At 36.3% G+C, this 72,089-nt stretch overlaps 1 long non-coding RNA gene and 1 pseudogene across 2 annotated transcripts in view; both read right to left on the reverse strand.

The window, feature by feature from the left end:
- Positions 1-44,064: 44,064 nt before the first annotated feature.
- On the reverse strand, positions 44,065-59,558 carry LOC309660878 (ethanolaminephosphotransferase 1 pseudogene; annotated as a pseudogene). The gene is made up of 3 exons: positions 59,475-59,558; positions 55,381-55,426; positions 44,065-49,837 (listed from the first exon to the last, which is right to left on the reverse strand). The product of its transcript is annotated as an ethanolaminephosphotransferase 1 pseudogene (transcript).
- Positions 59,559-61,314: 1,756 nt separating this feature from the next.
- LOC309661227 overlaps positions 61,315-72,089 on the reverse strand; it is a 993,791-nt gene continuing 983,016 nt past the window's right edge. The window contains exon 2 of the long non-coding RNA XR_014263909.1: positions 61,315-62,266. This is a non-coding gene — a long non-coding RNA (uncharacterized lncRNA). The remainder of the gene's footprint in view (positions 62,267-72,089) is intronic.

A 72,089-nucleotide genomic window follows, 5' to 3' on the forward strand; every position in this document is an offset into this window, starting at 1 on the left:
AATATAAAGAGAAAATGCCAAAAATATCCACTTATTCTGTAGGAGGACTCAAAATGTTAGGTTTTGATTTTACGCTATTTATTTATTTATTTTTAACAAATGGCTTTTTTTTTTCTTGTCAGGACTTCATCAATAGTTTGGGGCCTTCAGAAGCCCCTTGAAAGACTCCAACCATCTTTTGCTGTCTTGCCCTTCTTACACTCTCCTATGCATCTGGATTCCAATTTTGTATATTTCTCTGAACGTAGTTTAACCTTAATTATTTTGCATATTTTCTTCCATTTACTTATGGTGTCCTTGCATATAAAATAAACATTTAATTTAATAAATATGTATTGACCACCTACTATATGGCAGCTATCGTACAAGATACTGTGAGTTACACAGCTTTGGATCAGTCAGGCATGTACCTTTCTTGATGGAATCGTGTCCTCTTTCTGAGGAAGTTCTATGCACTCCTCAATAGTGATGTGAGGGGTGAGGGTGTAGGCAGTGGGAAAGGTCTGCTCCAAAGGGAAGAGTAGTTCATTACTGGCATTGTTTAGAATTGCTGGCTCAGGGCAACAGTGAAAAGGAGACTAACTTTCAGTAAATTTTATTATATTGTTAAATTGTCTACAGACAGTGCATCACCTTTTTACCTGCATCCAGAGTAGATGGCTCTTTGGTAGCTCCTGAAATAGTAGAAGAGGGATTTTGGTGAAGGACCTTAAAGCATGAGGGGACATAGTCATCTCTGAGCATGATAAAGGGCAGAAGACAGGCTGGAAGTGAATTAGTATTCATCATGAAAAACATCTGATAGCGTAATAGACTTTGCCTCCTGGAAGCCAGGCTACTATGAGACTTTGAGAGCACCCACATTTTTTCCACTATCAGGGTCCAAAACTCCAACCTTTACCTCCTAGAGAAAATTATGAACATTGGGCAGGTTGTGGAGGGTGAAGAAATGAGATTGAGTGTGAGAGGGGACCCATGGGGGATGAGGTGAAGGTGTCTCCAAACCTTGAACAAAGCTACTCCAAAGTAGGATGAAGCACAAGTGAAAGGATTTAGGGATGCACATTGAAGAGTTGGCAAAATCCTCTCCTGAAACTCTACCAACCTGTGGGCTTTAAATACTTAGGACCATGTTTTTTGGACTTGAAATAAAGTTCTGATTGTGTACGCAGTTTGTAAGGGTCTCACCAGTCACCACTAGGACTATGCAATCTGGAATCTGCCACAATAGAATTTAATGGTGGAATTATGTATATACACCCACCACAGTGAACTCACAAAAATGACTTTCAATCTTTTCTCCTCCTCTCTGCTGTAACAGAATTGAGCCTCTCAGCTCTTCTGCATCGTTTTGGAACAAAAGAAGAGAGTCATGTCTCCTGCAGAGTTCATGTTGATTGCTTCCAGAAACACTGGAAATGTTTGTTGACATATCTATATCCCACTTCTAAGGAGCAATGGAATGGCCAGGTTGATACACCAAAGAAATTGTCATCTCAGGGAACATTTGGGAAAAAGTATCTCATTGCACAAGTGAGCTATTTGTTTCTTTTACAATTTGCCACCCACTTTGCTAGTAAGGATGGAGCTGCTGGGTTGAAAATGATGGATTGCCCTAAGTGGGTAGCTACTGAAATCCTTAAACTTCAATGGGTCACACGGAGCAGAAGATAACGAGCTTTTCTGGCAACAAAATAAATTGTCCTCATGTGGCATTAGTGTTTCCAAATGGCCCTGCACTCCTGTCAGATGAAAAAGCGCAACACATTTCTCTTTCTTTGATTTTCTTTCTTATCTTTTCCCAAGATTTATTCCTTTGATGTCCTTTAAATTCTGATCTTATCTGTTATTTTTCACCTGGACATTCAATAGCCTTACTCACTTTTTAGTAATCAAACTTGCTGGGATTTATCATGCTTCATTTTATATCTGCATATATGATATCAAAGTCTCTTGTTACCTGTCCTGTTAAGAAACTATGCTTTTTGTTTCATCTGCACCTTCCCTATAGTCCCCATCTCCATTCATGTATTCAACATGCAAAACCTGGATTCTGTGATAGTAATACTCATGAAATATAACTCCCGACCTCCAGCAGGGTCAATGAACCTATGAACAACTAATAGTTTTATACTTTGACAAGTGCAATAAAAATTAGCTCATAAAGGTGAGAGAACCAATGCTGAGTGTTAGAAGAAGTATACACAAAGAAGGAGGGTATTTTGAACTGATTCCTACAGAAAGATCCAGTAGGGATTTGTCAGGAAATTATCCCTTGACAAAAAAAGTATGAGCTCAAACTTTTTTTTTTTAGTAGCAACTTTATTGGAATAAAATTTATTTAACCTTATAAATTTATCCTATATAGTTCAGAGGTAAATTAGTATATCCACAGAATTATGCAAGAATCTTCACCATCTAACTTTAGAATATTTTCATCACTCCAAAAGAGACACTGTATTCTTTAGTAGTTAATCCTCATTTTTCTTTCCCACAGTCCCTGATAATTACTAATCTAATGAATCTCACTTTACGTTTACCTATTCTGGACAGTTCATATAAATGATGTCATACAGTAAGTGGCCTTTCTGTCTGGCTTCTTTCATTTAGCGTAATATTTCAAGGTTTATACCTGTTTTAGTATCTATCAGTGTTTCATTCTTTTTTATGGTCAATTAATATTCCATTGTATAAATATGCCACATTTCACTTATCTATTAGTCAGTTGATGGACTTATGAGTTGCTTCCATTTTTAGCTAATATGAGCAATGCTGATATGAACATTCATGTACAAGTTTTTGTGTGGACATATGTTTTCAATTTTATTGAGTATATATCTAAAAATGGAATATCTGAGTCATATGGAAACTATTTTTATCATTTTAGAGGAAATGCCAAACTGTTTATCTAACAGCTGCACTACTATACATCCTCACCAGGAATGTATGAGTCTTCCAATAGATTTCCTACTGAGTGGGAAGTGATATCTCTTTGTGGTTTTGTTTTGCATTTTCTTAATGACTAATAATTTTGAGCATCATTTTATGTGTTTATTGTTATTCTGCATCTTCTTTGGAAAAATATGTATTCAAATCTTTTGTCCATTTTTTAATTGGGTTATTTGTGCATCTATAATAATTTTTTTGTATAATAAGGATACTGGATACTTATCAGATATGTAATTTGTAAATATTTTCTACAATTCTGTGGTTGTCTTTTAATTTTCTTGATAATGTTCTGTGAATTTGAAAATTATTAATTTTGATAAAGTCTGATTTATTTTTTTCTTTTGTTGCTTGTGCTTTTGGTGTCATATCTGAGAAAGAACTACCAAATCCAACGCCAAAAGACTTATTCCTGTGTTTTAAGTGTTTTATAGTTTTAGCTGTTACATTTAGATCTATGATCATTTCTTAGGATTTCCTATATACTAGATGTGTCATCTGTGAATAAAGATAATTTTACTTCTTTTCAAATCTGAATGTCTTTTATTTCATTTTTGTCTAATTGCCTTACCTATAACCTCCCATATATTTTTGAAGTGATCACAGCAGACATCTTTGGCTTGTTCCTGACATTAGGGGACAGCATTTAGACTTTCCCCATTAAGTGTAATTTTAGATGTGGTGTTTTCAGAGATGCTCTTTATCAGATTGTGGAAATTTTCTTCTATTCATAATCTGTTGAGTGTTTTTATTATAAAAGGTTTTGGGTATTGTGAAATTATTTCTTGCATCTATTTAGATGATCATCTTGTTTTTGACCTTGATTCTGTTAATATACCATATTACACTGCCCCACTTTTTTAATGTAAATTCTTGGTATAAACCCTATCTTATTATATAATATATTATCACTGTTATATGTTGCTATATTTGGTGTATTAAGGATATTTATATTATATTCATAACAGAAATGGTTTGTAGTTTTCCTGTGATATCTTTGCCTGTTTTTGGTATCAAACTTATACTGGCTTGATAAAATGAGTTGTGGAGTATTTCTGCCTCTTCTGTGTTTTGGAATAGTTTTTATGTGCTCTGACCACAATGGAATAAGATTAGAAATAAATAACACAAAGAAATTTCAGAAATTCACACGTATATGGAAATTAAACATTACACTCCTAAATAATCAATATTCAAAGAAGAAATTACAATATACTAAATGTATGGAGTCCAGCTAAAACAGAACTTGGAGGGAAACTTTTAACTGTAAATGTCCACATCTAAAAGGAAGAAATAGCTCAGATCAATAGCCTAAACTTCAGACTCAAGAAACTAGAAACTAAGAGCAAATTGAAGTCAAAGCAATCAGAAGGAAGAAAATTTTAAAAAGATGAGACAGAAAGGAGTGAAATATAGAATAGAAAAATAGTAGACAAAAATCTACAAACAAAACTCGGTTATTTGAAAAGAACAAAATTGACAAAACTTCAGTTAGACTGATAGGGAAAAAAACACTTTTGCAAAAAACAAGTAACAATTGTTATATAAGGAATTTTTTTAACAGTTATGGAAGTTGACAGAGTTGATTCTATTCTAAAACCATTTTATAGTAGTAGGTACTCATTTAGTGTAACCGTATTTTGCCTTAACCTCCCTGACAGGTGAATATTATAATTTATCAAAATGTTGGTTAAAATATCTAACCCATCAAATTAAATAGAATTTCAAAAAAATTCTTTTTTTAAGGAAAACAATCTGATACATGACTAGGAGTATAAACCTTTGATTCCTCCCTCACTGGCAGTTCTCTGTACATGTCCCTTCTTATTGCATTTTCACAACATTTCTAATGTGGTTGGTTCTTTGTCTAAATGGTCAAATGAAGCAATCTACTCAGAGTGTTCCCAGAGATACTCAGAAAATTCAGTAAGTGATATTTAACTTTGTTATACATAATGACAGCTTTTTAGAGCCAGGAAGATCTCCATCCTCCAACCATCATCAATTCTGAGAACATAAGCTAGTTACTTGATCTTAATGTTTCTGAGTACCTTCATCTGTAAAACTGAGGTGAAAACAAAACATACACCAAATAATTGGTGTGAACATTAAGTGACCTAATATAATTTAACCATCCCATGCAGATCTGATACAGAGTAAGAGTTCATCCATATTTAGTTCCTAGCTCTTGATCTTCCCTTCCGTTTCCTTCTCTGGTGTGTGTTTTTAATATATGCTTAGATGCCACAGAAAGCAAAATTCCATCAAATGAACACAACATCCACTGAAGCTGAATAGTGAGCCTTTCTGACATTCTGGTTACAGCCATAGTAATTTCCTCTGAAAATTGTGCCACGTGGCTAGAATAAAGCAGATGTTTAGTTGGCCTTACCTTCACTCATGAGAAAATGATTGCTTATTTGTTCATCCATTTTCTTCCAAAAGAAGTGAGCCTGGAAGTAAATTGCTAGCTTCAAGGTTTTAAAAGAATCATTGGTTTTCCCCATCTATATATCAGTCCCCATTTTGAGCCATGTCATGGGTTTGATTTGAAGGTTAGAAGACACACCATCATAATAAGGGTTAGTGGCTTGAATCACAAACTCCCCATACTCCAAAATAACTAGGATCTTTGACAAAAGAGAACATATGGAAAAGCAGTTGCTTTAATCAAACACATCTTTTGTGTTGCCTTTTACCAGTGAGTTACTTCTCATTAGCTCATTTTATGTGCTGCAGTAGCCATGGCAATGATCTGCCTATTTCATAGATGCCATAAAACTATGGTATCAAGGCAGTTGTGGTAACATAGTAGTTGTCAGATAATTTCTGTGTCTAGCAAAACTGATCAGGTGGTTACAAGGCAAAATTTAATTTCTGTTCTGTCCCAGAATTGTTTAACATTGGAATAGTATGAAGCAAAGCTTTAGAATAGCATCATTCAATAGAACTTTCCACGATGATGAAAATCTTTCTTATTTGCATGGTCCAAAAGAGTAGTGATTAGCCACATGTGGCTCTGGAGATTTTCAAATGTGGTTAATGAGACTGGGGAAGTGAATTTTAAATTGTATTTAATTTTAATCAATTAAAGTTAAAATTTAGATAGCCACGTGTTGCCATTGACTACCATACTGAATAATGAATCTCTTGACTGATTGGAAAAGTGACAATTTTTATACTGAAATTTGAAAAATTCTTAAAAAGCACTGTGCAAAAAAAATTTTAAGAAAAAAGCTGCCCAACCAATTCTTATAGGGCTTGAAATTCTAGCAAGATTGTGAAATTTTAAATGCTTTAAGGAATGTAAGGGGACTAGTCATCTATTCTCATGCTCATAACCCAGATGTTGTTATTACCAATAATTTTGACCTCTCCACACTTAACTTTTAATGATTTCATTCTTCAACTATCACCTCCTATATTTCCATTTCTCTTCCTCTGGCTTGTTTGTCACCACCGATTTCTATACCCACTTGAAATCACCAATCTACTTTCTCATTGTCCCTTATCTCCTTTACTTCTCCCTTCATAATTCATCAATAAAAGCAGTACTTTACATAGAACTTCAACTCCATTTCCCCTCTTTTCTTCATCTGATGAGCCCCTAACCCTCATTAAATTCCAACTCCTCTCCCCAGTCAGTACCTGCATAGGAGCAGCTGAATGTGATTGGAGAAAAACGCATATGTGTACTATATATCTCATTTTACATCCATGACTATTCAAAGGAGGTAGCTGTTTAGCACTGGTTAATTTTCCTGTCCTTCAGTCTCCTATGTATCAAGAAGGTGTGAAATCTCCAATCCTCCAACACATGCTCTCTCCTTCTCAATTTTTGACTGCTTTGTTATTCATAAAACAGAGAGAAAATCTGAAGAGGACTTGCACAGAATACTATGATCAAGCTACCAGCCTGGCCCATTGCTCTGACTCCCCTCCTATTCTGATGGATGAACTCACTGTACTCCTAAAGGCAATTCAACCACCTGTGTGAAGCACCCCTACTCAAAGAATCACTCTTGAAAGTGCCCCTCCCTTTCCTGCATCATAACATATCCCTGTCTACTGGATCACTCATATCTCTATATAACAAAGACACAAGCAAACAAAAAACAATTCTCCCTGACTCCCAATCGCCTTAGATCAACTTCTCTCTCTCTACATATATATATATATATATATATATATATATATATATATATATATATATATATATATATACACACACACACACACACACACACATATATGTGTGTGTGTGTGTATATATATATATATATCCCTCCTCTCCTGCCCAGGGCATACCCAGCCAGAAACCACCTTAGGATGGCCCATGCCCAGGTGGACTATGCTCCTTGGACCCAGATAAGAGGGATGGAAACATGGACTCCAGGAGACCAGGAATCAACCTCAGCACCTGTCTCTCTCCCTGCCACCACCCAACTCACTTTTCTAATGGCCTCTGCCTATGCCCCCTTGGAGAAGCATATCAGTGCTCTATTGACAACAATAAGCCTGCTGTGACTGCCAAAAGACAAGCAAACAAACAAAAAAATATGTGGTTTCTATTTCCTGCCTTCATATCCTCTCCTCCCATTCTTTCTTAAGACAAGGGAGATTTTACCCCTACTACATCCATCATAATTTATTTTGTCAGTTATCAGTGACATCAATTTGCTAAATTTAATAGTAATTTCTCTGTTCCTATTTCACTTGACTTAGTGATATTAGATGTATTGGATTTTAATATTCTATCCTCTTTGAAATACTTTATACACTTTGCTTTTGGGGAATCACTCTGTCACAATGCTAATCTTATATACCTTATGTCTCCTTCTTAGTATTCTTAGCTGGTTTCTTTCCCAAGGAACTGGAGAATGACCTCCAAACACCATCCTCTGCCTCCAGTCTTGGTCCTTGGACTTAAATTGTTGTGTCACATACGCTCAGTAATCTCATCATATCTAATAGCTTCAAATGGCAAATATGCCCACATCTCCCCAAATCCTGAATTCCAAACTCACATCCAATAGCATATAATATTGCCACTTGAATATTTAATGTGCATCTCAAAATTAGAATGCCCCCTACCCTCGTACATGCTCTTGCACTGATCTTTCCATAAATAGAAATTCCATTCTAAGTACTCATCTAATACTCATCTCCTGCTTCTACTTTCTACCTGCTTCATCTATTCTCCTTTCTCTTCCCCACAACAGCAAAATTTCTTTCATTCATCCATTCATTCTCCCTTTCACTCCCTCCCTCTCTCTCTCCTCCCTCCCTCCCCCTCTCTCATCTCTTTCTTTATTTCTTTCTTTTTAACTTAAATCAGAATGTGTCACACCTTGCTTACAAATTCCTTACCCTGGTCTCTGCTGTCTCTGACTTTCTTACCATTCTCTCTCTTTGGCCACCTTGCTATTCTGAGAACTCTCCAAACACAAGTTCACTGTAGAATGTCTATATTTGCTGTTCTCTCTGCTTGCAACACTCTTGCCTAACATATCTGCATGGCTTGCTGCTTCAATTATTCTAGATTTCTCCATAGTGTCACCTTTTAGATAGGACTTTCTTGACCAGCCTATGTAAAATAGCAGTGATCTATCTTTATTCTCTATCACGCTTATGCAGCTTTATTTTCCTTCATAGGCTGTGTCACATAAGACAGAGTATATATTATTGTGTGTATATTTTATTGCTTTTATCTATAAATTTGATCCTCTATAAACTCTTAAATGCAGCAATCTAGTCCCTGCTATATTCTCACCACTTATAGCTATGTCTAATAAAAAGAAGTCTATTCATCTACTTTATATTAACCTATTTTACAGATGGAGAAAAATGTAGAAAATTTCCATTTTTGTCAAAATTTTGTGCTTAGCTGATTACGGGGTTAATCAGTAATCATGTCAGTGAAATACCTAAACAACTGTCTAAATATTATTGGCAACAATAGTACTAATCACATGGAGTTCCAATCCATGGGCCATTCTTTTCCATATTAGTACAAACTAATTCAATGCTTCCTTTTTTCAGCTAACTTTGTTTTCTTAGTGCTAAAGTGATCAATCAACTCCAGATAAGATACCAAGTTATAATATTTTACCACTTGGGGAGATAATTAATTGAATGGGATTGGGCTTGGGCTTGGTAGTCACACAGACCAAAGTTTGAAGCTGGTTTGAGCATGTACTAAAACTTTGGCTAAAATCAATTCATTTCTCAGAAGATAAGGATCTTTTTTTCATATGTAAATAATATGAAGATGATAAGAACACCTTCTTAAAGAAGGTAAAATATATAATACCCCTGGCAGAGCACCTAGCAAATTTTTATACTCAAGGAGCTGGCAAAACTTTGATGATGTGTTGTAAACAAAGTTTCATTAGAGCACAACCACATCCATTTTTTAACGTATTGCCTGTGGCTGCATTGTCCTACAATAGCAGAGTTGAGTACTGTCTGCAAAACCTAAAATAACTTACTCTCTGGCCCTTTACAGTATAAACTTTCCTGACCTGTGAAGTACAAAATTGTGGCTATTTTCATTAGTCAAAAAAACATTCCATGAAGGGAGACCTTCAAGATAGCGGAGGAGCAAGATGTGGAGATCACCTTCCTCCCCACAAATACATCAGAAATACATCTACATGTGGAATAACTCCTACAGAACACCTACTGAACACTGGCAGAAGATCTCAGACCTCCCAAAAGGCAAGAAACTCCCCCACATACCTGGGTAGGGCAAAAGAAAAAAGAAACAACAGAGATAAAAGAATAGGGATGGGACCTGCACCAGTGGGAGGGAGCTGTGAAGGAGGAAAGGTTTCCACACACTAGGAAGCCCCTTCACGGGTGGAGACTGCGGGTGGCGGAGGGGGGAAGCTTCGGAGCCACGGAGGAGAGCGCAGCAACAGGGGTGAGGAGGACAGAGCGGAGAGATTCCCGCACAGAGGACCGGTGCCGACCAGCACTCACCAGCCCGAGAGGCTTGTCTGCTCCCACGCCGGGGTGGGCAGGGGCTGGGAGCTGAGGCTCGGGCTTTGGTAGGATCCCAGGGAGAGGACTGGGGTTGGTGGAGTGAACACAGCCTGAAGGGGGCAATGAAAACACGTTGACCCCAAACCTATGGTATGCAGCAAAAGCAGTTCTAAGAGGGAAGTTTATAGCAATACAATCCTACCTCAAGAAACAAGAAATATCTCAAAGAAACAACCTAACCTTACACCTAAAGCAATTAGAGAAAGAAGAACAAAAAAAACCCAAAGTTAGCAGAAGGAAAAAAATCATAAAGATCAGATCAGAAATAAATGAAAAAGACATGAAGGGAACAATAGCAAAGATCAATAAAACTAAAAGCTGGTTCTTTGAAAAGATAAACAAAATTTATAAACCATTAGCCAGACTCATCAAGAAGAAAAGGGAGAAGACTCAAATGAATAGAATTAGAAATGGAAAAGGAGAAGTAACAACTGACACTGCAGAAATACAAAGGATCATGAAAGATTACTACAAGCAACTATATGCCAATAAAATGGACAACCACGAAGAAATGGACAAATTCTTAGAAAAGCGCAACCTCCTGAGACTGAACCAGGAAGAAATAGAAAATATAAACAGACCAATCACAAGCACAGAAATTGAAACTGGGATAAAAATCTTCCAACAAACAAAAGCCCGGGACCAGATGGCTTCACAGGTGAATTCTATCAAATATTTAGGGATGAGCTAACACCTATCCTTCTCAAATTCTTCCAAAATATAGCAGAGGGAGGAACACTCCCAATCTCATTCTATGAGGTCACCATCACCCTGATACCAAAACCAGACAAAGATGTCACAAAGAAAGAAAACTACAAGCCAATATCACTGAGGAACATAGATGCAAAAATCCTCAATAAAATACCAGCAAACAGAATCCAAAAGCACATTAAAAGGATCATACACCATGATCAAGTGGGGTTTATCCCAAGAATGCAAGGGTTCTTCAATATATGAAAATCAGTCAATGTGATACACCAAATTAATAAATTGAAAGACAAAAACTATATGATCATCTCAATAGATGCAGAAAAAACTTTTGACAAAATTCAAAACCCATTTACGATAAAAACCCTCCAGAAAGTAGGCATAGAGGGAACTTACCTCATCATGATAAAGGCCATATATGACAAACCCACAGCCAACATCAGTCTCAATGGTGAAAAACTGAAACCATTTCCTTTAAGATCAGGAACAAGACAAGTTTGTCCACTCTCACCACTATTATTCAACATGGTTTTGGAAGCTTTAGCCACAGCAACCAGAGAAGAAAAAGAAATAAAATGAATCCAATTTGGAAAAGAAGTAAAGCTCTCAGTCTTTGCAGATGGCATGATACTATATGTAGTGAATCCTAAAGATGCTACCAGAAAACTACTAGACTTAATCAGTGAATTTGGTAAAGTTGCCAGATACAAAATTAATGCACAGAAATCTCTTGAATTCCTATACACTAATGATGAAAAATCTAAAAGAGAAATTAAGGAAAAACTCTTATTTACCATTGCAACAAACAGAATAAAACACCTAGGAATAAACCTACCTAAGGAGACAAAAGACCTGTATGCAGAAAACTATAAGACACAGATGAAAGAAATTAAAGATGATACAAACAGATACAGAGATTTACCATGTTCTTGGATTGGAAGAATCAACATTGTGAAAATGACTATACTACCCAAAGCAATCTACAGATTCAATGCAATCCCTATCAAACTACCACTGGCATTTTTCACAGAACTAGAACAAAAAATTTCCCAATTTCTATGGAAACACAAAAGACCCCGAATAGCCAAAGCAATCTTGAGAAAGAAAAACGGAGCTGGAGGAATCAGGCTCCCGGACTTCAGACTATACTACAAAGCTACTGTAATTAAGACAGTATGGTACTGGCACAAAAACAGAAATATAGATCAATGGAACAGGATAGAAAGCCCAGAGATAAACCCACGCACCTTATCTTTTATAAAGGAGACAAGAATATACAATGGAGAAAAGACGGCCTCTTCAATAAGTGGTGCTGGGAAAACTGGACAGCTACATGTAAAAGAATGAAATTAGAACACTCCCTAACACCATACACAAAAGTAAACTCAAAATGGATTAAAGACCTAAATGTAAGGCCAGACACTGTAAAACTCTTAGAGGAAACTTAGGCAGAACACTCTATGACGTAAATCACAGCAAGATCCTTTTGACCCACCTCCTAGAGAAATGGAAATAAATACAAAAATAAACAAATGGGATCTAATGAAACTTAAAAGCTTTTGCACAGCAAAGGATAACATAAACAAGATGAAAAGACAAACCTCAGGATGGGAGAAAATATTTGCAAATGAAGCAACTGACAAAGGATTAACCTCCAAATTTACAAGCAGCTCATGCAGCTCAATATCAAATAAACAAACAACCCAATCCAAAAATGGGCAGAAGACCTAAATAGACATTTCTACAAAGAAGATTTACAGATTGCCAACAAACACATGAAAGGATGCTCAACATCACTAATCATTAGAGAAGTGCAAATCAAAACTACAATGAGGTATCTCCTCACACCAGTCAGAATGGCCATCATCAAAAAATCTACAAACAATAAATGCCAGAGAGGGTGTGGAGAAAAGGGAACCTCCTGCACTGTTGGTGGGAATGTAAGTTGATACAGCCACTATGGAGAAAGTATGGAGGTTCCTTAAAAAACTAAAAATAGAACTACCACACAACCCAAGATTCCCACTACTGGGCATATACCCTGAGAAAACCATCATTCAAGAAGAATCCTGTACCACAATGTTCATTGCAGCGCTGTTTACCATAGCCTGGAAATGGAAGCAGCCTAAGTGTCCATCGACAGATGAATAGATAAAGAAGATGTGGCACATATATACAATGTAATATTACTCAGCCATATATAGAAATGAAATTGAGTTATTTGTAGTGAGGTGGATGGACCTAGAGACTGTCATATAGAGTGAAGTGAGTTACAAAGAGAAAAACAAATACCGTATCCTAACACATATATATGGAATCTAAAAAAAAAAGAAAAAGAAAAATGGTTCGGAAGAACCTAGGGGCAGGACAGGTATAAAGACAAAGACTTAGAGAGTGGGCTTGAGGACACGGGGAGGGGGAAGGGTAAGCTGGGACGAAGTGAGAGAGTAGCATGGACATATATACACTACCAAATGTAAAATAGATAGCTAGTGAGAAGCAGCCACATAGCACAGGGAGATCAGCTCGGTGCTTTTTGACCACCTAGAGGGGTGGGATATGGATATTGGGAGGGAGACACAAGAGGGAAGAGATATGGGGATATATGTATATGTATAGCTGATTCACTTTGTTATAGAGCAGAAACTAGCACACCAGTGTAAAACAATTATACTCCAATAAAGATGTTAAAAAAAAAAATTCTATGACCAAAACAACTCAATTTTTTGACAAGACCTTTGAGGTTTGAGATTAAATAATAATAATCGCTTAAAGAGCACTTATTATTTCACTTTATTAACTCACTAAGTTTTCAAAACAGCTTTGTAAGGTAGTCACTATTATTATTTCTATTGACCAATGATGAAAGTGAAGCACAGTAATGTTAAATTATTTACCTACAAGCAGTGTACCTGGCATTTAAACTCAGGTTCAGAGTTTATGTTCTTAAATGCGTGTCTCTCAAAAGCCATATAGAATTCTCAACCGCCCAGTCCTTACATCTAGGTAAGAAGGGAAGTTACATACTCTGAGTTATGCAGACTTTGACTAAATTTGAAACTTAACTTTGTCCTGCCAGTATATACTAGTGGATCTTCTGTGTACTTTGGAAAACTAGAGAACTCGGGAACTGACATTACTTTACTCTCAGGTTGTCTAAAACTTCTGGAGACACAGAAGCAGGAGATGGTGAGAAAAGGACTGCCTATGAAATTGAAGAAAAACTATTGATTTGGATAGGGTCAGTGCTATTAACAATACACCAGTGTGTGTGTATGTGTGTGTGTGTGTGTGTACATGTGTGTGTATGATTTTGGTTTTGATGACTGCTCAGTATACTCAGTAAATGCAGTGCTCTGTATCCCATATACCTACATTAGCTCGGGGCCATTGAAGTCCTGTATCCACCAACTCATTTGATAGGTATCAACAGTTCACATGACAAGATAAGCAAAAAATAAGAAAAGAAATTTTTAAAAACTGAGGGAGTATATTTTAATATTCTATGATGATGTGCCTTAAGAAGTGGGCAGTGGTTACCCTGGATGATGGGATTAAAGAGAGTCTTTCATGCTCCCTGAGTTGTTTGGATATTTTATAAAGGTTTATCAAAGGGGGAAAAATACTTATTTTGAAATTAAAAAAAGGAACAATTATTGTGCATTATTATAATGCACAAATACTTTGCAGCTAGAGTGATAGTAAATTAAGTATGCTAAACATTAATTGAGATCTGTGTTATTAATAAAGAAGCAGCAAGATAATAAAATAACTATAAACCAAAAAAAAAAAAAACTGAGGGAGGAATGCAAGAGACATTTAAACATGTAGAGTGTTTAAAAGAGGTGAAGAAGCATAGAGTTAAGAGAACAGACTTTGGGGTTAAACTTGGGCTTGAATCCAACTGAAGCTCACAAATTGCACACTGAGTGACCTTGTATAAATTGTTTAGTCTTTCTGCTCTTTAATTTTATTATCTATGGATTATTAGGAGATTGAAGCATGAGCTACTTCTAAATTGGCGAGCATGTAATAAAAGACAAAAAGACTAAAGGTCATTGTTATATCCTAGAGCAGAGTTTGTTAGGTCAGGAATTGACTTTTTCCACCTCTGTATCCCCAGTGCCTAATGCAGTGCCTGACACATGATATATGATAAATAAGTATTGAATGAATTAAAATGCAGCTGATCTTCCCTTTCTCTTCTAAGTAGAAGCTTATCCCTCTCTCTTGCCTACCTCCCCCACCCTCCAATGCAGTGTAAAATAGTCATTATTGTGTGGCTGATAAAGCTCTGTTCTTGAAATATGACTTGAAATATGACTACTTGGTGTCTTACTTTACAAGCTCAGCTTCCAATCTGTTAAATGGAATTAATACCGTGTGTTTTCTTATATTTCAGAATAATTGTAGGAATTCAATTAACAGTGTAGAATGACTTTAGGGGGAAGATATTATATAAACACTAAAAATGTGGCATTATTCTTTGTGAGTACATATAAGTGTTTCTGATTTTACTTCCCTATATTTCATCCTTTATCCCGTAGAGAGATACACAATGGAGAAAAGACAGTCTCTTCAATTAGTGTTGTTGGGAAAACTGAACAGCTACATGGCAGAAGAATGAAAGTCGAGAATAATTATTTTCAAGAATGAAAGCCACAACGTGCCACACACTCAATTCAAACTATCAAATGGTTTTCCAACAGATTCAAATAAATCTGAAATTATCTCCATGACCTCCAGAGCTCCCTCTCAATCTAGTCTCCTCCCTACTCCTCACCCCTGACTCATTACATTCTAGACCCTCTGCCCTTTTGGCTGCTCTTAAGTGTGCCCAAAACACACTTAACTGAGGACATTTGCATCAGTTATTCATTATGCCTTAAATATTCTCCCCACAACTCATTCTCTTATCTCATTTAAGTTTCTGCTCAAATGCTTCTGCTTCTGAAACGCCTTCCCTTGCGACCTTATCAAAAAGTTACATGCCTTGTTACCTTTTCCATTTTTCTTACTTTGTGTTATAAAGCAATAACATTATATTGCATGATGACGTATTTATTGCTTGTTTCTTTTACTAAAATGTAAACTTTATGAAGGTAAGAATTTTCTATTGAAGATTTTCATATCCTTGGCCCCTAGAATAGTGTCTAATACATAAAAGATGCATATTAAATTCTGTGTTGAATAAATAAAAGAACTTGTGAAAGCATGAAAGTTTCCTGACCTGTTCTACTGAAAATACTAATAGATTAGAAGTTAGGAGATCTGATTTCTAGTTCTAGTTCTGCTAAAGTACATATCAGGCAACTCAACATTCTCTAGTCACAAATTTCTCACTTATAAACTAAGAGTTGAATGGAATTTGGAGTTTTTAAATTCTGCATGATATAGAGACCATGGAAGAACTTGGTTGGACACAGGGCAGGTTTATGAGTTGGGCTTAGAACATAGTCCTTATTGAAGCTAAAGATTTTCTGTTTTTACCTATTTTATGTATTGGGCTTCCATAGACACTGGTGTTAATGTTTGAAGAGCAGATTTCATGACTAAGGGAAAAGAATAAAAACATAATATAGTTCTAATTTGTTTATGTGTTTGCTTCCTTGCTTGGAATGGCTGCCTCTGTTTGGTAAACAAATGTATCATGATTCATTATGATAAAATAAAACCTAACTGTAAATATGATTATTGACATAGTCTTAGCATTGGCAAGGGTTAATCTGGGACCACTCTTTGTGTCTTTGAATTTATTAGCTTTGTTTATGTGATGTGTGGTTGCTTGGAAATTGAGGTACAAAAATAACATTTTAAGCAGTAATTAAAGACATGATATCAGTTTTGCTTTGGGGTTCTTAAGACCAAGAGGGACCCACATGTAAGTGATCAATTAGAAGGAGCGTTATTTCAAACACACGTATTAACCGTTTTAATTTCCATAAATCATTCAAGACATTCTAAATATGTGAGAATTTAATTGAGGATCCAAGAAATAGACCAGTGATCGCTACATTTTAATAGCGCTTGTGTAAATAATACTTTGCTGAACTGAGATGAAATTTCAGTGTCAGTTCCTTTGGGTTTTCTTCAAACATTCTATAAAATGTAAATTAAAATAACTATCCATTCCTAAATATACGGTCTGGGTATATCTCATCTTTATCCTAGATAGCTTTAAATAAATGTACTAGACTTGCTGGAGGGAGATTGGATAACTCCACTGTTCTAAAATACTCCAGTAAAGTGGAGAGAGTGGTTTAGCATTATATAGTATTGGGAAACTTGGAGGAAATGTTTGCTAGCAAGCCATCCTTTTTGATCTTTACATAAACCCGTCTTTGAACACCTATGGGATGACAGCCCTCCAAATCCCCTTTAGCCCCAAATCCTTAGCATTCAGATCCAAGAGTTTCAAATAAGAATTCCTGGATACTTTTCCACTTTTTTCAGTCAAAGCCTGTAGGGAGTGGGGAAAGGGAATAACATTAAATTAAAAAAAAAAAAAAGACAGAAATGATTGAGTGTAAGTCTCAGCTGCCCACATCCTAGAGAAATTATAACTCTTGTCACTCTGTTCTAGGAGATTAGGTAAAACTGACAAGAATGTCACTTTGTCTCCCACACACTATTCTGACCTAATTTTCTTTCACCCGTCTTCATTTTCTGTCAACAAATTCTTAGCGACTACATGCACACACAGATGAAGGCTGCTCTGTGTGAGACAGGCCAGAACAATGTGTCGGTGCTTAGCAGCAGCATGTTAATGACTCCTGACAGGGGTACCCCTCCATTCGTCCTCAAAATATGGGCCTTGGGGAGGTAAATTCACTGAAAGCCTGTTAAAATAGGTGGTGGGTGGAAGTGAAAATAAATAAATAAACCAATGGATAATCTAAGTGGGTTGAAACCCTTCTCCAAGGCAGAGGAGAGACCTGCATCCATCACACAGTGACATTATAAATCTGTATGCTTTGCAAGGCAATGACATGAAAAATTAGACTGAACAAGCCACAGATGCACAATTTGTCAGCCTCAAAGGAAAGGTTAATGCAAGTTAAATATTGACATGTCAGCAATAAGGATTACGCCAATTATAAATTTACACCAACACCGTCTGCACTTTAATGACTGTGTGACACTGACAGGTCAACATAGGAGGGAAGAATGACAACTGAAGAGAACATCATAGAAATTAGCACACTTGGACTTTTTTAAAACCTCAGCTTTTTTTTCCCCCTCTATTTTACCCTTTAAGAGATTTATTTTGAGAAATTTGCTCACATGATGATGGAGGCTGAAAAGTACAAGATCGACAGAGTAAGTCTACAAGCTGGAGATCCAGGAGAGCGGATGGTGCAGATTCAGTCTGAGTCCAAAGGGCTGCAACCAGGAGAGTGGATGGTATAGTTCTTGTCCAAAACCAGACAGCCTAGAGACCCAGGAAAGGCTGATGTTTCAGTTAGGGTTCAAATGCAGGATGTACAAAGTAGGAAGAATATTATTTTACTTGGAGGGAGGGTCAGGCATTTTGTCTTATTCAGGCTCTCAGCTGACTGGATGAGGCCCAGTCACATTGGGGAGGGCAACCTATTTTACTACCTATTTAAATGTTAGTCTCATCCAAAATCACAGATACTTAGAAAAATGTTTGACTAAATACCTGAGCACCTGGCAGCCCAGTAAAATTGACATATAAAATTAATCATCATACCGCCTCTGAACTGAACACTTTCTATGTACTGGGCACTGTGGTAAATGCTTTTCATTTAAGCTCCTATAAAGGATAACACAATCCTATAAAACTACTCGCATTTGCCTTGGTTCCATTTCCTAGATGAGAGGTTAAGTAACTTGCCCAAAGTCACAAAGCTGGTAGGTGAAGGGGCCTGGATTGGGAATCTGAATTGGAATCTGAACTCATGGTACTAACCTCTATTGATGTTAAAAAAGTTCTCACTAATTTGTATTCAAACAACTTAGTGAGAAACTTCTTTATAATTTTAGAAGAGATGAAATCTTCATTCCATCACCTTATGTTTTCTGCTTCTGTACATTCTTCCTATGGGCCACTACAGGCACTATGTAAAATATATCTATTGAAATGTAACCAGAATTCATCATTGTGGTTACCCAAGAGGAGGAGGAAAATACCAAAGACCCAGTAAATAAAAATAAATGATCTCTCTTAAAATTGAGTTATGACTATCATTTGAAATGTCTAATTTATTAAATAAGGAACTAGATTATATCATTGAATTTTGAATATCTTGACCTAATTTCAGCAATGGCACTTAACTGAAGTATGCTCTTCTGTGAGACAACCACTGTACATGTCATATGTGTATGGTCACCTTTCTTTTCACTAAAGTTGACTGATTTAGGCAAAATCAATATACCTCTTTTTAGAAAAGAAAAGAAAAAAATTTGGAACAAAATGATGGCTAATAAATATCTCCAAGGGGAAAGTCTTAAGTGACTTTGAAAAATTTTGTTACTGCAGCTTCTAAAACTAGAGAGAATTCCAGGTAAATAATCTTATGGTAAAAGATAGGATGCATTAAGTTTTTCATTATGCGAACCAAAAAGACAACTGAGAGCTGCCCTGTTCTGATAGCCATCCACAAAAACATTAGCTGTGTCCTTTAATACTTCATGAAACTTCTCAAAGGGCATGTTGGGAATAATTTAAACCTTGCATGAATTTTAAGTTTCCATTGGGTATCATCACTCTTATTGGATGTATTTAATTTTTAAAATCTACTGACTATAATTCATATGAAGTTATAACACAAGAAAAGTAAACCAAAAATTTTAAGAGCATTACCAACTAACCTATTATTTTGATTTGCTGCTTCAAATTTTGTTTCAACATTTAGAAAACACTATTATTCAGAGAACTCCCCATGCCTAGAGAAACAACTAGTGCATAGATCTATAATTCCTATAACTTGGGTCAAAGCAATCAGTAAGGACTTTCTTAATGGTTGTGTTTGCAGAATAACTTTATCTGTGTATCTTTTCCAAAATCCTCTACCTGTAGCCAGGCCCCATAATGATGACATTACTGCTTGTTACTGTACAGAAGGGCTCTAACTTGAAGTTGTTGGAACTCAGTCATAATTTGGACTTATAGAGAAGACAAATGAACTGAGAAAAAAAAATGGATGCAACTCAGGAAGATATAGTCAAGAATGGGGAAGCCAGCCTAGTTTTGTTGGTAAGGCTCAGCATGGGCAGTGGTGTAGGGCAAGAAACAGGGCACTAACGTTATATCCAGTTCAGGTTTTGGCTACAGTAGTGCCATTAAATCACATACAAAGAACAAAACACAAATACAGTCCTAGGCAGGAGTGAAAAAATGTAATAAGTGGAAAGAAGTTTGATGTGGTATCGACATGGCTGGCTAACCAACTCAGGAAACAAAACATGAGACAAAATCAGAGTACCTTGACCTTGGTTTCTTAGATCATTCTCCAGAAAAGGAGCCAGAGCTCTTTGGAGAAATGACTGGTCCCAGGGCTAGGTCAGGAATTACACAGTATTAATCTGGAGCATCTTGCATTGTCAGAAAGTGAGAAAATAATCAAAGAAACAAAAGGATGAGGCCATGTCAGTGGGACACGGAAACCAACCTGAAAGGGCTTCAGATTCCAAAGCTGGAATAATTTGAGTAAAAAATAATAATAATAAATAATGTACTCTTAGATTATACTTCAAAATATAAAATAAATATCCATAAGTCCATACTGAAATAAATAAATTACTGAAAAAATAAATAAGGGAGAACAAACAAATCCTACATACAGAAGAATTCCAAATAGTTTAAGTAGTTACTCTTCCTCAAGGAAGTGGACTTAAGACTCCCAACCCTTTTAGTGCGGGCTGTATTTAATGACTTTGCTCCAATTAATGAAATATGGGAAGTAGATAAAAGTGACTTACAGTGGAGAAACTCTACAAACACTGCCTCAGCCAGTGCAACATCGCTATTAGAGAAGAGCAAATCAAAACCACAACGAGGTATCACCTCACACCAGTCAGAATATCTATCATTAAAAAGTCAACAAAAACAAATGCTGGAGAGGATGCGGAGAAAACGGAACCCTCCTACACTTTTGTTGGGAATGTAAATCGGTGCAGACACTATGGAAAACAGTAAGAAGGTTCCTTAAAGAATTAAAAATAGAGCTACCATAAGATCTCACCCCTGGACACATATCCAGAAAAGACGAAACCTCTAATTTGAAAAGATACACGCACCCCAATGTTCATAACAGCATTATTTGCAATAGCTAAGACATAGAAACAACTCAAGTACCCATCAACAGACGATTGGCTTAAGAAATGTGGTATACATACACACACACACACAAAATGGGATATTACTCAGCCATAAAAAAATGAAATAGCGCCATTTTCAGCAACATAGAAGGACCTAGAGAATATTATACTTAGTGAAGTAAATCAGAGAAAGACAAATGTCATATGATATCACTCATATGTGGAATCTAAAAAATAATACAGATTAATCAATATACAAAACAGAAACGGACTCACAGACATAGAAAACAAATATGGTTACCAAAGGGGGAAGGGAGAAAGGAAGGGATAAGCTAGGAGTATGGGATTTGAGATCCAAACTACTATACATAAATTAGACAAGAAACAAGAATTTACTGTATAGCACAGGGAACTATATTCAATATCTTATAATAACCTTAATGAAAGATAATCTGAAAATTATATATATATATAAAACAGAATCACTTTGCTGTACACATGAAGCTAACACAATATTATAAATCAACTATCCTCAATAAAAAGAAAAAAAGAATAGGATTTAGGCAAATAGCTTCAGTCACCTGCAAAGGAAGAATGTTGAAGCATGATGAGCTCCATCACTAATCAAGTAAATGAAAATAATAATTTGATGCAACAAACATTGATGTAACGAAACAACATATATTTTAAATAATTATATTGATAACCAGTACTGGTAAATGGAAGGGAAATGGTATGCTTATCACAACTATTATGAGAATAAATTAGTATGGTAGTGTGAATTTTAAAACTTAAAAGTAGTCTGTCCAAGTAATTTTATTTCTAGGGATATTCTATCCAAAGGAAATTACTAAGAAACAATGTAAAATGCTATATATGAAAAAGATGGTTTATTGCAGTATTAGCTATAATTTTAAAAAATTAAGAGAAAGAGAATTGGACATAGCCCAAGTATATAAAATGTGATTTCTCAGGCAAATTATGGTATACCTATAATTAACTATTAAAACTTACATTAAAGAATCTGTATGGACTGCATTATGTCTCCCACAAAATTCATATGCTGAAACCCTAACACCCAATGTGACTAAATTGAAGGTAAGGCCTTTAGAGAAGGCCCTATGGTGGGGTCCTAATCTCATAGATTTGTAGTGCTCCTACAGGAAGCGGAAGAAACATGAGGTCTCTCTCTCTCTCTGCACAGAAGAAAGACCATATGAGAACATAGCTAGACAGTGACCAAGCACATGCCAAGAAGAGAAGACTCACTAGAAACCAACCCTGATGTCATCTTCATTTTGGACTTCTACTCTCCAGAATTGTGAAAAAAATAAATTTCTATTGTTTTTAAACGAATCGGTCTGTGGTATTTTGTTATGGCAGTACAAGATAATAGAGAGGTCATTCTTTAATTCAAGAAGATATTCATGATATATTGTCAAAAGCACAAAAGCTGTTAACTAAAAAAAATAGGTGCAATATAAACTGAATTTAAAAAATAGTTATTCTTCTGTAGCATAAAATTTTTAAAAAGAGAGTATATACAAAATGTTAAGCAGTGCTTCTCTCCTATGTTGAAATTATTAGTGATTTTAATTATTTTATTTTTCCCTCCTTCATAGTTTATTTTATTAACCATGACCACAAATTACTTTTATTTATTAAAAATAACTTTAAAATAATAACAGATAGCTGGAGATGAGTGGGCAGAAGCTGTTTTGAAATGTAAACAAGGAAATATCAAAGTTCTAGTCCTGTAAGATGGGGCACTGGGGTGGAAGCAATATATATCCTGAAGTCAATCGTGGGGTCATATACCTTCAACAGAAATGAAAATAAAGGAAATGAGGAGGAAATTTAGGGGATGTCATTATCTCCTAGGTATAGTAGGATGATCCCCTATTAGGATCCCCTTGAATCTGGAGAAGGTCAAGCCCATAGTGAAGCAGTTTCTGTCATTCTTGCCTTGGTCAAGATTGGCTCAGGAATGAACATGCAGATGGGAATATCAGAGGGTCAGGTCATGAGACCCTTCTGCATAGGATGGAAATGGTTGGAGCACTGAGGGACATTGTAAGAGCCAATGAAGCACGCCTTGCCAGGCAGCCTTTGAGTTCACATGACCGAAGCAAAATAAACATAAAAATGATAAATGTAACAATCATACTTGAACAAGAAAAGGATTGAAAAAAGTGAAAACAAATGTGAGTAAACAAAAGAAAAAAATGAAATTGTCAGTTAAACTTGATTAGGAAATTCAGGGTTGAGAAATGAAAATGCCAATGAATAATAAGCCTTCCAGGATCAATCCATCTCTTCTATCTATCACCTCTCTATCTATCTATCATCGGTCTATCTATCTATCCTGTGGTGTGTATGTGTTTGTATACATATACATTACAAAGAATCAACACAGACAATCAACATATATTTACTTTTTGCCTAGTGTCTTGTGGGAAACAAAAAATAGGAAAAAGACTCAAATATAAAGAGTCCTGTTGCACTCAATGGAATCCAGATCCACCAAATCTACATACATGATTTTGGTTGTCGTATTCAGTCCCATTTAATTTCCATTTTAATTGGAAAGGTGCACTGAAGAACAAAAAAGATGATAAGTCATCACAGAAGTTATTAATTCTAGGAGTAAGGAAGATAATGTTTGTATTTGCCTGAGAAGAGGCAATTAAAGTGAGATTATGATTGAAGGGGATAAGAGACAAAGCATACAAAGCAGAGGCACTAAAATGTTCAATGGAATAATAGCAGCAAGAGGGGCCTGTGGCATCATGATTGGTTATGATAAAACTTTCCAGAAATACAATGGTTTCTCATATAATTTGTCCTATATGATGATAATATTCACATTAATAAATGATGTTACAATAAAAATATTGTGACATTAGACACACTGAGCAATATGGCATAAGCTCTAATCGGAAGATGCATGAAAAATAATAAACTTGTGGCATTACAATAGAAGTGATATTAATAAAAATTATAATAACTACAATGAGTTATAATAATTATTAATATTCTTTACAGTTTACCAAATGCTTATACTACATCACTTTATCACCTTGGCTTTGATTTATATTTGTGTTTAAAAAGTTTTTAAAATTATAAACTAACATTTGAGAACATACTACTAAGAGCCAATTTGATCCCTTTAAAATTTTTCTGTTTGCAAGTATGGAATCTAAGTATCATGTTAAATATTCTGTTTAATGGAATAAATGGCTCATCCATGGGGATGGATAGAAAGTGTATTCTTCTGGTTTTATCCATTCTAAATGTCAGAAAATGAACTGTATATTTAAGTAAAAAGGAAACATTGCTTCTTATGTCAGGGAAGAGCAGAAGTGGATTCTGGGCTCAACTGTATCATCGAACTGAGTTTCTTTATATGGCTTTCTTCTCTGAAAGACTCTTGCCAGTTGGTATGCATATTGACTACCAAGAGCTTTTTATTCTCATGTTTCTGAAAACCCATTAGAAGGGGACCTTTCTTCTAATTTTAACACACCAGCAAGATTGGTCTTGTTGGGTTATGTACCCATTCCTAAAACTGATGTATAGGAACACTGCTTTATCAGCCAGCTAGAATCATTCCCCTATCCTATCCCAAAGGTCATGACAGGATTTTGCCATGAAGAGCCCACTTGGGACCACATGGGGTCAGGGACAATGTCTTCAAATTTCTTGAAGAAACATAAACGTGGGAGACAGGACTCCCTGCAGAGCACACACACACAAAATGCCAACTATATTCTGCTACTGGAGAAAAGGGGTAACTTGAAGGAAATATATTTTCTTTTCACGACACTTAGAAGCTTTGCTATCTTGTGCTATTTACATCTAACAGCTCTGTAAGTTTCTGCCTTAGTCTACTTGGATTTACAATGTCACAGTTTTTCAGTGATATTACACCTTCAATTTACCTGCACACACACACACGCCATATAAAAAGTTTCCAGAAAAAAAATGATGTCAGTTTTCTCGACAGCAGCTCTAAAAATGAAAAATTAAGCAATGTTTTTACAATTCTGACAGATAATAATTTCTAACCTATAAATCTATAACTAGCCAAACTAACAATCAAACATGTATATAAAATAATGATACATTCATACAAGAATTCATTTTAGAGAAGCTACTAGAGGAAGTACTTCTGCAAAATGAACGTGAAAGATATGAAAGAGCATGAAACAGGGTCTGGGAAACAGAAAATACAATCCAGGAGAGATGCGAGGAAAAATTCTGGATGTTGTGAACAAAGAGCCATGATAGAGGTCTATAAAGTACAAGCAGTTGGAATGAGGCAGATTTTTTTCAAAAAAGAGGATGGCAGAAGAAAATGTTTCTAAAATTAAATAAATTGATATGTTATTGAATGTCTTTGAACAGGAAAAAAATATTTGTTCTATTGGAAACTTTGGAAAAAGTATGAAAAAAGTATTATTGATAACCCTAGGATAAGAAAAAGTTGCACAATAATGGAAATATAATTATAGTACACTATGTGGCACAGATCTAATATTTAGGTCATGAAAATGAAAAAGCAAACTTTAATTGTACAAATAATAATATTATAAAATTCAGCGGTTTGCAAAATATGTCCTAGAGCATGAGTTTCAGGATCACCTGAGAAATTGTTAGAAATGCAAATTATGGGGTGCCATATCAGAAGTACTGAGTCAAAAACTCTGACAATGAGGCCCAACAATCAATGGTTTCATCAAGCCGTTCAGCTAATTCTGATGCATGCTAACATTTGAAAACTACTACTCTAATTATATTAGAAGAGTATAAGTGTAGGATTTTGAGGAAGAGATTATGTAAGCTAAATACTCATCTTCCAGAGTAGAATATCAGTGGAAAACAAAATAATCAGAACAATAATATAAGCATATTCTTATGAAATATGAATATAAGTACCAGATGGAACAGGTAATTTTACTAAAAGCATTTTCCTTGGGCAACGAAAAATTAGGAGTGGAAAGCTTAGGACAAGGAATTTTTTTCTTTTTTTTAAATTTATGAAGTATATTTCATTTACAATACCATGTTAGTTTCAGGTATACAACATAGTTTTTCAATAGTTTGTAGATTCCACACCCTACAAAGTTATCATAACATATTGACTGTGCTGTACCTTGCATCCTTGAGATTTATTTATTTTATAATGGGTAGTTTCTAACTCTTAATCACCTTCAACTATTTCTTTCCTTCCCCCACCCATCTCCCCTTTGGTAACCACTACTTTCTTCTCTATATCTGTGAGTCTGTTCCTGTTTTGTTATAATTTGCTCACTTGTTTTGTTTTTTAGATTCCACGTATAAATGATATACAATATTTGTCTTTCTCTGTCCTACTTACTTCACTAAGCATAATCCCTGACAGGACCATCCATGTTGTTGCAAATGGAAAGATTTCATTCTTATTCATGGCTAAGTAATATTCCATTGTATATATTTATCAATTCTTCTTTATCCATTCATCTGCCAAAGGGCACTTATGTTGCTTCCATATCTTGGGTATTATAAATAATGCTGGTATAAATTTTGGAGTGTGTATATCTTTCCAAAAATAGTGGTTCTGTTTTCTTCCAATAAGTATACATGAGTGGAATTTCTGGATCATACCATAGTTCTATTTTTAATTATTTTAGGAACCGCACAAAATGGCTGTACCAATTTACATTCCTACCAACGGTGTGCTAGGGTTACCTTTTCTTTACATCCTCACCAATACTTGTTATTTCTTATCTTTTTGAAGATAGCCCTCCTGACAAGTGTGAGGTGATATCTCATTATAGTTTTGATTTGCATTTCTGTAATGGTTAGTGATGTTGAACATCTTTTCATGTGCCTATTGTCTATCTGTATGTCTTTTCTAGAAGAATACCTATTCAGGTCTTCTGCCCATTTTTAATTGAATTGTCTGTTTTTTTTAACATTAAGATGTTTGAGCTTTTGATATATTTTGGATATTAACCCCATATTGGACATATCATTTGCAAATATCTTCTCCAATTCAGTAGGTTGTCTTTTCGTTTTGGTTATGGTTTCCTTCCCTTTGCAAAATATTTTTAGTTTGATTTGGTCCTGTTTATTTTTGCTTTTGTTGACCTTGCCTGAGGAGACAGATCTAAAAAATATTGATAAGACCAATGTTGAAGAATATACTGCCTATGTTTTCTTCTAGAAATTTTATAGTTTCAGGTATTACATTTAAGTCTTTAATCCATTATGAGTTTATTTTTGTATATGGTGTGAGAAATTTTTCTACTTTCATTCTATTACATGTAACCGTTCAGTTTTTCCAACACCACTTATTGAAGAGACTATATTTACCCCATGTTATATTCTTTCTTCCTTTCTTGAAGATTAATTGACTTTATATGTGAGGGTTTATTTGAGGGCTCTCTACTCTCCTCCATTGATATATGTGTCTCTTTTGTGCCAGTAGCATACTATTTTAATTATTATACTTTTGAAATATAATTTGAAATCAGGGAGCATGATACTTCCAGCATTGTTCTTCTTTCTCTAGGTTGATTTGGCAATTTGGGGTCTTTTATGTTTACATACACATTTTTAAATAATTTTTTTCTAGTTCTGTGAAAAATGCATGGGTATTTTGATAGGGATTTCATAAAATCTGTAGATTGTTTGGTGTAGTATGAACATTTTAACAATATTAAATCTTCCTACCATGAACACGGAATAACTTTCTGTTGATTTCTATCCTCTTCAATTTCTTTCACCAATGTCTTATTGTTTTTTGAGTAAAGGTCTTTCACTTCCTTGGTTAAATTTATTCCAAGGTATTATATTCTTCTTGATGAAATTATAAATGAGATTGTTTTTCTTGATTTATCTTTCTGAAAGTTCATTATGACTATGTAGAAATACAACAGTTTTCTTTTTCTTTTCTTTTCTTTTATTTATTTATTTATGGCTGCGTTGGGTCTTTGTTGCTGCACAGGCTTTCTCTAGTGGTGGTGAGCAGGGGCTACTCTTCGTTGTGGTGCAGAGGCTTCTCATTGCAGTGACTTCTCTTGTTGTGGAGCATGGGCTCTAGGTGCATGGGTTTCAGTAGTTGTGGCATGCAGGCTCAGTAGTTCTGGCTCGTGGGGTCTAGAGTACAGGCTCAGTAGTTTTGGTGCATGGGCTTAGTTGCTCCATGGCATCTTCCCGGACCAGGGCTCAAACCTGTGTCCCCTGCGTTGGCAGGCAGGTTCTTAAACACTGCACCACCAGAGAAGTCCCACAACAGATTTCTATATGTTAATTTTGTATCCTGCAACTTTACTGAATTTATTTATTATTTCTAATAATTTTTGGTGGTGTCTTTAATGTTTTCTAAATACCATATCATGTCATCTGCAAATACTGGTAGTTTTACTTCTTCCTTTCCAATTTTGATGAATTTTATTTCTCTTCCTTGTCTGACTGCTGTGGCTAGGACTTCCAATACTGTATTAAATAGTGACAAGAATGGACATCCTCATCTTGTTTCTGCTCTTAGAGGAAAAGCAGAAAGCTTTTCACCATTGAGTATGATGTTAGTTGTGGGTTTGTGACAAATGACCTTTATAGTGTTGAGTTATATTCACTCTACTCCCACTTTGTTTATTTTTTATTATGAATGGATGTTGAATTTTATCAAATGCTTTTTCTGCATCTATTGAGATGATCATATGATTTTATAATTTGATTTGTTAACATGGTTTATCACATTTATTTATTTGCAGATATTGAACCATCCTTGTATCCCTGCAATAAATCCCACTTGACCATGATGTATGATCCATGATCCTTTTAATGTATTGTTGAATTTGGTTTGCTAATATTTTGTTGAAGGTTTTTCATGGATGTTCCTCAGGGATTTTGGCCTGCAATTTTGTTTTTTTGTAGTGTCTTTCTATGGTTATGGTAGCAGTGTAATGCTGGCTTCATAGAATGAATTTGGAAGTGTTCCTTCTTCAATTTTTTGGAATAATTTGAAAATGATAAGTGTTAACTCTTCTCTAAATGTTTGGTCAAATCCCCCTGTGAAGCCATCTGGTCCTGGACTTTTGTTACTTAGGAGTTTTTTGTTTACTGATTCAATTTCATTAGTAGTAATTAGTCTGTTCAGATTTTCTGTTTCTTCCTGATTCAGTCTTGCAAGAGTCTATGCTTCTAGGATTTTATCTATTTGTTCTAGGTTTTCCAATTTTTTGTTGTATAACTATTCATAATATTCTCTTATGATGGTATTTTTATAATATTGGTTGTAACTTCTCTTTCATTTCTAATTTGATTTATTTGGGACTCTTTTCTTGATGTGTCTCACTAAAAATTTATCAGTTCTGTTTATCCTTTCAAACAACTAGCTCATAGCTTTACTGATTTTTTCTATTGTTTTTTGGTCTCCATTTTATTTATTTCTGTTCTTAACTTTGTTATTTCCTTCCTTCTACTAATCTTGGACTCTGTTCATTTTTTCTAATCCCATCAGGTGGCAAGCTAAACTGTCTTCAGATTTTTCTTGTTTCTTGAGTAGGCATGAATGGCTATAAACTTTCCTCCTTGGACTGCTTTTGCTGGGTCCCACTGACTTTGGACAGCTGTGTTTTTATTTTAATTTGTCTCAAGGTATTTTTTTAAAATTTCCTGTTTGATTTTTTTCACTGACTCATTGGTTTCTGCTAGCTGTTTAGTTCCATGTGTCTGTGGGGTTTTTTCCCAGTTTTATTCCTGTAATTTTTAATTTCATACCAATGTGGTCAGAAAAGAATCTTAATATGATTTCAATATTCTTAAATTCATTGATACCTGTTTGTGGCCTAGATTATAACCTATACTGGAGAATATTTCAGGTTCACTTGAAAAGAATATGTATTGTGTTGTTTTGAGATGGAATGTTCTATGCATATCTATTCAGTTCATCTGGTCCAATTTGTCATTTAAGGCCACTATTTTCTTATTGATTTTCTGTCTGGATGAACTATCTATTGATGAAAGGGGAGTCTTAAGTCCCCTATAATTATTGTATTATGTCAATTTCTTCCTTTAAGTCTGTTAATATTTGCTTTAAATATTTAGGTACATATATGTTTACAAATGTTATATCTTCTAGGATTGCCCCTTTGTCTTTTGCATAGGCTTTGTTTTAAAGTCTATTTTGTCTGATATGAGAATTGCTACTCCAGCTTTCTTTTGATTTCCATTTGCATGGAATATCTTTTTCCATTCCTTCACTTTCAGTCTGTATGTGTCCCTACGTCTGAAGTGGGTCTCTTGTAGACAGCATATATACGGGTCTTGTTTTTGTGTCCATTCGGCCAGTCTATGTCTTTTGGTTGGAGAATTTAATCCATTTGCATTTAAGGTTATTATCAATATGTATGTTCCTATTACCATTTTCTTAATTGTTTTGGGTTTGTTATTGTAGGATTTTCCTTCTCTTGTGTTTCCTGCCTAGAGAAGTTCCTTTAGCATTTGTTGTAAAGATGGTTTGGTGGTGCTGAATTCTCTTAGCTTTTGCTTGTCTGTAAAGATTTTCATTTCTCCGTCAAATCTGAATGAGATCCTTGCTGAATAGAGTAATCTTGGTTGTAGGTTTTTCCCCTTCATCACTTTAAATATGTCCTGTCACTCCCTTCTGGCTTGCAGAGTTTCTGCTGAAAGATCAGCTGTTAACCTTATGGGGATTCCCTTGTGTATTTGTTGTTTTTCTCTTGCTGCTTTTAATATTTTTTCTTTGTATTTAGTTTTTGATAGTTTGATTAATATGTGTCTTGGCATGTTTCTCCTTGGAGACTGTATGGGACTCTCTGTGCTTCCTGGACTTGATTAACTATTTTCTTTCCCATATTAGGGAAGTTTTCAACTATAATGTCTTCAAATATTTTCTCAGTCTCTTTCTTTTTCTCTTCTTCTTCTGGGACGCCTATAATTCAAATGTTGGTGCATTTAATGTTGTCCCAGAGGTCTCTGAGACTGTCCTCAATTCTTTTCATTCTTTTTTCTTTATCCTGCTCTGTGGTAGTTATTTCCACTACTTTATCTTCCAGGTCACTTATCCGTTCTTCTGCCTCAGTTATTCTGCTATTGATCCCTTCTAGAGAATTTTTAATTTCATTTATTGTGTTGTTCATCACTGTTTGTTTGCTCTTTAGTTCTTCTAGGTCCTTGTTAAACGTTTCTTGTATTTTCTCCATTCTATTTCCAAGATTTTAGATCTTCTTTACTATCATTATTCTGAAATCTTTTTCAGGTAGACTGCCTATTTCCTCTTCATTTGTTAGGTCTGGTGGGTTTTTACCTTGCTCCTTCATCTGCTGTGTGTTTCTCTGTCTTCTCATTTTGCTTAACTTACTGTGGCTGGGGTCTCCTTTTCGCAGGCTGCAGGTTCGTAGTTCCCTTTTTTTTGGTGTCTGTCCCCAGTGGCTAAGGTTGTTTCAGTGGGTTGTGTAGGTGTCCTGGTGGAGGGGACTAGTGCCTGTGTTCTGGTGAATGAGGCTGGATTTTGTCTTTCTGGTGGGCAAGTCCACATCTGGTGGTGTGTTTTGGGGTGTCTTTGACCTTTTTATGATTTTAGGCAGCCTCTCTGCTAATGGATGGGGTTGTGTCCCTGTTTTGCTAGTTGTTTGGCATAGGGTGTCCAGCACTGTAGCTTGGTGGTCACTGAGTGGAGCTGGGTCTTGGCGTTGAGATGGGGATCGCTGGGAGATTTTCACCATTTGATATTACATGGAACTGGGAGGTATCTTGTCGACCAGTGTTCTGAACTTGGCTCTCCCACCTCAGAGGCACAGCCCTGACACCTGGCTGGAGCACCAAGAGCCTGTCATCCACACGACCGGCCCGCAGTCTCCAGGACTGTCACAGCTTCAGCTGTTGGGGCCCCTCCAGAGACAGCAGCCTCAGTGAGGCCACCCTCCTCTCTGGCTCTGGGGCAGTTGAGTAATGGCAGAGGGAAGAGACCCCGAGCCAGGAGTTCCAACTCTCTAGTTCATTTATATTTAAAGTGATTATTGATAGGTATGTACTTATTGCCATTTTGTCACATGTTTTCTTGTATTCTTCTTTTAGTCTCTTCCCCTGTGGTTTGATGATTTTCTTTTTCTTTTTCTTTTTTTTAGTGTTCTGGTTTGTTCCTTTCTCTTTTTTTAATTTTATTTGTGTGTATCTGTTGCAGAGTTTTGCTTTGTGATTGCCATGAGATATGTACATGTGTATATGTTTGTGTGTAATTATTCATTGATGTTATCATTGGCTTTACAATTTTCATCTTTTAATCTTTGTACTAGCTTTTTAAAGTAGTTGATCACTGCCTTTACTATATATCTGCCTTTACCAGTGATATTTTTTTCTTTTTTGCATTAAAAAAGACCTTTTACCATTTCCTGTAATGCAAGTTTAGTGGTAATGAAATATTTTCATTTTTTCTTCTCTGGAAAACCCTTTATCTCTCCTTTAGTTCTGAATGATAAACTTGCCAGGTGGAATATCCTTGGTTGTAGGTTTTATTCCTTTCAGACTTTAAATGTATCTTACCCCTCCTTTCTGGTCTGCAAAGTTTCTGCTGAAAAATCAACTGATAGCCTTTTGGAGGTTCCATTGCATGTGACTCTTTGTTTTTGTTTTTGTTTTTTTGCTGCCTTTAAAGTTCTTTTTTTATCTTTTACTTTGACTTTTTTATTATGATATGTCTTGGTGTGGATCTCTTTGGTTGGGTTCATCTTATTTGAGATTCTCTGTGCTCCCTGGACCTGGCTATGTGGGGTTTTTTTTGTTTGCTTTTTTTTTCCCCCAGGTTAGGGAATCTTTTAGCCAAATAAATTATAAAGGGTGGGGGTGGGTTTTGCCCCTTTGTCTGTCTATTGTTCTTGCTATTGTCCCAGAGGTCCCTTAAACTCTCTCTCTTTTTTTTTTTTTTTTAATTTTTTGCTGTACCAATTGGGTGATTACCACTATTTTGTCTCCCAGTTGGCTGATGCAATCTTCTGTATCACCTAGTCTGCTACTGACCTCTTCTACTGTATTTTTCATTTTAGTTATTGCATTCTACGGCTCTGATTTGTTCTTTTTTATATTTTCTAACTCTTTGTTGAAGTTCTCACTGTGTTCCTCTATTCTTATCACAAGTTTGGTAAGCATTTTTATGACCATGGTTTTGAACTCTTTATCAGGTAAATTACTTATCTCTGTTTCATTAGTTTTTTGGGGTTTTTTCCCCTTGAGTTTTATCTTGTTAGTTCATTTGGAACGTAATCCTCTGTCTTCTCATTTTTTTGACTTTCCCTGTTTGTCTTTATAAAATTAAGCTAATTTTTACTGACCTTTGTCTTGAAGGCATGTCCTTGTTTGGGAATATCCCTATGTGGTCTTGTGTGCCCAGTGGCTTTAGTAGGAAAACTAGATCTGAAAAAAGTGCAGTCTGGGGCTGCTTTTTCTGGGAAGCACTGAGGCCGTTGCCTTGGCAGGGGTGAGCTAGAGGCAGGGGGAGTGGGACTGGAGCCAGAGCCCGAGCCATGCATGGCCTGGGGCTTCTCCCCAGGGGCACTGGGGGCCACTGCCTTGATGGGGATGGGGTTGGAGCCTGAGGGGTTAGAGTGGGAGGCTGGTGAAAGAAGTAGCTTCTCCTGGAGTGTGCTGGCAATGACCACCTTAGCGAAAAGGTTGGAGTGGAGCCTGAGGGGCAGGAGTTAGAGCCCAGTGTGGACTGTGGAATACAAGCACATTCCACAGTGTGGACTGTGGAATGTGCCGGCATGGTCTTGGCAGGCTGGCTAGAGGGCCAGGAATTTTTAAATCTGTTGTCTCTTTGCTAAGTTTGGGAGTAAGCAAATCCATGTGTGCACTTTAAGAGTGGAGTCTTGATTTCCTACAGCTCTCTGGTTCTCCCAGTCAGTAATAAGCCCCACAGGTTTTCACAACCAACCAAGGGGGCTCATTTTTCTGGTGCCAGATCCTAGGGCTGGTGTGGCCAATGTGGGGTTCAAACGCCTCACCCCACAGGAATGATCCTCATGTTTGTGATATGCACTTCCTTTTCTGAATCACCCACTAGGAATGTGGGTCCAAACTAAAGGTCCTCTTTTCCCCTCCTACACACCTCAGTGTGGTCTTTTCTCTATATCCTTGGAGGTAGAAGATCCTTTCTGAGAATTCTCAGGTTATTCTCAGAGAGAGTTGTTTTACATATAATTGTAATTATGGTGTGTTTGTGTGAGGTTATGAGATCAGAGTCTTCATACTCTGTTATCTTGATCCTGCTCCTATTGTTTTTCTTTATGACACTTTTAGTGGCATTTGACTTTTTAAACTATGTAATTTAATAAAAACAAAAAATAATCAGCAAGTAATAAATAAAAATTTGCAAAAGCATAGATTCTCAAGAAAAATAGGAGATTATATGTATTTGTGCAAGTGAATAACATCCTTTTGCACAATATGCAAAATGCGCTTGTATCCATAACTGATGTCACACTTTTCACTATTTGCCTGGCCCTAGAGGCATTTGAGTTTGCTACATGTATACATATTTTCTGAAAGTAGGGTGATTATATGACTAGAGATTATATGACTATCTCAAAATAATTGTGTTACACTATTAAAGACCTTACTGAGGAACTTAATGGAGGTAATAAAGAAGTAGTATGATCAATGTTTAGAAGAAGGAATTACCAAGGGTGATGGCTAATTGTTATGAAGGAGAAGAAGAAAATCAGAGTCAAATATATATATGAAACTAGAGTTTGGGGACTAGAGGAATAACAACCCTGGAAATTGAAAGCAGATCAGGAAGATGATTTAACTTCTTAGAGCTTCCAGATGCAGAACTAAAAAAGCAAATGTACACTCAGACCTGCTGTGTAGAAAGAATAAAAAACTGGGGCCAAGGAGTTGTCAACTGTCTCTCCCTATTGGAATAGAGGTTAAAACAATGTCTTTGATCAATTGAAAAAAGAGGACAGAACTTTCTTGAGGCTCTTGACATTATTGGCATGGTGGGTTCTTTATTTTCCTATTCAGATTGTGACAGTTCAATAAATATTGTTGGTGATGATCTATTGCTTTCCTAGTCCCAGGGTTGTGTAGTGTCTGATAATATGAAACTAACCTGCAATGGTGATTTATATTTCCATGATTGCTTGATGGATAACTAAATAGAAAGTCTAAATATATATGCAAATGAATTGATTAACCATTCTCACTTTTCAAATGACTTCTGTTTTGTAATAAGCTTTCACATAGACTTTTTTGATTTATCAGAAGATTTAATTGTGTACAGTATTTGGGTTTACATAGAGTAGGGTGAATTTTAATGAAAATCATTTATCATCTTCAAGACTTAGCCAATACATGTGCACGCCTGTTACTCCCTTGCAAAGTTCAGTATATTGCAGTCGGATTACATCAACTCCTGGAACAAGGACTTTGGGTTTTGAACTCAGTATTTAGAAAATATCAGAAACTCAATATAATTTTGTTTATAATGAAAATGAAGAACCAATCTTAAAAATAGTGATTATTCTTAAGCTTTTGTAATTTACTCCAAAAATAATAGTGATAATAATGATAATAAAGATCATTTATTGAGTACCAACTATGCACCAGGTTCTATGTTAGACATTTTTATACATTTGCTTTAATTCTTTTTAAACTTTATTCAGTTTTCTCTAATTATAGTATGAAAATTGAAGTTAGGAGACTATATGAGAGTAACTGTATGAAAATGTGATCATTGGGCTGCAATGATAGGGGCATAAAACTCCAACCCAAGATTTACCCCTCCAAAGTTATTATTTGTCTCCACTCTCTGAAACAAAAGAGGTATCAGTAAAGAACTGATAAGCAGTTTATGATAAACATAAACTGATCTTATGTTTATCTGTCTTTAATGCTCATATTTCTTGTGGCAATGCCATAGTATATCAGAAACAAATTAAAGAAATTAAGCAACCTTCTCCAGAATCAGTTTTCGTAATGTTGAATAATTGATAAATGAGTGAATGACTCAATGAGTATGCATTGTCATGTACTAAAATCCTGACATATATTATTGCAAATAGAAGAGCTAAACATAATAGCTATGTGTCATTTATTATCGTTTTACACATGAAACAGAGGTTAAGAGACGTTAAAGCCAAAGAATAAACAGTTGTGGGAGTGGAGGGATGTGAAGGAGTGGATCCTTGTATAACAAACTTCAAAGCTCATTTTTTAAATACTATGTCAAGCTGCCTCAAAAATAGAAGACAATGTTCCCTGTCAAATTAGGGAGACAAAACTAGTATCCTAGTTTAAACTTACATTGTGCAATGCAAAACAGAGTGTTGGCGGAATTAAGAAATAAGGCACTGGTTAACTATTAATTGTTAAGTTACTACTAAATCCCATGTGCTATGTATAGTTTTTTACGTAATATTTTATTTAATCTCTATTATAATTTTAAACATGAAGATATTATTTAGAGCATAATAACTGTTATACAAATAGACTCCAGAAGTTACATGGTACAGAAGGATTGGAAGTTTACCTCTTGCTCACACAATATTTTGAAGTCAGTTAATAGTTATACAGATCAGCTGTCTTCCATGCAGTCATTCAGGAACCCCAGAACCAAGGGTTTCTATCTTCACTATGTGACGTTCAAGACTACTGTTGGGGTCATCTCCATTACATCCAGCCAGAAGAAAAAAAAAATCCCTGGAGGAGAGCCATGGGTCAGGTTGATAAGGACAAGCATGGAAGTGGTGTTCATCATGTCAGCTCACCTTCCAATAGCGAGTCATAGCTATACCAGATATAAAGAATGCAGGAAGGGTAGTTCTGGCAGGGCAACTATTTCCCAGGTACAACTTCCATTATGGAAAGGGAAACATGAAATTTTGAGGACAGCTCTTCATTTCTGACACAAGTGAGTATAAGTGACTCCACTGGTCATATAAGAAAAGCAAGGCATAAATACATTAAATAACTTGCCCAAGATTCAAGGTTCTGGAAGGGCTATTTCATAGGAGAAACTTCACTAGCATTCAGCAAAAGTCAAATCTGGCCTGTCACCTGTTTTTACTGATAAAGTTTTATTGGAACACAGGCATAACCCTTTATTTATGTATTATCTGTGATTGCTTTCATACTACAATGACAGATTTGAGTAGTTGTGATAAAAAAAAATTGTATGGCCTGCAAAATCTCAAATATGTTCTATCTGACCCTTTACAGAAAACATTTACTGACTATATTGGTTTTCTATTTTCTAAAAACTTGCCACAAACTTGGTGGCTTAAAACAACACAAAAGCATTCTATTATAGAACTATTATAGCTGAAGGTCAGATGTCACAAATGGCTCTTACTGTGCTAAAGTCAAGGTGTTAGCAGGACTACATCCCTTAGTGGAAATTCTAGGACAGAATCAGTTTCCTAGCCTTTTTTAGCTTCTAGAAGTCTCCTGCACTCCTTGATTTGTGGTTCCCTTCAGTCTTCAAAAGCAGCAGTGGTTGGTGGAGTCTTTCTCATGATGTATCATTCTGACACTGACTCTTCTGCCTTCTTCTACACTTAAGGGTTCTTGTGATTATATTGGGCCCACCTAGATAAACCAGTATAATCTCCCTCTCCTAAAGTCAGCTGATTAATCACCTTAATTTCTCCTGAAACCTTAATTTCCCTTTGCCATTTAATCTATTGTAAAACAGTCACAGTTTCCATGGGTTAGAATATGAACATTTTCAGAATGTTATTATTCTGCCTATAATACTAATCCCTACTCTATACCCTAAATAATCTATTCTTTTCATTCTACTACCTTCTTTTTCTAAAGGAGAAATAAGGCTTTGCTACAGTAAAAAAATGAATCAGAGTGTCAAAGGATGTGTAAAATATTGATGGGTAGAAAGAATGGAGAAGATTACTAAAATGGGAAAACATTTAGAGAAGTTGCAAGGAAAAGGTCATTGAGTCAGAAATATGCAGAGCATGGAATGGATGGGAGTTTAGAGATCTGAATAAAAGTAATACACAAAGACTCTTGAAGTTGTATCTAACTGAGTAGAGGAAGATTATGTAAGGTTTTAAGAAAATAAGAAAATCACCATTCCGCATCACAAGGTTACAAAAGAGAACCTTATTCTACTCTAGGGAAAGGCGAGAGGTATACAAAATAAAATAATTTGCTCTTTTGTTTTTCAAATTTGGGAGGGCTAATAATAGCATATTTTTTTTAAAAAAAACTGATCCTATCATGTTGCAACCTCCAATTGTGTCTTCAGGAAGGAAGTGAAATGCTGGTTTCTAGCCTCTCCTTATGATTTAGTCAGGATAGGATAGACCATGCTGCTGTATTGAATATCTGTTCTGTATAGAATCCATTATAGACATTAGTCTTCAGAGAAGACTATTAGAGTCCCCAGGTTACAGATAAGAAAACTGAGACCCAAAGCAGTTGGTAAGTTTGAGGAAACAAAGGTAGTAAATATTGAATCTAACCTTTCTATCCCAAAGTGTCTGAAACCATGCATTTATATTACAGAGTCAGGGTAAATAATGCAAATTTCCATATGTTTTCTCAATCTCTTGGAGCCTGAAATCTAGATCTATTGTAGAACACATCAAGCCTAGCTGGGAATACTTAGGCATAGCTGATACCTATGATTTGATTTTCCCCTTACTTTATTGATTGCCAATATTTAATAATAAATAAACTATATGTTTAAAAATATGGGGATTTAAAAAATGCATAAATGAATCCATTTGTAAAGCATCATTTGAAGATTGGTTCTATGGGTCTACAATGCTCCCTTTTGTATTTTGAATTGCAAGAGCATTACCACCATTTCTACAGGTCAATGTGAAATTCTTCCACCTGACCTAAATACAGAAAAGAATAAATTGCATTTTCAGTATCATTGAAATAATTAATTTTCAATGTCACAATCAATCATCATAAACTCAGTACCTTCCTCTTGGGAGAAGAATTATTCTAATTCCTGATGTATCATTTTTGTCATTTTGAAAAGAATGTGCTCACTGATACAGAGAGTTATGAAACAATCTGCATGTTAGAGGTCCATTGTACTCTTTTGAGTCTCTGCTTGAATTTTTGATCCACAAAATAATAGCAATGATGACAATACTATTAATAGGTATAATTATTATTTTTGTAGTACTTTGTTGTTTGTAAAATGTCTTTATATTCAGTGTCTTGTTTAGTTCTGACAATAGTCCTCTGAGTCGGGGAAATGATGATAATCATTTCTATGTTATAGATATAGACAGTCAGGGAGGTTTAGAACATTTTCCAAGGTGATGCAATTGTAGGTAGAAGAGCTGAGAATCAAACCCGGAGCTCTTAAGGAAGGAAAAAACAGATAACTTGTGTACATATTTTTAGAAATTATATAAACAAAGCATGTCCTTTCTCCTCACTAGTCTGTTAACAGAGCTGACCAAAATATAATAGCTAATTTGACTGATTCTGATTTCAGTGCTCCTAGCTTCTGGACTCATCTGCCCATGTTCAAGTACTCCTGCCCTTTGATGCAAAGGCTAGCTGTATTCTCTTCTATTTCTGCTATACTAGAAAACTATAGGGTGGATTTCTCCTTCTCCATCCCAATTCCCATTTCACTTAATATCAGTTGTTTCTTCTCACAGATTCAGGTTGCTATTTTAGCATTTCTTTAAGCTCCCCTTTGCCCTTTGGTTCTAATCTGAACCTGTATGTTAGCCAACACTCATCTCTTGATGTTCTAGTTGAAGTTTGGATAAAACATTTCCCTGATCTGAGAAAGATTGGAATGGGGGTAGGGCAACAAGGAAGAATGAGAAAGAAAGATAATTTAGAAAGGGTACAAATGGACACATGGTATAAATTTGTTTACTTGAAGAGGAGGGGTCAAAAAAAAAAAAAAAACAACTTATAGAGTCTGACATAACCGAGGAAAACAAAAGGGCCCAGGATGTGAAGGAAAACAGGATCGGAAGCCTCTGGTAAGTTGCAAGTGTTCTGAGTTGTTGGGTCCATAGATCCAAGTTGACTTGAGGAGAGAAAGAGATTTAAAATTTGTGAAGGAACATGAAATACATGCATTAGTAATAACTATGCTCAGCAGTGTTCCCCTGGGTCAGCTTGTGAACTCAGCACTTCCATCCCTCCTTGAACAGCTTGCAAATCAGTAAATGTTTGGGTGAAGTCAGCAGGTTAGGGCTCTTTTGGACAGAAGTCACCTTGTTCAAACTGACAGTAGAATCAGATACAATTATTTTACTAATTTAACAAAAAATGTAAATAAGATGTTTGTTCAAGATGTAGCTGAATCCAGTGCTCAAAAACTATTGTGAGGAATCTATTGGTCTCCATCTTTTGGGTCTGCTTTTCTCTGTGTTGGCTTCTTTCTCAGGAAGGAAATTCCATCTTAGTGAGCACTCCTGGTTTATTTTCCATTCTATCCAGCAATCTCAGTATGAAAAGAGATTATCTTTCCTTGCAGTTCTGGCAAAAAGCCATAGGATCAAGGTTTGCTGACTTGGGGTAGATCACAATCCATTCATGAACGAATCACTGATTGGGATTGGCCTGGGTCTAGAACATGTGCTCACACCTGGAGCCAGGGTGTAAAGCCAAGCCATGGACTTAAAGTGGGGAGAAATAATTCTCCAAAGTACACTTCAGTACTATTATTAGAAGAAGTAGGAATGGATGTTGAACAGCCACAAAACAATGCATATGCTCCACAGATAACTAGATACAATAGTTATTGAGTGCTTACTATGTACTAGCTATTTGTAATCACTTTACATAAAATCATTCAGCTAATCTTTATAACAACCTTATATGAAAGAAATATTATTATTTTTTATGGGGCACAGAGCAGTTAAGTAACTTTCTCCCAAGTCACAAATGGAATACTGCCTTGCTCACATATTCTGAACATCTTAGCATGATTGTGGCCCAGCAAGATGAGACCAGAAAGACTTACAGGTGAGAATGCAAACCTATTATTCAGGGACACACCAGGCTGGCTGTTGAGCAGCCAGAGGGCAGCTCAGGAATGAAGAGCGAGAATAACACTGTAGGTAAGAAAAGCAAGTATCTGAAAGCTGACTAGCATAAAGAGAGGGAGACCTCAGGTAAAACACCTTTTTTAGATAGGGTACAAATGAGGATGAACAAAAAGTCTCCTCCTCTCCCCAGAAGGTCGTCATATTTAGGCTGGAACAACGAAGATGGCCACTGAGTCCACACCCTTTATCATGGCTCACCCTCATCCCATAGCATTCCCCTCATTCCTTATGCAATGGAACTTCTTTCTATTCCTCCACTCAAAGTTCTTCCTTGCTTCCTGACCTTCACATACACTGTGTGTGCCCTGAGCTTCTTTCCCATACATGATTCCCTAGCAAGCTTCTACCCATTCTTCAGATCTCAGCTGCAATGTCTCTTGGGGACCCTAAATTAAGTTCCCTTTCTCTAAGCTCCCAAGCCTCTGGTATTTTCCCATCAAAGCACTAATCACATGTTACTAGAAAAACTTGGTTAATGTTTGCCCTTGCTGATATACAAAAAGTCCTCTGAGAAGTGTTTTCCAGCATCTAGCTGCAAGACCATAGGTTTTATTTCTAGAATTTTATATTAAACTCCCTTTCCCTTCTATTTACAATTTAATTTTTTCATTTGTGGCTAAACAAGTAACAAATAATCCCTCTTCCCCCTGCACACGCCCATACACACACACACACACACACACACACACACAGAGACACACACACACACATCTCACCCCAAACAGCGTTTTTCAGTTAAAAAGAAACAGTAGTTTAGGCTTAAGGTAAGTGGAGCCTTTTTTCTCCTTCCTGTTGATTTTTCCCTTAGTTTGGAGGTTGTGACTTTATGACAGCAGTCCTAGCAAAGGTCCTCCACAACTGCATAAAGCAGAATGGGCTAATTAACTAACACTCAGACTAAGTAAATGCTTATGGGAAGAACTGAGTAGCGGCAAAAATAAACAAAAGGAAACAGTAATATTTTTAAAAGCTTTCCAGCTCTAAAGATCTTAATCTGGTCCTGCCCACCAAAGACAGACAAAAAGGGCAAGGCAGATGGAAAGAAACTACCAACTCGTCTGATTCAGAATGCTGTTCTGTTCTTGAATATTATTCACATTTTTTTTTCCTGATCAACTTCTTGACTGAGGGTGCTTTACCATGGAGCACAGTAATCTCATAGAAAACCATTTATAACTTTGATTTATAGCTAGGCAAGGACCCAGAATCCCCAAATACAGAGCTGCTATAACATTTGGAGAATGTGATGTGGCTTGAGGAACACATAGTGAAAGCCCACCAGGAACATCTCTCCAGTCAAAAGAATGGTTAGGTTATTTAGCTTGCTGCAGAGAGAAATGGTTTACCCAAGGGGAACCTAGGTGGGAAGAGTCAATCAGGAGTAGCTTACTATAGGATTTGTGTTTGTGTTAGAGAATTCTAAGCAGGAACCAGTTTGGGTTCCGATGTTATCAAAAAGTGAGGGAAGGGACTTCCCCAGTGGTCCAGTGGTTAAGAGTCCACCTTCCAATGCAGGGGGCATGGGTTCAATCCCTGGTCGGGGAACTAAGATCCCACATGCTGTGCAGTGCGGCCAAAAATTAAAAACATAAATAAATAAATAAAATATAGTAAATAGCAATTAAAAAACAAAATTTTAAATGTGAGGGCAACTAGATATTATAATAAATTTAAATTTGGAGGCAAGTAGAATAGAGTTAGAATTGCCATAGTAAAGACGCAGCAATCACTCAAAGAAAGGCGGTGTATATCAGGAGATGAGGATGGTTAGTCATTTCTTTGGTCATGAGGAGTCTTGTCTACATCTATCCAAACATGGGCAGAATGGCCTAAGTGTTGTCCTTGTTTGAGCATTATTTATATTCTGTTGGGAACAGTGCACTCTGATTGTTAACAGGGTTGTTTTCCACTTTCTCACTGGTTTAAATTAGAAGACAAAAGGGAAGTTCCTTCTTTCTTGTTCTCTCTCTTCTCTCTGACCTCAGGGTACACTCTTCCTATGGTAATGTGATAAGAACATACTCTCCAGTACCAGAGGGAAAGGAGTAAGGTGGAGCAAACACAAGCGAAGCATTACCCTTGACAGACCATTAAGCCCTGAGCATGCCTCGGGAGAAAGCAGAGGGAAGATGTGGTTCTTCCTTTCTTACAGAAATGAGTCTAGGCCTCTCACTGATCTATGACCACAAAGGTGAAGAGTGGAAGAAATCTCACTGCTCTACTACCTTTAAGACACAGGGACTCAGCCCACGTATTCAATATGTTCCCACAAATGTCTCTGGTTTAGATCAACCAGTTTGGCAATACTGCCTCCCTTAAGAGGACTTGGTAAGAAAGTAGATACAGATCCAGTTCAGAAACGGAAAAGCATCTTTCAATACTACTTTAAGACAGAAGAGTATCATGTATAAAGACATGGGCTTTGGAGCCAGAAAATGTAGAATCACTAGCTAATCCCATCATTACTTTTCACGTCATGTTAGACAAGTCAATAAGACTCAGTTCTGAAAGCCTTATTCTGAAAGTCTGTTCAATGAGGTTGTTGTAAAGATTAAATTAAGTAATATATAGGGTTTTTTGCAGAGTCCTTGACACACATTGTACATGCAGTAAAAGGTAGCTGAGTTATGGAAGAGACCACTAGGTTGACATACTCCAGAAAAAACAATACTGGCATAAAAGGAGAAATTTCTTGATAGTGATGACCTATTTTGCCAAAAGGTTTCTTTATTCTGTCTGAGATTCTAGTCAGTTCCTCAGGTGATGCCTTAATATGCAAAAATTAGAGAAGTACAGATAGTACTATCTGCCTATCTGAATAGTAGTAAGATTGAGGTAATTAATTCATGTATCCCTCCATTCTTTCATTTACCATGCATATTTTGAAAGCCTTCTATCCCTCAAACAATGCGAGGAAAACTGGGAATTAAAAATGAAAAGATGGTCCTTGTCCTTATGAAACTCTCAGCTATTTTTGAAATTGATATTTCATATTGATAATATAAGTCATAAATTTCTGTTATTAATTTAAATTGCCTAAATTGCAGATGTAGGAAGTGTCAGATGTTGCCCATAGCACAGTCAGGAGGTGTGGTGAAGTGACAAAGTTGGCACTAGACAAGAGCAGTGGGTAAGGACTCTGAACTTCTGTTCCTTCATTTTCAGAATAAGAAAAGTGGAAAAGATGGATGAGAAAGCGTTCTCTGGATAAACGATCAGATGCTTTATTATCCATGTTGTGAACAGAGCTAAGAGAAATTTGGGGCTGGCAATTTTAAGAAGGGAAAGGTCCATTCTTGTTGCATTGAAGTGTATTTGGGTCTTGCTTAGCAATAGGTGGCTGCATTCATTGACCTCTAAATATCTTGGGCAGCCTTGAAGTCGTAAGGAACACTGAATTATCGGAAATTCATTTTGCTATAATTCTAAAAATGAATCATCTTCAGGGGTCAGTGTTTCTGATTTTAATCAGAACACACTCTTGCTATTTGTTTTATCAAGGTTTTTACTTTTGTTTCTCTAATCAAAATATAACATCTTGATAGTCAAAGTAGAATAATGCTTTGCAAGGCAGTCTTTTTTACCTTTGGTAGCATCTGGTAGGGAGCCAGTACAGCAGTTTGTACTTAGTAACAATGCCACAGACTCAGAGTTAGAGACACAACACCAGTCCTCTCTCCATCATGAACTTATGGAATGGATTTGGTCATGTCACTTAACCCCTCTGCCTAACTTTCCTCAAAAAATAAAGGAAGAAGTTGGAATAGCAATATTTTCTCATAAGGAAATTGTGAAAACTGATAGGTTTGCGTGTTCTTGATATGCAGGTTACTTTCATTAGTTAGAAAAAGATATTTAATTTAATAATAGGCCAAGTATTTTGGAACACTGTGTTATCAACAATTCTTCTGGGTAAAAGAATATTTACAAGCTTTGGACTACACACTGTCGTTGGTAGATTGAAATCAATAGAGCATTTAAGTGTTATTGATTTCATTTCAAATTTAAGGGCGACCTGTATATAAAATACACTGAAACTGAGCTAAAAATATATAATCTTATATTGCTTAATGACATTCAGAATGGGGTTGATTTAGAGATATTTTTTAGAGGAAAAATCATAAGTCTTGTACTTTATCTCTTTCAAATGTTTAATAAATACATATTTATTAAATTAGCAAAATAATATTAACAACAGCTACCACTTACTAAGTGCCTACTTTACAGCAGAAGTTGTGCCCATATTTTCTTACTTCTCACAATAACCCTATAATATAGGTATGATATTTTTTAGTTCCCTTTCATAGATAATATCAGGTGCCTGGTAAATGATGGATTTGGGCTTTGAAACCAAGTGTAGCAGATCTAAACGTTTCTGCAGTGTTCATGAGAACATACTTATTCATAATTTATCTGAGGAGGCAGAAAAAGATCAGGCTTGCCTTGAAAGAACTTCAGCCTTCCAATTGATGAATCGAGTCCCCCATAGAAATGCATGTTCTTGTTAGTCCTCTTTCCTCGAATCTGAGAAGACCCCTACCATTAGCCTGTGACTAAGAAAACACAACAGAGTTGGGTTGAGTGACTTCTGAGACCAGCTTAGGAGAAGGCTTGCAGCGTCAAAAGGGCTTTATGGAATGGTTCCTCTGAGGGTTCCCCAGCCTGATCATTCTCTTTCTAGCTGGTCAGTCTGGCCCCTAACAGGTTCAATGCCAAGTTTCTCCTAAGATAATCATAACCTAGATTGATGTCCATGAAGATGATTGAGAGGAGAACATAAGCAAATGGAAGAATCTTATGCTGTCGTGTTCTGGGTTCCTTCCTTTTTTCAGTGGGAGTGTGTTTGATGCCCAGTGTCAGACCCTGGTGACGTAAGGATGAATGAGACAACGTTCCTCACCACTAGATACTCACTGAACAGAGGGAGACAGAGATCCATTGACAAACAATTTTGAACAGAGATGGCGAAGGTTTCGAGAAACTTTTCAGGCAGAAAGTGCAGCAGGTGTGGTAACTCCTAGCTAAAAGAGTTTTGGTCCTTGGTAAAACAGGTAAACCATGTGTCCGGACCCAGAGCTGAGCAAGAGATGGGGGAAATAAGAGTAGATGAAGGTGGGAGTCAAGCAGAAGACTATGGAGGGCCTTTTATGAGAAAAGGAGAAGGAAAAAACAAAAGCAACACGATAAAGGGGTGCAAGCCAGTCTTTTATGAGGAAAGTTTTGCTAAAGTCCAGAAACTTTCTGGGTTTGAAGAGTTCACACACTTTTTTCAATCCTAAAATATTAAATTTAATTTCCTATGAGACAGTAAGCTGTTAACCATTATTCCTTTGCCATTGGTTCTAATAAGGAAACAGAGGGCAGTGTTAAATTAACTCAAATTTAAAAAATTATTCAGAGTACAATATCTTAGGCACTGGGCAAAGAGGTAAGCAAATTAACATAATCTTCACATTCATGGAGCTGAGAAATCAAAACAATGGCGATACTATGAAATAGTGGCGGAATTTGGGGAAACCGTTATGAGTTAAGATCATTTCTATACCTGGTAACCTCTAAAATAATATTGACTAACATTGGAGCTTAGCATTTCTCTAAGCTGTTTACACTATCGGTTTATTTAATTTTAACAATATATATGTAATTTAGGTATTGTTATATAATATGTATCTGTGCCTATTTTAAAGATGAAGAAATTGAGGTACAAGGAAGATAAGTAACTTGCTCAGTGTTTCACAACTTATAACTAGCTGGTGGAAAATAAATTTGAAACCAGGCAATTGAGTTCTAATATCTTCCCTTAGTCACTGCAGTATACTACTTTGTGTTGTTTATGGTAGGGGTTTTCAGATTGGAAATTTCCCACTACACATTCCTCCTGTGCCCTACCAGAAATGACATGGGTTTATGGTGGGGCTCAGGAAGCACAATTTAAACAGACACTCCAAGTGATAGTGAAGAGGGCTGTCCTGGGACTATACATGAAGAAACACTCAGCTAAAGCATAGAACGGACACTTGTGGGAATGCAAAGCTACTGTGATGAGTTTTAGTGACACTTATTGCTGTTGCAGGGAGAATCACATGTATAGATATAAGTGCTGAACCTGGGGTCCTACGAAGCCCCTGGACTTCTCCCAACTCTCCAAAAAGCATACACACACACACACACACACACATACATAAACTTCCAGAAGGCAAAGGAATGCATCAAGACTTGGCCTGCCACTTCAGGAAGGAAGTTCTTTATTCTTTATGTCAATTATAAGAAGTGAAATGTGGCCAATTCTTGCCTATCCCAGGCTGCTGGTTAAAATCTTCTAAATTAACTTCACTCTATTAAAATCCTAGTTTTATTTTTAATTGTGTATTTCCAATTCCAAGACTAGTTATTTTAAAAGCACAATTGAAACATGTATACTTTGCAATATTACAACTGTTCTGTGAAAAATAATTTATAAATATGAGTTGCCAGCAGAAAATGATGAAACCAGGTTGTTGCAGAAATTTTCACACAAAGCAACTCCCCAAGTGCAATATTTTCTATAAATGTATCACAAACCTGTGTATATGTTAATCAGGGTGACACCTTATTTGATACCTATGGTAACCATTTCCATGTTGGCACTTTCCTTCTGATCTTGTCAGTCTGTAGCCTGTATAATTTGCTATGCAGCACAGCAATCACTCCCTTGGAGAATAGTGATGGTGCATACAGATGAATTCTCTAGACAAAATATCATATCAACTTCCCTTATGGCAAAGGATCTGAATCCTTCTCATATCATAAAGTGGTTTCTTTTCTGAATACTACCTATAGAAACCAATGCCCAGAGGTAGTCAGTGACTGAGGATGAAGTGGGTAAAAGGCATTTCTAGAAGGTTGTTAAACCCAATGTAAGGGTTATATGCAAACCTCTTTCAGAAATTTAGTTAAATTGCAATGGACTTACCTCTCTCTCTCCTTCTCTCTCTCTCTCTCCTCTCCTTTCCTCCCTCTCTTCTTCTTTCTTTTTCTATTTCTCCCTTTCTCTCTTTCCCTTTTGTTCTCTTTCTCTTTTTCTTTAAGTTTGTCCCGGTTCTGTTCATTTTCACTCAATTTTATCACTAAGAAATAGTGAAGAGAAGCTATTGTAGATTTTGTACTGTGTTCAGGAATTGCACGGAACTTAACATTTAGATTACAATGCAACATTATAGTCCCATAGCCTTTTTTCTACAAGAGAGTTAGGTAACCTTGCCAAGTTTATTCACCCACTTACTTATTAGTTTATTCAACATAATTAATTAAGCACCTTCTATGTGCTGGTAGACTCTGAGCTGGACTGCATAGCCTGTAAGTAATGGATTTAAGATTTGCACACAATTTTGTTTGACCCCAAATTCCAAAGTGTAATGGGTTTCAGCATGAGAACATTGTTGGTAAAATCTCTTCATATCAGTTATTATCTCTTTCACTTTGGAATATTTCCCTGTCTCAAACAAATGCATTCCAGTTTCATCTCAGTTTTCCAGTCTTTTCCAAGAAATTGAGATTCCTTAAAATGCAAATTAAAGAATATCAAACAGCCTTAATAAAACAGGAAACTCAATGACACTTATAAATGAAAAACCTAGGAGATATAGCTTCCTTTGGGAATGGGTGTATCTAGGTGCCAAAAGTATATCATCATGTATTACTCAATATCGTCCCACCTAGCCCTTTCTTTCCCTCTCTTCCTCCTTCTCTCCCTCCCTCCCTCCCTTCCTTTCTTCCTTCCTTCCTTCTTTTTTCTCTCTACTTTTCTCAGTTATGCTTTCTAGTAGGTTGGTTAGAGTTTTCAGATTTCTTATGCTGAACTCCAACAACTCCTTTCAAATTACCTTCAAATTTACAAGAAGAGTTTTATATCTTAATAGTGCTAAGAAAATCATAAAATTGAACTTCATTTGGCCAAATTAGATTACATACATATTCCTTTTAAAAACAAAAACAAAACCAACATGGTCCTTTTTTATCAGCTAGGCTTGGGTCACTAGCATCAGCTTCATAGACTGAATTGTGTTTCAAGGTGTTATTTTTATAGCTTCTGAAAAAGTTTAGTAAACTCATTGGAAGAGTCACGCATAATGCACAACCAATGATCATTGCAGTGAATAGGTCTCTATAAAAGAAATTAAACAGGAAAGGTTCATACCAGGCCTCAACTCCCACAGTCGCAGTCACTATGTAGACAAAAGAAATAGTCACCTGGCTAACGTCATATCCCCATGGCAGGAAAAGAATCCCTGTGTTATACTTTTCCCAGTGGGACAGGATGAAAGAAAATAAAACTACCCATAGCAGGAGATAAAGAACAAAAACACTGACACCAGATGATCCTCATCCAAAAATGGAATACACAGTTACAACAAAGTAAACACATGACCAACTATCCAGGCCATGGTCAAAAAGCTCCCCTAATGGGGTGCTGGAATTGGTTCTACAGGCTTGCGTTCCATCCACACCATCTAGAGTGTAGGCTACGAAGTTGAGGATGTCCACTACAATCCAAACCCAATCAGGTACATGCTTGTGACCTGGTGCTGAAGCATAAAAGTCAGGATCAAAGTATGCCATAAGCAGAAAATTGAACACAGCCAGCAGAAAGCCAGAAAAGTTTATCAGATTTGGGGTCAGCCAAGTAGGGAGCTTCAGAGCCACAGAGGAGAATGCAGCAATAGGGGTGCAGAGGGCAAAGTGAAGAGAGTCCTGCACAGAGGATCGGCACTGACCAGCACTCACCAGCCTGAGACACTTGTCTGCTCACCCACCGGGGTGGGTGGAGGCTGGGAGCTGAGGCTCGGGTTTCAGAGGTCAAACCCCAGGGAGAGAACTGCGGTTGGCTGTATGAAGAGAGCCTGAAGGGAACCAGTGTGCCACAGCTAGACAGGAGAGAGTCCGGGAAAAAGTCTGAACCAGCTGAGAGGCAAGAGACCATTGCTTTGGGGTGCGCGAGGAGAGGGGCTTCCTGCTCCATGTCCTCACAGTTGGCAGAGCACTGCCTAAGTGAGCTCCAGAGATGGGCGTGAGCTGCAGCTATCCTCTCGGACCCCAGAGGTGGGCAAAGGAGAGCTACTACTGCCGCTGCTGCCACCAAGAGTCTTGTGTGCAAATGCAGGTCACTACCCACATCCTACCAAGAGCCTGTGCAGCATGCCACTGCCAGGGTCTCATGATCTAAGGCCAAATTCCCTGGGAGAACACATGGCAAACCTCAGGCTGTTGCAACTACACACTGACATCTGCCACCGCAGGCTCTCCCCGCATCACAATTATGACTACCCTACCCCTCCTTCTCCCTGGGCTGAGTAAGCAAGAGAGCCCTAATCAGCCGCTGCTTTAACCTGCTCCTGTCTGGGTGGGTAACAGATGCCTGAGGGTGACCTACAGGCAGAGGTGGGGGCAAAACAAAAGCTGAACTCCAGGAGTTGTGTGAACAAAGAAGAAAAAGGGAAATTTCTCTGTGCAGCCTCAGGAGCAGTGGACTAAATCCCACAATTCACTTGATAAACCCTGCATGTGTGGAATACCTGAATACGAGTGTTCCCAAAATTGAGGTAGTGGACTTTGGGAGTAACTGTAGACTTGGGGTTTGCCTTCTGTGTTTGATTTGGTTTTGGATTCATGTTTATATTAGTTTAGTTTTTAGTGATTGTTTTCATTTGTGGTTTGTTTATTGGTTTGGTTGCTCTCTTACTTTCTTTTTTTCCTCTTTTTGTGAGTGTGTGTGTATATTTTTCTTTGTGTGATTTTGTCTGCTTTGTGTTGCTTTTACCATTTGTCTTGGGGTTCTGTCTGTTCTTTTTTTTTTTTCTTCCTTTTCTTCTTAGCCATGTGCTGGTAGGGTTTAGGTGCTCTGACCGGGTGTCAGGCCTGAGCCTCTGAAGTGGGAGAGCTGGGTCCAGGACGTTGGACCACCAGAAACCAGGGCTTAAAGGAATGCCTTGCCCTTCTAATTCTGCCATTTTTAAAATCATTCCCCTGCAATAAAATGATTGTGCAATAAGTGTTGCTTATTTTCTCTGAAACCAGCAGCCTGGACCAGAGCAAAAGAGAGTGTGTTGGTGACATCATCTAATGTCTTGTGAAACAAATGTTGTATTTGTTGTACTTAAGTTATTACAAAACAATAATAAACTGTCTTATAATCTCTTTTAAAAAAAGAAATATGAAAGGCAAAAAATAAAAATAAAACAAAGATAAATTAATTTCCAATTTCAATCACAGAAAGACAACTCAAGACCATAATGAAATACTACTGATATTTTACTCCTGAATGAATTGGCAAAATTTAAGAAATATGACCCTACCAATGCATTGCTAAAGCCTTAAAGAAAGAATAACTCTCATCTGGTGCTGTGAGATGTGGAAAGTGGCACAACCATTTTGGAAAACAATCCAGAGTATATCACAAAATTGATCATACACATACACTGTAATATGGCAATTCTATTCAGCTATAAAGTTAAAATCAGTCCTAGAGAAGCACCTGCTTACAGGACAAGGTCACATGTCAAGGTTGATCCCAGAAGTGTTTGTACCACTAGACTACCTAAGTTAGAAGGTGAGTTCAGGGGCTTCTGTCCTATTGCTATATCTTGACTTATGTTTATGTTACATATTTTCTACTAAGTTATCAAATACTAAATAATATAACACATTAAAACATTAAAAAAAATGACATACAAGGGGCATAAATAACATTCTATGAGCATTCAGAAGAGAGCATCATTACAATATTATTTTAAGATCGTGAAAGCAGGGAAATTCTTGCATGTGGTAGCATTTTAAGACACCCTGAAGGCTGTATTATTCATAATTTATACCTTGCCTTGTTTTTCAAAAGATATAAAATTCTTATAAACATGTTATAAAACGAAATTTAAAAATAGCAAGGAGCAGAAAACAGGAGTTAGGGGAAAAATAATGAGTGAAAAAGAAAAAGGAAGTAAGAAAGGCATAAATTAGCAAATTGGAATTCACACAGTATTCAGTTAATTTTTGTGTAGGAGGTTGGATGTAAATTTGCCTCTAACCAAATGAAGAGAAAAATACTGTCAGTTATTATATCAATAATTACTAAGTCTGTTAAAGGGCAAGGAAAAGGATTGTTTTGTTAGCTGCTTATTGATTTGTGTTTTGTTTTTTTCCTGGCACTATTTTCTTAAAAGGAGATGCTGTGAAACATGACAATAAAGGCCATTCTGAGAAAAATAAAAACAGAATTAAAGTACCTATGTAAAAATGAGCAAATAAATAAAGAAATAAACGTCGTATGTAAGAGGCATCAAAGAGGATTTCCACCTCATTTTGCTGCAAATGCTTGACTGGCGACAGTTAATAAGGTTCCAAAGACAGATTGGGACCAGACGGACAGAGAGTGACACACAGTGGTACTCAAAGGGTGGTCCCTGGCCCAGAAGCATCAGCACTTCCAGGGAGCATGTAAGACATGCAAATTATTGGCAACACTGCAGACCTACTCAATTGGAACCTCTGGGGATGAGGCTCAGAAATCTGGCTTTTAATGATCCTCCAGGCAGTTCTGATGTGTGCTAATGATTTTGAACCACAAGGCCAAACAGTTTGGATTATACACTATATGTAATTAAGTACCACTGTAGATATTTTCCAATCCTAAACCCCCCTTAAGTTCCCGTGCTCCTGTGCCCCAGGAACCAGGATAAATTTCTGCTGCCGTCACTTAGAAGTGGAACTATGATCCAAAGTAGATACTCTTGGCATTTATTTAGTGCATTTCAATCTGAGAGAAAATTCTAAAGCAGGATGTCTCAAGCGCAACAATTTTGACATTTCGAGGCTTGATAATTCTTTGCTTTGGGAAGCTTTCCTCTGTGTGTTAGGATGTTTAACAGCATCCCTGTAGGATATTCAACAGTATCCCTGGCCTCTCTACCCGCCAAATGCCACTAACATCACTTACATAATATAAGACAATCAAAAATATCTCCAGACATTGCCAAATGTTTTCTGAGGGGCAACATTGCCCCCGGTTGAGAACCGCTGTACTAAAATATTTCTAAACTAAAATATATACTCTGGTTGTCATTTGATCCTGGGGTTGTTCTCACCTATGTCCTTGGTGCTCAGGTTGTATAGGGAATTCTTCTAAAGTACTGAGTGTGCCAACTCAGAGTACATGTTATGATAAAGATGATGGTGAAATTGATAATGGTAATCATGATGCAAATTAAATGATTTATAATAATTTATCTAAAAGACCTTGAAATGCTCTTACACCAGAGAGCCCAGAAATATGTTAATTCCAGAGTCTTTCCAACATAACAGACTACTCATGCCTAATGTCAGCCCAGAAGAATCAATTTTCTAAAGTTTTGGGGATGACAGCAGTCTTTAAATTTATGTACGATTATCTTAGGAATTTATTAAACATTCATATTCCTGGGCCTTAATCTCAGTTATTTTGATTTAGTAGGCCCAGTTGGGGGCCAAGGAAATAGCATTTTAATAAGCACTCCAGGTACTTTTGATGCAGTTATGTGCTGCCCCTTGGGAAATACTGCTCTTAAGAATGGATAATATAGCAGGAACTCTGCTCAACATTGTTATAATCTAAATGGGAAAAGAATTTGAAAAAGAATAGGTACATGTATATGTATAACTGAATCACTTTACTATACACTGTAACAATGTAACACATTGTTAATCAACCATACTCCAATATTCAATAAAAATGTAAAAAAAAGAATGGATAATGGGAGCACTGAACCTGAAGAAAGCTGAGTTACCTTACTAATTAAGAAACATTTCCTTTCCAAAAACAGGTTTTAGTCTGGACTATTCACTGTCGCCTTCTATTGAGAGGAGCAAGCAGATAAATGATGATGTAAACAAATGAAACATACCTGATATAAAACCATAGGCACTGATGAGGAATGTAGCAAATTAAAACACAGCAGTCACTACTAAGCTATAGGTGATTGTTGTCAAGCAACAATAAAGCTCATGAGTGCCAGGTCTCCTGATATCTAAACATAGACTAGAATTTCAGATTTTTATGTCAGCTCTTCTAATCTTAAAAAGAATAGTTATCAGTAATTCAATTTTTGTTCAAGCTCTTTATTTTTCAGACTGGATTTGCACTACAAATCTCTTGTTATGACATCTGTAATAATGGAACCAGTCCATTCGAGGGCCAGTGAACAAAAAATCATAGTGGAAGAATCTATGCCTAAGCTGGAAGGTTTCCTGAATTCCATCTCCACTGTACACAAAATCCCTCACTGTTTTTTGTTTTGGTTTCAGGTTTTTTGAATACCATAGCCCAAACTTTCAGTATGTAATTCTGTCTATACTTTGTACAGCTGGTGTTTTGGCTTGGGGAGAAGGAAGGGAAAAGATGCCAGGGGGAAAGAAGACATTTCCAGCTTTGTCTCCTGGTGGTTTCTGTGGAGACTGCTGTCATTGCATGCATTAGATATATTTGTCTGAGTTCTCCGTGGTGCTGAATGGTCCAAGAGAATAGGTAGAGTCAGAGCTAGGAGAGGAGCAGAAAGACACAGCACTGGGGAAGCTCTCCAGAGTGTCAATTGGTCTAAACCCTCTGCTTACATACATAAGTATGCTTGACAGAAGGAGTATGCGAGGCCAAAACCTGGACACACTTAATAATAGTTATCAAGTATGGAGTACTTAATATATAGCAGGTACTGAGCTAACCCTTGGACACACACATACATATTGTACATACATACACATGTACATACTTGCATATATACATACATGTCAGATATGTGGTGACACACGACTGGTAAATCTTGGAGCTGGAAATTAGAACCTAAGTCTGTCTGTCTACAAAATCCATGCTTATAAAATTATTACGTGGGGTTTACACTCAAAAATATTTAAAACAGCAAAGTCTTTGCAAATACTAAGTGCACAGTTTTGAATAGTACCTGCTATAGATGACCATTCAAGGCACTACATCCGAAGTCCTAAGGTTAAGAGGAATGTTCTTATAAGCAGTACTCGATCCTGATGTAGTGAAGTTCTCTAATTCTCAAATGCAACCCATTTTATGACAAATATACATTTAATGATAGCTTTTTAAAATATTTTGGCAAGGGAAAGAAATACTACTCCGTAAGTGTAAATATGAAATACTGAAAGAAATATTTTAAAATATATATTTAAAATATATCTTAAAATTAAGAAAATTCAGTAGTTCTCTTTCTTGCCAAAATCTCTGGAGCACTATAAAACCTTAGCATTGCTGCAGCTCTGTAAGAAAGAAATGCACAGAAATTCCTAAGTGGCATACCCACAGAACTGGATAACTTGGGTAATTCCAGCATCTTCACAAGTTTCTGAAATAACAAAGAAGAACAGAAATTGAACACTCCCATCAGATAGAGTGTATTTTAGAGATCTTCAAATGCAGAGCTCCTAATGATAAATAGGCATTCACTACATGAACAGTCAAGGGGATGTTTTTCTAAGCTAGTGATTAGCATACGGAAAGATTAAAGGCCTTTAACCAGAATAGTCAGTTCATGGGAAAAAAATAATACAGTATTCCTACAAAGAAGAGCAGAGAGTAGTAGAAAACTAGCCTAGCAATAGGATTAGATTTAGCTCATTTTGAATTTAATGCATATAAAATGACAATTTCATCCAATTGCTTAAAACCCACAAATGGGTCTCCAGTACTGCAGAATACTACTCAGCAGTAAAAAGAAAGGAACATGTACCACCATGGATGAAGCTCAAATAATTATGCTGAATGGAAGAAGCCAGACAAAAAAAGAATATATGCTGTATGTTCATTTATATAAAACTCTGGAAAATACAAACTAATCTATAGTGAAAGCAGATCAGTGGTTGCCTGGGGATAGAGGTAGGTGTGGCAGGGATTGGGGGAAAGAGAAATAACAAAAGGCTGCAAGGAAGATTTTGAAGGTGATAAATATTTTCTCTCCCTTGATTTGAAGATGGTTTCATGGGTGTGTTTATAAGTTATGAAATTATGCATGCTAAACACTTGTCATTTACTATGTGCCAATTATACCTTAATAAAGCTGGCAGAAAATCAAACAGATAAGAAAACATTATACTTTGCATTTGGCTACCTAAAAGTTCTGTGAGGATATACATAGAACCCAAAATAGTTTAGAGCCTACAAAGAAAGAGGACATTTCTTCATATATCTCACAATTAAATTAATCAGATATTTATTAAGCACCCTCTCTGTGCCAATTACTCTTTTTGACGTTAAAGATGCATTGGTACACAATATAAAAAAATCACTATCATTGAGAAGAATATGGTGTGAGCATACCTACCATATAATTTAATTAAAATATTGAATAGCAAAAATACTGTTCAAGTTTTATTTGTAAAATACTTATTTTTAAAATCACTATCATTGCATTTGTTTATCTATGTAGAGGTAATATACATATATGTGTGTGTGTTTGTGTATGTGTGTGTGTGTGTACACTTTTCATATTATTTCTCTTTCCCAGAATGCCTTTCCTGGTCTCTTAACTTATTCATCTTTTAAACTTCCATTTACTCTCAAGGCAGATATAAAGTACTTCTTCCATTGTGAGTTTTTTTCTAATCTCAGTTGTACACTGATTACCCCTTCTTGTGTGCCCCTACAAGGCCTCAATCATACTTCAATCATATCATCTGTTAAATTTCCTGCCACGTATTTATTGGCATTGGTGTTTCCTCCACTAGACTATCATCTTTGTGAAAACATTACCTGTGTATTCTGAGCAATTATCAAAGTACCCAACATATAAGTATATACTTATTGAAAGAATTAATGCAGTGCTTCTCATTCCTGCCTTGGTACAAATGTTCTAAGGTATGGATGGAAAAGAGGTACAATCTATAGTGTACCAGAGTTGGTCAGAAGCTCTCTATTCACAAGGATTCTAGTGTCATTTCTGAATTCTAGACAGAAGGTCATGTTTGTTTAGGAACGTCTGCCATGGGTTTAGTAGAGAGGAAATGAGGACGTATGCACCACATACTCGTGATTTTTAGACTTGGGAATATAAAATATGAAAATAAAATAAAACATTATATAAAACAGTTCTTTAAATCAGTTTTCCTATCCAGAATGGACTGTCACCTTTTCTTTCTGGAACGCATGGTTTTTTTTCTATTTGCTATGTTGAGTGCTAAAATTGAGATGCCCTTCATCTTCTCACATGTCCTTATTTAGATGAGATAAGAAATCAGTGGCAGATATATGGCTCTATAAAAATAAACATGAACTTGGGAGTGGTTGAAAGATGAGAAAAGAGAAAAGGGAAAGAGAGGGGGAATGGAAGATGACTTAGTGGAGATGGACAAAGAAATATGAAGTGTGAGAACTGTCCCTGACAGAGAAGGTCAAAGGATATACAGACAATAAATGTCAACTTCTGTGGCAAACCTGCCCTGTGTGACTGCTGTTTCATGAACTCAAGGGATTTCAACTAAAATCTGAGTCAGGTGAGAGAAGAGAATGGCCACAAGATAAAATGGCTCCCGTAGGTTAGAGAGCTTAGTATAGTTGTGAGGAAAACAGAGCTGAAAGTGACCATAAAAATGTAAAAGTTACACAAATCTTGGAGAGGCAATGGATTCTTCTGAAACATGATAGGAAAGCCAAGAAGACTTTATGAAAATATCACAGCACAGGGTGATATGGGTTACAACGAGCATAATATGATTACATACGTCTTTATAGATTACAGTAGATCTTTGATCATGATTTTGTTGGATTCTTATGACTATTCTGGAAGACAAGCAGGTCAGGAACTATTATCCATTCTGAAGTAACTGAGGCTCCTACAAGTTAAAAATCACCCTGGAGCCAGAGAGTCTGGGAGGGAGAATGTGCTGCAAGACCTCTCAGTTTCCGTTTCCCCTCCCCCTCCCTCCTCCTCTTCCTCTTCTCTTTTTCCCTTTATTTCCTTTCCTTTTCTTCCTTCCTTTCTCCCTTCCTTCCTTCCTTTCTTCCTTCCTCTCTCTCCTCCCTCCCTCCCTCTTCTTCTTTCTTTCCTACCAGACTGAGCATATGTGAACCTTCATTTACTAGTTCAAAGCTTATACATTGGAGGTCATGGCTGTGAACACAAGCAATAAACATACACAGTGATACATGAGACTACAGGAAATAAAGAAGATGGAACCATATTTTTATGGCAAGGAAGCCTTGATATATGATCTACTTTTGAAATGAAGATGTAATATAAACATATATTTTGTCATTGATTTTTTTTGTCCCAGGAATTAAGCACAATAAAAGGCTCTGATTATGTGATTCTGCTTATTTGGCCTTGATCACTAAACATTTTATTAAAATGTAGCTTCTTGAGGTTTTGTGTGTATGTGTCAGTATACCATATATGTACAGCATACTGTATATGTGTACACATACACCCATACACACACACACACACACACACACACACACACATATATATAACTTTAAATAAATAATTTTTAACCAAAACCAAGGAGTTTTTATTTCTATGATTGTTTGACTGGGTTAGGAAATTGTATTTATTTATAAAGACCCCTCTGGCCAGAAACAGTGTTATACTCTGGATAAGAAATTTCTTTCTTCCTTGATGAAGACAACTTTTTTTTTCTTTTTATGGGAACTAAACTATTCTCCAATTCCCCTGGTGGGATATGAATTAATATAGTAGAACAGAGTTTACCCTCAACAGCTGCAACTTGCACCTGTGCAGTATATTCTTAATCCTTTTTCACTGCAGTATGATAGGGAAAAAAGGAGGGGAAAATGTTTTATGGAAACTTCCAACTGAGATGCTTAATGCATTATTAGGAACAGAAATTCTCAGTGGGATTTAACCATGCCTATTAAGAATTAGGCTTAGGAACCAAATATAAAAAGTATATAACTTTTCCCCAACCTGCACGGAGATCGACAGTGGGATCCACACTGCTCATTTTCTGGTTTTTCTCCAATATGTCATACTAAGGTTCCCCAGTTAATTTCATCTCCTGGCTTCTTTGATCCATAGCCAACAGAGCAGAGACATTTATAATAGCACACTGGCATTATGTGAGAATCATTGGCCAAGACAGAACACAAATCAGCTCTGCTGTATGCCTGCTCTGCATCATTAAGCATTAATAAAGTGATGTTTAATTGTTTCTCAGTCCTGGGCTCCAGGCTCTTTATTGCTTGGTACTACTGTGCAGCTCCCCTTGGAAGTCAAGTTAATTCTTCCAACTGTTGAGATAGCAGGCACATGCTTCCCTATGGAGGCAATGTCGTTAACCTGCTATGATTTGGAAGGTAAAGGAAGGGAGAAAATGTTCCTAATCATGGGCATCTAAGAAAACATCTTCTGTGCTGCTTTTAGATGCCAATTCTTTTACCTCTGAATCCCAAATGCTTCCATCCACTCTCAGCTTCTTATGAAGATCTATGCCAACAATCAAAAATATCCTAGCATCGTCCATTGCTATTTGGAGAAATTTTCAGCAATAGATATGTATAAATGTATACAACATCTGAAGAATCTTCTCTAGAGGAACTTTGTAAATAATGTATAATAAGAGAAAATTGGAAAATACAGACGATTAAAGCAGTCAGCCAATTTATACCATCACATAGAGATATGCCTTTTCATATGCCTTGTGTGTGTGTGTATATATATATATTTATTTTTAAAAGGCTTTATGTGTCTAAGCAAAACAAATCCCTCTCATCAGAAAATAATGGTCAACTTACATGTGTGTGTTGGGAGTAGGAGAAAGTATTTATTGCTCACTGCTAAAAAAATAAAAGGAGCAAATGCTATTAACGACTGTCACTACACTTGACAATTTACTGTATGGAGACTATGAGAGTATTATTATCTTTGCAAAATATTTCATTTCACCTAGAATCTCCCCATAAAGCCCATGTGGCAAATCTAGCTTAGGATTCAGTGCCAACTTTCACACTGGACAAATAAGACCTAAAATCTCCAAACGTAGCAAACGGTTCCTGTTGACCAAGTAGTAAAATAAAATTCAGGAAGGGGTAAGGGTGAGTTTGCGAAATTCAATGACCTCAGGAGTTATTAGACAGAAGACTTTTCATTTTTAATGAGGGCTGTAGGGGATTTAGGATACACAGATGAATGTGGTTTTGACTAAAAATATCAGTTACATATTGCATGCAAACATTTAAAGGAAGGTTAAGTTGCAATAAAGTTTCTATGGAGTCAGGTTATATCAAAATGCGTTCTGAAGAATTTATTTGATTAATATGAATCTGCTGAATGACAAAGGAAGTAAATACCAATTATATTCCTCTTATTTGGAAATATTAGTGTCCTACAGTGAAACCAAAAGCATCCAAAGACTATATGATCTTTTAGGTATCCATTTTGCCATCATTTTAGATCACTGAATTTCTCTTTTTCTTTCAAGATACACTGTAAAGTGTCAGCCAGCCATATTTTTAAGTAGATGCATTTGCCTCTTTTGACTTAGTTTATTGCCCTTGTGGCTCCAAGAGTTGAATGCTTATGGCAACGCCCTGCAAGGCACGTGTTGGTGGCTGAGACCTCTGCGTGCCTGTCACTTCTCTTTGGTTTATGTTGCACAGCTGAGTGGGTCTGTCCTTTGAGTGGCTGCAGGGACGGGACTAGAAGACAGAAATCAGAGTGACAGCTTAGCTCAAAACAGACCCATCATCACAGACTGATGTGCTGCACAGGACAAGTGCCTGCAGCTGGCATTTCCACCATATCCATGGGCTTAAAGGTACATATTTACTTAAAGTTATACGATTTTCAGATCTGCATAGGAGCTTAGAATCCTTCTTACTTTACACTCGAAGATAATGGCACCTACAGAAATGAAGGGGCACCTTTGCCTGGTAAATGTCATGACTTGGACAACTTATATCTGCTGGCTCTCAGTATCCCTAGAAACCAGGCTCTCTCCATAGTCCCTTAATGTTACATTTTTTACAGCTCTGGACCAGGACAGCTGGAATCTTAGGTACATCCTTGGTGTGAGTAGAGTTTTTTTTTTCTATGTAGATTACAGTCTCCCTCTTACACAACTCAAGCTGCCTTGCAGGTATGAACAGGTGATGTATAAGGAGAACTTTAAAAGAAAATGTGACTCAGTATAATCCCATTATCTTTCTGGAAAGCTGTTCAAAATCTAGGCCCTGTGTTTGTTTAATCTCTCAATATGTTTTTTGATATAAGATCTCTCATTTTATCTATAAAACGGGGACTCAATCAATGTATTTTATTTGATTCAGTTGTCCCATTGAATTATTTGGGGATACATGTGACAAAGGAGAGTGGGCTGACAATTAAGTAGATGAAACTGTCCACAGAAGCAGAAATCAATTCTATCCATAGTATAGAATAATCCTTCCCGTCAAGAAGGTTATAAATACAGTAGACAAATACTTCCAGCTGTACAGTCTTACCTGTCCACCAATTTACCCCTTCCTGGCCTAGGCAGTATCAAAAGAAAGGTGTAAAGAGGGTGTTAACAATAGGGCTAGAAGGCGGGTTCAATCCATTCCAGATGTGGTAGTTGACACCTTGTCTTAACTTTGTTCTCAGTCTAACACCCCATGTATCATTGACAATGGGGCAATCAGGAAACATAGTCAAAGACTGAAGTATCACGATTAGGTGTTAATAATTATGACAGGAACTCCTCTGACTGAAACAAACATTTTGGTAATGTATTTCTCAAAGTTTTACACTAGATCTTTTTTTATCTGACTTTCTTTTTTTAAACATCTTTATTGGAGTATAATTGCTTTACAATGGTGTGTTAGTTTCTGCTTTATAACAAAGTGAATCAGTTATACATATACATATGTCCCCATATCCCTTCCCTCTTGCATCACCCTCCCTCCCACCCTTCTAGCTGGTCACAAAGCACCGAGCTGATCTCCCTGTGCTATACGGCTGCTTCCCACTAGCTATCTATTTTACGTTTGGTAGTGTATATATGTCCATGCCACTCTCTCGCTTTGTCCCAGCTTACCCTTCCCCTTCCCTGTATCCTCAAGTCCATTCTCTAGTAGGTCTGTGTCTTTATTCCTGTCTTGCCCCTAGGTTCTTCATGACCATTTTTTTTTTTTAGATTCCATATATATGTGTTAGCATACGGTATTTGTTTTTCTCTTTCTGACTTACTTTACTCTGCATGACAGACTCTAGGTCCATCCACCTCACTACAAATAACTCAATTTCATTTATTTTTATGGCTGAGTAATATTCCATTGTATATATGTGCCACATCTTCTTTATCCATTCATCTGTTGATGGACACTTAGGTTGCTTCCATGTCCTGGTTATTGTAAATAGAGCTGCAATGAACATTGTGGTACATGATTCTTTTTGAATTATGGTTTTCTCAGGGTATATGCCCAGTAGTGGGATTGCTGGGTCTTATGGCAGTTCTATTTTTAGTTTTTTAAGGAACCTCCATACTGTTCTCCATAGTGGCTGTATCAATTTACATTTTTATCTGACTTTGAAATTACACTTTTTTAACCCAGTACTACAATTACACTTTTTCTTCTTCTGCTCATTCTATTTGGAAAACATGGATTTTTTTTTCTCTTTTTTCTACCCCATTTAAAGCCACAGGATATGATATTCTGAGCTGTATTGCAGAACCTAATTCATCAATGGGTATGGGTTTAATGCTGCCTTATTGCAGAGCAAGAGGGTGAAACAGAAGAATAAGATTTTAGCTTTATTTTGAAATGTTTTGATCCAAAAGACCTTCAGAAACCACCAGGGATCATGCTTTGAAAACCATTGAATTAAAAGATATTCTTCTGAAACTAACTATGTTTACAATAAGAGTTTGGAGCATGGATATATATGGAAGAGGTAAAGCAGGGTTAGATGCTGATATTTGAAAATGGGTAAATTGCTGAAAATGGTCAAAGACATTTCTTATACCAGGAAAAGAAAGAGAAAATGAATGGAGAAAAGAAAGTACTTGACTAAGGTAGAAAAGAAAGTACTTGAGTAAAGTACTTGTTCTAGAAGACCCAAGCCTCTTCAAGTGTGGTAATGCTGATGCAGCACGTCTTAGACATGTATAGATACTTGAGGATACATACCAGGTATATATACTTCCAAATAAGAAAAATGTTCTCTAAAACTCATTTCCTATAGATTGTATAGAAGTAAGAGTGCACCAAACTGTTTAACAAATCAAGATTCCTATCAAAACAGAAATTAATGAGGACACTTACCTTACTGAGGAGCCCTAAACGGGGGTGGAGTTGTAATTCTGAATTAGATATTCATTTAGACCTCACTGAGAAACTGAGGTTTAAACAAAGATTGGAAACACATGAGGGATGTAACCATGTAGGTGTGTGAGTGAAGAATATTTTAGGCAGTGGGAATAGCCAGTGCAAATGCCCTAAGTCAGGAAAATGCCTAGAGTGTTTAAGAAAAACTATAAGGAAGCCAGTGTGACTAAAGAAAAGTAGCAATAGAATGGTTGTAGAATCTAAGTTTAAAGAGGTAACAGAGAGCCGATGTGTAGGGTTTTGTTGGTCATTGTAAGGACTTTGGCTTTTACTCTGACTTATATTGGGAACCATTACAGGGTTTTGAGCAGAGGATTAATATGTTCTGACAAACATTTAGAACTATTCTTGATTCAGCAAGCATTCAGTGAAGGGGGACAAAGATGGAAACAAAGACAAGTAAGAAGCTACTATCAGGAGCCCCCAAGGTGATCTAGATTAATTCCTTCCCTCCCTGATTTATGCACTTGCTGCTTCTCAACTTTAAGAGCTGGGGGCTCATTCATCTCCCTTCTCTTGAATCTGGGGCGGACTTAATGACTTGTCTGAGTAATTAAATGATATGGGAGTAATAGAAGGTCTTCATAAGTCCCACAGCTTTGAAATAATTTTCTTAAATCTCACTGCCGAGAAGCTCCAGCTTAGAACTTAGTCTCCATGCTGTGAGAAACACAAACTACATGGGAAATCCATATGTAGATCATCCAGTTGACAGACCCAGATGAGCTCTAGTCAATAGCCAGGATCAACGGCCTGGCAAGTGAGTAAACCGTCTTGGACATCCAGCCTTCATGTGTTATCAGGCTGTGAATGCGTGAAAGACCTCAAGTGAGAATCACTCTGCTGAGCCCACTCAACCCAGAGAACAATGGAAAAAAGTAAAATATTGCTTTAAATCACAAAAAAAGTTTTGAAGTAATTTGGAGCAATCTATGCAGCTATAGATAAATAAAGTATAAGCTATTGCTTAATCCATAGGGAAGTAGCAGTAGAGGAGAGAGAATAGTTTGGAGTCTCAATACAATTGACGTAGAGCATAATGGATCATCTCAGTGATTGATGTGCAAGTGAACTTGAGAAAAAACAAGAATTAAGTATGACTACACAATGTTTGACCCAATCAATAGAGAGGTGGGTGAGAATTGCTATCAAATGAATTGTTGGATGACTATAGTTTGAGGAAGCATGGGGAAGGAATAAGCTTTTGAACAGAGAGGTGAGAAAGGAGAGATTTAGGAATGTATTTGGGACTGTAAGTAGGATAGGCAAACAGGAGACATTAAAAACAGGAAGATTACTGAAAGACTGTGATAAGAATCCATTTATAAGATAAATCTGGCCTTCTTAAGAGTAGTTTCAGAATGAATGGCAGAAAAAGAAAATGTGCACATCAAAGAAAACTTCAAAGAAGACAAACGACAAAGTCAAATGTCAAAGAGTCATATTATTTGGAAAACATGGTTATAGTTTATGAAGTTAGGCATAAAGACAATGTCAAGTGTTCTATAGTCAGGGACAGATAAATGGAGATTTTTTCAGAAATGAGGAATTTGTGAAAGTATATGAAAAGTGCTGTGTAAATTGTTTTTAGTAATTAATGGGTAAAGGAGAAAAGAACATATATACATTTCCCTTTATGGGGAAGAGCCAGCATGGATTATGATTTTTGTGTTGTAAGCATGTGTCTCTCTATTTTTTGTCTGTATTTATTTTCTTTCTTTATGGATATGATGAAAGATAGTTTTGGTTTTGTTTGTTTTCAGGAGGAAAGTAAATTTGTCATGTTCTGTCCTAGTCCAAAAGTGTTCAGGTTAAATGTTTTGGCTTTATTTGTAAACCAGAGGCACTTGAACTTTCAAGGAAAATCCATATTTTAACAGATTTTCAATGTAATTACAATATATTAGTGATCCAAATAGATTTATATAAGCTTTAGTTAAATACAAAAAGTGAATATTCTTTGTATACAAAACACAAGCCCACCTTTCGCCTTCTGAATTAGGAAGAAAGGGAATATAAACACTTTTAAAAGATCGATGCCAAAAAAATTTTTTTTTACAACAAAGAACAAAGAAAAAGGAGGTCTTTGTTTTTACAATCTTCTCTCTTTGCTATTCTCTTTTAAGAAATTAAGGAATGGGGATAACATAAGAAATGGAAGTAGAGTTAATGCCATTTTGTCAACCTGCAGCAAAGAACAGCACATTTATTTTGCTGCTTGAAATGCAATTGAATTTAGAAACATAATTCCATCATAAAATCTGATCCATTTCTCACTGTCAGTTTTCAGAGCTTTTCTCCAAAAGACATAGGTGGTGTTGATGAATTTTCATATACTCTATCTACCCTAAAAGCTTGATATATGGTATCATGTCTAATTATTTTAGCTTCATGGTCAGGACTTAACATTGGAAATTCAACTTAAACCTATTAATTCCCTATATGCATACACATATAAAAAACTTTTAAAATTTGTCGGTGTAATATTTTCACTACACCCAAGTATAGGTGTCTGGAGACAGCTGACATTTTACAGTAATAACTTTGTGGCAGGCAGTTTTCAAAGAATTTTGTGTGTATCATTTCTTGTAATCTTAACAAGACACTGATGATGTAGGCATTATTATTCCTAATTTACAGATAGAGAAACTGAGGCCCATAAAGATTAAGTAACTTACCAATGTTGCATAGCAAGCAAATTGCAGAGCAAATATTTAAACCTGAGAATTCTGGCTAGAGAATATATACTTCCAACCACTACGCTATTACTGACTTATGTACATAAGACGAGAAAGAAGAGATAGAGTGCTATCAAAGGAAGTAAGATTAAGAAAAATCAACATTCTGAATTATTAATGAGACATAAAATTTTCCTAAGGGCTTATAGAAAAATTCCCTTAGATTTGTAATAGAAAATATCAAATAAATCTGAATTCATGCTGCTCAGTGAGTGACTGGATTAAAAAAAAACAAAAAAACAAAAAACAGTGGTATATCCATACTTTGGAATACCATTCAGTAACAAAAAAGGACAAACTATTGATACACACAACAATTTGTATGAGCCGCAAAGACACTGTATGTAGTAAAAGAAACCAGTATCAAACAGTTATTTACTGTATAATTTTGTACCAGAGGTTAGGAGTAGGACTAGTGGATTACTATAAGGATGTAGGTCAAGTGAATTTTTGAGGGTGATGGAATTGTTCTGAATCTTGATTATAGTGGTAGTCACACAAATCTGTACATCTTTAAAAATGTATAGTCAATTAATTTTATAAAAGTGAAAAAAGTCAATTTTACTGTATTATCATACTTAAAAAATAAAATTTTAGTACTCCTGGGGGAAAAAAGAGTCATGATTCAAGACTTGGTCACTCCACTTACGACTGTGGATCCTTGATCAAGTTGCTTAAACTCTTATGGCTTCAGTTTTCTCTCTTTAATTAACAATTAATTAAAAATGTAAGAATTAAGGGTAAATTCTGTGAGGTGCTCAGTACCATGGCTGAAAAATAGAAACACTCAATAAATGGTTATGAATACTGTTCATTGTCTTAAAAGGAAAATTAACATAGCTTCCTTTGCCCTTTTTCCAGATTCCCCAATTATAGATGTCATGATCTGGTCCCAGGAAGAAAGCCTCCTGCAGGAGCTATCAACAACGACATCGTTTCCTTAGGTTCGTATTTGGTGATTTTACTGCATCAGAGGAGCATTGTCTTCTTGTCATCATCTGAACCAACAATTCTGCCAAAGAAGCTGTGTATGATGCTCTTCAACCACAGGAGATTAAGAAATGTTAGCCTCTTCTTCATCTTTCCTAGCTGCCTCTGATTTCACTGCCCTGCTTAAACACCAATCTCCCTTTCTGCAAAGACTCCCCCTCTTTTCCTTTCAGCCACCAACCCCAGTCCCTTCTGCTCCTTGAGACTCCAGCATGGTCCTTTTCCTAAGTTCTCTGCATGCCTTACTGAGTAGTTCATCTTGCTCCATAACCACATACAACCTGGTAATGGATTAAAAGTATCAGATGCTCATGCTGTATCGCATCAAGGAAAATCCAAGTTTCTTGAAGGCAGGCAGACAGAAAACTAAAATGTATTACAAATCTGGTGTGTATTTGGCCTTCTCAGTACTTCAAATACATTGTTTGACTTTTCTTTAAAACAAGTCTTTAAAATAGAATACTTTACCTCCATTATGTACAAGAAGAAACAGACAGTTACTTTCCCAAGGGAAAGTCACATATGTTGGAGCTGGGATTTGAACCTAAATGTGACTCAAAACCTACTTTACTTTAATTTTACAATAAACAAAAAGACAATTTTTCTTTATATCTCACAGGAAATTGAATACATATAAGTTTCATTAATTATCTGTAGAATGGAATTTAATTGAATCTTTTCTACTTATATAAGCATTTTTAACATAATAGCTTCCTGAAGAAGATGATGATTTGATTTTCACCAAATCAAATTCCAGGTGAGAGGAAAAGATGTTTAAACATATTCTTACTTTTAACTTCCAAATATCAGACTTGGGACATTTATCTTCTCTTATCTCTCTTCCCCTCCTTTTCTCTTCCTCTTTCTTATTGTTCTTCTTCTTCCCCTCCTCCTCCACCTCTTCTCCCTCATTTTCTTCTTCTTCTTTTCCTCCCCTTCCTCCTCTTCTTCCACTCTCTATCTGCTTCTCTCTCTCTCATTATTATTATTATTATTATAATAAACTGTTGGGCACCATTTTTTAAGTCAAAAGCACATCTCATTTAGATACTATTAAGATGTCATCAATAATATTGAGCACATCTGTGAATAATTTGACAATAATTAACAAGAACTAATTTTTTTGTTTCCTTTTCAAGCAACTATCTATATGTAAGATTGGTAAAGAAAAAAAGAGCAAGTAGAAAATATGCCGAATAATTTTTCTTGTAAATTAATGAAAATGATAAATGGTACCATTGTTTCTTGTAAATTAATGAAAATGTTAAATGGAATGGAATCTGTGGAAAAGCCTATCTCCCTGCTTTTCTGTGCTGTGGATGTCCAAGTATTGCCCACCCGTAATGCACCTGGGGGAAATTTCCATTCATGGCAATAACATATGAATGAAGTAAAACTCAGGACTCTTGTAATAAGACTCAGGATAACGTGAAACTTGGTGTTCAATACAAAGAATCCGGAATATTACTTGACCTCTATGATATATTTCAGATCTGCTAGAAAATTGCATTTTCCAATGCATTACAGGATAAGATTTAAACTTAATATTTACTGAGAACTCAATATACGCTGTTACCGTGGCTAAGACATTTAAATCCATTTTCATATTTAAGTCTCATTACAATCATGCATGATTTTCATCATCTGCATTCATTAGGAAAGTAAACTGAGTCAGAAAGAAGTTAAGAAAACTTGCCCCCCCCCCAAAAATAGCAGAGGCAGGATTGTGAGAGAAACCACTGAGCTACCTATGCTTATAACAACTATACTATATTGCTTCTCCTGGGGAACAGCAGCTATTATAACCACCGTTACTGACATTTGATGAAAGAGTCCATATTTGTAGTCTACCCTACTATATAAATATTTGCATTTAGTTGCTGAAATGGGATATTTACTCTGCATTCCCTGAAATTTATTCTGAAACTACAAAAACCTTTGTTTGATCATTGCCCGCATGCACTCTCAATTATTCTTCAAGCGAGTTTCCTTGGATGGATATTGATGGGGTTTACGCTCACAGAGAAATCTCACTGACATGCAAACAAAGACAAGGAGGAGGCTTAGCCCAAGCTAGTATCATCCATAATGATTAACCTTGTACTGTGAATTTTAACTGTTGAGCAACTGAATTTCAGATTCCAAGCAAGAGTAAGATTGTTACATGGGTATAAGCATAGTGTTATGAGGCTGCATATACCTGGGCAAGAAAGAAATCCGACTTCATACCATCATTACTTTTCTAGGCATGTAGGTCATCTGCAAAAGTTCATTTCCCAGAAAGAATGAAATTAGAACTCAGATAATAAACTGTTTCAACAGACACCAAGACAAAAGCACCAAGGACTCATTTCAATATGTCAATATACAGCAATGACTTCATACATTTTGGAACCTCTAGCATAAAAATATCACTCTTTTCAAAGATAATAATGCTATGGCATCATCAAGGATATTACATATTTTTGTGTGTGGGAGCTAAATAAAGTCTGACACTTCAATTTCTTTTTCAGAAAAAAAGTCATGTTTATTTAGTAGATGTCATGTGAAAGACACTTTATGATATCTTTCTTTTAACTTTTTATTTTATATTGGAGTACAGTTGATTAACAATGTTGTGTTAGTTTTAGGTGCACAACAAAGTGATTCAGTTATACATATACATGTACTATTCTTTTTCAAATTCTTTTCCCATTTTGGTTATTACAGAGTATTGAGTAGAGTTCCCTGTGCTATACAGTAGGTTCTTCTTGGTTATCAATTTTATTTATTTATTTGTTTAACGTTTCTATTGGAGTATAATTGCTTTACAATGGTGTGTTAGTTTCTGCTTTATAACGAAAAGAATCAGTTATACATATACATATATCCCCATATCTCTTCCCTATTGCGTCTCCCTCCCTCCCACCCTTCTAGCTGGTCACAAAGCACCAAGCTGATCTCCCTATTCTATGAGACTGCTTCCCACTAGCTATCTATTTTACCTTTGGTAGTGTATATATGTCCATATATACACTACTACTCTCTCACTTTGTCCCAGCTTACCCTTCCCCCTCCCCGTGTCCTCAAGTCCATTCTCTAGTAGGTCTGCATCTTTATTCTCGTCTTACCCCTAGGTTCTTCATGACCATTTTTTTTTTTTTTGGATTCCATATATATGTGTTAGCATACAGTATTTATTTTTCTCTTTCTGACTTACTTTACTCCGTATGACAGACTCTAGGTCCATTCACCTCACTACAAATAACGCAATTTTGTTCCTTTTTATGGCAGAGTAATATTTGATTATATATATGTGCCACATCTTCTTTATCCATTCATCTGTCGATGGACACTTAGGTTGCTTCCATATCCTGGTTATTTTAAATAGAGCTGCAATGAACATTGTGGTACATGACTCTTTTTGAATTATGGTTTTCTCAGGGTATATGCCCAGTAGTGGGATTGCTGGGTCGTATGGTAGTTCTATTTTTAGTTTTTTAACGAGCCTCCATACTGTTCTCCATGGTGGCTGTATCAATTTACATTCCCACCAACAGTGTTTGAGGGTTCCCTTTTCTCCACACCCTCTCCAGCATTTAATGTTTGCAGATTGTTTGATGATGGCCATTTTGACCGATGTGAGATGATATCTCATTGTAGTTTTGATTTGCATTGCTCTAATGATTAATGATGTTGAGCATTCTTTGATGTGTTTGTTGGCAATCTGTATATCTTCTTTGGAGAAATGTCTATTTATGTCTTCTGACCATTTTTGGATTGGGTTTTTTGTTTTCGTTTGATATTGAGCTGAATGAGCTGCTTGTAAATTTTGGAGATTAATCCTCTGTCAGTTGCTTCATTTGCAAATATTTTCTCCCATTCTGAGGGTTGTCTTTTCATCTTGTTTATGGTTTCCTTTGCTGTGCAAAACATTTTAAGTTTCATTAGGTCCAATTTGTTTATTTTTGTTTTTATTTCCATTTCTCTAGGGGGTGGGTCAAAAGAATCTTGCTGTGATTTATGTCATAGAGTGTTCTGCCTATGTTTTCCTCTAAGAGTTTCATACTGTCTGGCCTTACATTTAGGTCTTTAATCCATTTTGAGCTATTTTTGTGTATGGTGTTAGGAAGTGTTCTAATTTCATTCTTTTACATGTAGCTGTCCAGTTTTCCCAGCACCACTTATTGAAGAGGCTGTCTTTTCTCCATTGTATATTCTTGCCTCCTTTATCAAAGATAAGGTGACCATATGTGCGTGGGTTTATCTCTGTTCTTTGTATCCTGTTCCATTGATCTATATTTCTATTTTTGTGCCAATGCAATACTGTCTTGATTACTGTAGCTTTGTAGTATAGTCTGGTGTCTGGGAGCCTGATTTCTCCAGCTCTGTTTTTCTTTCTCAAGATTGCTCTGGCTATTTGGGGTTTTTTGTGTTTCCATACAAATTGTAAAATTTTTTGTTCTAGTTCTGTGAAAAATGCCAGTGGTAGTTTGATAGGGATTGCATTGAATCTGTAGATTGCTTTGGGTAGTAGAATCATTTTCACAATGTTGATACTTCCAATCCAAGAACATGGTATATATCTCCATCTATTTGTATCATCTTTAATTTCTTTCATCAGTGTCTTATAATTTCTGCATAGAGGTCTTTGTCTCCTTGGGTAGGTTTATTCCTAGGCATTTTATTCTTTTTGTGGCAATGGCAAATGGGAGTGTTTTCTTAATTTCAGTTTCAGATTTTTCATCATTAGTGTATAGGAATGCAAGAGATTTCTGTGCATTAATTTTGTATCCTGCTACTTTACCAAATTCATTGATTAGCTCTAGTAGTTTTCTGGTAGCTCCTTAGGGTTCTCTATGTATAGTATCATGTCATCTGCAAACAGTGACAGCTTTACTTCTTCTTCTCCGATTTGGATTCCTTTTATTTCTTTTTCTTCACTGATGGCTGTGGCTAAGACTTCCAAAACTATGTTGAATA

The sequence above is a fragment of the Balaenoptera physalus genome (assembly GCF_965194825.1).
Source record: "Balaenoptera physalus genome assembly, chromosome: 5".
NCBI classification, from domain to species: Eukaryota; Metazoa; Chordata; class Mammalia; order Artiodactyla; family Balaenopteridae; genus Balaenoptera; species Balaenoptera physalus.